The following is a 72,089-nucleotide window of genomic DNA, read 5'->3' as shown; positions in this document are numbered from 1 at the left end:
GTACTATTTTCAGCGGCTGCAACACCTAGGTGATTATGGGTCAGGCGAGTCCCAGCCTTTTTATACTCAGGTTGCTTCTTACTATTCACCTTTTTTTTGGAAGCTCGTGTCTTGACCCCTTTACCATTTGCTTCTGGGCCCCTAATAGGAGTTGTCTGTACAGGGGAAATAATTATCAGAGGGGTATCCAGAGGCGAATCCTGAGTAGTCATTGGCAAATCAATGTCAAGCGATGAGAGTTGGCTCAATTGAGGGGTTAATGAGAGGCGTCTTTCAGTGCGTTCAATTTCGTTAGACATTTCGCCAATGGCCTTGAGCAACATTCTATCGATTGCAGTCTGCTGCGCAGGTCCTTGGGGGGGAATTCCTTTAGAGTTGCTCGTGTGTTTTAAGTTTAGGTGGCCCTTGTCGCTCAATTTAGCCGATCGGGTTTTTACTTTTGCTGCCATTCTGCTTATGCGCTAGGATGACAGTGACACAACGTGACTAAAGCAGAGTAAACCCTTGCAATGTATTTCCAGGGGGCACAGTGTTCGATTATTACCTATAAGGTGATATGAAAACCACAAATGAATCTTTTACAGGTTCGTGACGACACAACAGTACCTTAGTGTGCTCTCTTCAGCTTCTTCGAGTTGTAAGAGGGGTGGCCCAGCCTTGCCTTGGTCTGCCCCGGACGGCCACAGACGGGCCGCCCTTTGCCCGGGCTTCGCCCGGCGCACCCTGCACGCGATCCCGCGACGCGGGGATCGCGAGGTTTATTTAAAGTCCGGTGCAGGAGGGAGGGGCCGCTGGAGGTCACTCTGCCCCTGAGCCTCCTGGAGCCTGTAGTTGTCCGAGGTTCGTGGCAGGGTTTCAATCGCCCCCTCAAAGATCTTCTTTCACGCTGCGCATCCCGCGAAGTGGGAGGCGCGAGGATTATTTAAAGTCTGGTGCGGGAGGGAGGGGCCGCTGGAGGTCACTCTGCCCCTGAGCCTCCTGGAGCCTGTAGTTGTCCGAGGTTCGTGGCAGGGCTTCAATCGCCCCCTCAGAGATCTTCTTTCACGCTGCGCGTCCCGCGAAGCGGGAGGCGCGAGGTTTATTTAAAGTCCGGTGCGGGAGGGAGGGGCCGCTGGAGGTCACTCTGCCCCTGAGCCTCCTGGAGCCTGTAGTTGTCTGAGGTTTGTGGCAGGGTTTCAATCGCCCCCTCAGAGATCTTCTTTCACACTGCGCGTCCCCATATATAGCAGTCAAATATAAGGCTGTGATTGAATATTTGAAAAAAAATTCCTGACAGAGATGTAACTTGGCACTAGATTTTGAAAACTACACAAGAGCTGAAGGAGTCAGCGCATTGTTTTTATGAGAAACTGATGCAAGTTCACAAGAAATGCAGTGGAGTCAAAAATCCAGAAAAATATGGGAGCTTATTTACAAACCCCTTGCGTCACTTTTCCCATGTTAAAAATGACACAAAAGTGGCGCAAGAGGCTTGTAAATAGGCCCCATGTTATTTAGCAAAGTGAGTTGTATTGGCACACAAAGAGCATAGATTAGATCTTGATGTTGGCAAAAAATAGTGACTATTTTTAGGCAATACAGAAGGGGCTCAAGAAAAAGCTAATGATTGATTAAAAGAAGCAGTTTGAGAAAGGGAACCGGAAACAAATGAGTTTAAATATGACATTTTTACAGACTAGAATTAATTTATTCAATTAAGGAATGCAAGGTGGTAAAAATGGTGGAGTAAACATGAATGTTGAGATATTGAAAAATAATACAGCGTTTCATTTTTGTGAGAGAATCAAGCACTAGAAAAGGGAGCGTAGACAAAATCCAAATAGGATCCAGAGTAATCCACAAAAAATTTAACAGATGCCAAAAAACGGTGGAATTTCAAATATGTAGAATTCAGAACTGAATGCACAAAATCAGAAAACATTTTGAGTGTCCATTCCAAAATCTCCAGTGATGCTTCTTGCGAGGAGAAATAACATGCTATACAATGCAGGGTGCCATCATAATACAATGATTATGAATCATGAAGTGGCAGGGAGTAGTTCACAATCATGGTGCATTAGGGGGAAGGGTGATCGCCTACTTGAAGCAGTCCTAGAGGTACACTAAAGTGGTCCATACACTGACAGTTAAGTCAATGGTCACTCCGTTTCATTTTTGATCGACATGGGAGTTACCCATTCTAGAGTTCGTTCTGTGGTAATCTCAAACCTATCCCTTCCCCGTAAGAGCAGTTAAACTTGTAGAGATCAGTAAAAAATCAAGTTGTTAATTAGGTCACAGTAGATGTCCCAGTTAAAATTGGTCTGATGGAGAATAAATACCAGTTGTATCTGGTTGAAGGCCTTTGAATCTATTTGAAAGGGATCTACTTTATAAGAGCAATTGCATAATTTACTGTAGGCTGGATAGTGCCACTATTGAACACAAGATAAGGATTCAGTTTTTAAACTCTGTACAGAAGATTCAAGAGTTGAATTATATTCAGTATTGACAAAAGAAGACCTGCCCCTGGATTTAAGACATACTGTCAGAGAAAGGGTATGGAATTACCTAGCCATGGACTGAATGATGGTGATTGGGTGATAATCCTCAAACATACTCAGGGAGGTTGTCTGGACGAGAGCTGGAAGGGGCCTTTCCAAGTTGTGTTAACAACAAATAAGGCTGTCAAATATGCAGGTGTGCATCTCATACAAACAGTCCTTAGTGGGACCCAGAGCAAAGCTTGAGCTCGCAGCGGGAATTCAGAGGTGGGTGAATATTTTCCTGAAACTGATGAAGTAGAAGATGAAACACAACAACGAACACAAGGGGTGAGGTTTCAGGTGAGTGAGAATTCTGATGAAGAACCTGAAACTCCAGAAGCCCAGTTTCAGAGGGATCAGAGTGAAGAGCTGTTGCAATGTAAAAGCTCAAAGCATGAATGGCAGCAATAAGAAGCAGTCTCTGAGGCTAACAATTTCAAGTTGCAATAGTTACAAAGACTCCTCATGGAAGGAAAAAGTTTACTGTGAATAGACCGAATGAAGACAAGATTAGTCAAAATGCAAATCCAAGTAGCAGTTTAGGATTGATCTCAAAGAAAGGTTTTGAGAAAAACATAAATGAAAAGGCTGTGGTTGAAAAAGAACAAGTTAAAGATATTCTGAGGAAAAGAACCTGCAATCAGAAGCATTATGAACCAAAAAAAGATCCCAGTGAGAAAATGTGATCCTGAAGCAAGTGAGATTGAATCAACTGTTGATAAAATTTAAACAGAAAAAGAGTTCCCAGTTAAAAGTATGCTTCACCTGAATGGGTATACCTAGCTGCAGTGTTGGAAAGAGAAGCAGATGAAATCAAGGAGGGTTATTCTCTGGTGAATGAGTGACTGTTAGGCCTGTCAGCTTTAGAGTGAGCTTTCCTCAGTCTGTATGCCTTCATCCGCCAACATTTCTGAATTTGTTTGTGCTGGCTTTAGGGCTCTGTGCACTTTACCATTGCTAACCTGTGCAAACATGCTTTTGCTCACTCCCTAAAACATGGCAAAATTGACTTACACCTGATTGGCATGTTTAATTTACTTATAATTCCCAAGTAAAGTGGTATAGGCTACACCCAGGGCTGGTAAATTAAATGCTACTAGTGGGCCTGCAGCACTTAGTGTGTCACCTACTTAGGTACCCTCATAAAACAATTCTCCGGCCTGCCATTGCAGTCTGCAAGCATCTTTACACTGCCAATTCGTCTTGGCAAAATAACACCTTACCAAGCCCTTAACTCCCTTTTTATTACGTATGAGTCACCCCTAAGATAGGCCCTAGGCAGCCTATTGGGCAGGGTGTAGTGTAATTAAAAGGTTGTACATGTACATTACATGTCCTGGTAGTGAAAAAACACTACATTTGTATTTTACTACTCTGAGCCCTATCGCTCCCATAGAATAACATTCAGATACCTTGTTACATCTAATGAATGATAAAGTTTGATATGGAACAGGTATGAAAGTCATGTTTTGTGCCTGCAAAAGTGTAATTTAATATCCTCTTTAATGGTAAAGTCAGATCTTAAGTCACAATTTTTACAATGCTACTTTTAGAAAGTTGCCATTTTGCTGTCCTGGCTATTTATTGTATTCAGCCTGTTCCTGGGTCACATGAGTGGGTGTAGTTGGTAGATGGACTTTGTATGTCCTGCCCAGACAGCCACTGTTGGAAGGCGGACCCCGAGGAGTCGGTGAGACCACCAAGGGGGGCCCTCGCACTGCACGAAGTAGCCGAGCGCTGCCGAGAAGTCTCCTGAGAGATCCTTCTCCTATCACGTACTAGCACAGTAACACCACCACACCGGACTCAAGGAGGTTGTCTCAAGACAAGCAATTCTTTATCATCAATAAAAGGTTACGAGTTCAATATTTACACGAAGGGATCGAGGGATCCACCAAAAGTCTCAATGTCTCTTTGGAAGGGTAGGGGTAGCGGGACAGTCTTTGGCAGGAATGTGGTACGAGGGTACCTGGGGCCCAGTTCTTATCCTCAAGCTGGAGGACCTCCGATCTCGGAGGGGTCGAGCCGCGACGGCGTCAGCAGGGCTCTGGCGTACAGTTCGTGGAGAGCCGCGATTCAATCAGCAGGGCTCTCAAGATGGTTTCTGCTCAGCTCGAGCCGCGACGTCGTCAGCAGGGCTCCGAGGAAGGTCTCAGCGAGGTGGGGCCGCGACGGCGTCTGCAGGGCTCCGATGTTCCAGGTGGTTCAGGAAAGGTTCACAAGAGGGAGCCGCGACGCAGTCAGCAGGGCTCGTGATGGTTCCGACAAGAGTTCTTCTCCGTAGGGTCAGCCGCGATTCGATCAGCAGGGCTCTCGACTCCGGGATACAACTGCCGAGCTGTGGTGGGGTCGCCCCAGATATAGGTCTGGAGCCCTTTGATGTCCGGACCCTTGCGCCCAAGGGGGCGGAGTGGCCGGGTGGAGGTGGCCAGACGCCCAGCAGGAGAGGCGCCAGGCCCATGGGAGTTTGCAGGGCGATCACACCTCGAGAGGGGAGGACAGTTGGGGGTCCCAACGATACCGTCCTCCGCCGGGGGCGATGAATGGTTCCTGCGGCACCCCCTGGCCAGTCCGTGGTGCCTCGAGGTCGGGGCTTCGCTGGGGTCGAGGCCGGGTTGAGCGGGGTCGCGCCGGCTGGTGTACGGGGTGACGTAGATGCCAACAAGATGGCGGAGCCATGAGGAGCATGCGACCACGTGCAGTTCCAGGTGAAGGGCCTTGGAGCAGTTCAGACGGGTGGCCCGTGAAGGCCGGGGCGGGGAACGGCCACAGTCCAGGGGGGTTAAGGACCACGCCACGAGGCCGGGTCCAACAGGCGTCCCCCCCAGCCGAAGGCATGGAGAGTCACCCATCTCCTTGGGGATTCTCCTCGTCAAGGCGGAAGAAGCGGGACAGGCCGTCGGCGTTGGCGTGGTCATTGCCGGGCCGGTGTTCGACGTCAAAGTCCATCCCTTGTAGCGAGATGGACCATCGCAGCAGTTTGGGGTTCTCGCCCCGCATTCGCATTAACCATTGCAAGGGCCGGTGGTCGGTCTGGACCCGGAAGTGGGCGCCAAAGAGGTAGGGCCGGAGCTTCTTGAGGGCCCACACCACAGCGAAGGCCTCGCGCTCAATAGTGCTCCAGCGTTGCTCCCGGGGCAGTAGTCGCCGGCTGATGAAGGCCACTGGTCGGTCGAGCCCCTTTTCGTCAGTTTGGGAGAGAACGGCCCCGATCCCATACTCGGAGGCGTCCGTCTGTACCACGAACTCCTTCTGGTAGTCCGGGGCCTGCAGCACCGGAGCAGTACACATGGCCGTTTTGAGGGTGTCGAAGGCTGTTTGGCAGCGGGGTGTCCAGTGTACCTTCTTGGGCTGCTTTTTGGACGTTAACTCTGTGAGGGGGCCGACAATGCTCCCATAGTCCCGGATAAACCGTCGGTAGTATCCGGTGAGGCCCAGGAAGGCCCGGACAGCGGTCTGGGTAGTGGGGGGGTTCCCAGGTCTGGATGGCATCTATCTTTGCTTGGAGGGGGGCCACCTGCCCGCTCCCCACTTGATGGCCCAGGTAGGTCACGGATCCGTGGCCGATTTGGCATTTGCTGGCCTTGATTGTGAGCCCGGCCCGCTGGAGGGCGGCCAGGACGGCCTTTAGGTGGAGGAGGTGCTCGGCCCAGTGGTTGCTGTACACGGCAATGTCATCTAAGTAGGCCGCGCTGAAGGCCTCAAGCCCGGCCAAAACTTTGTTCACCAGTCGCTGGAAGGTGGCCGGGGCGTTCTTCATTCCGAAGGGCATCACCCGAAAGTGGTAATGCCCATCCGGAGTCGAAAAGGCGGATCTTTCTTGGGCGCCGGGGGTGAGCTGGATTTGCCAGTACCCGGCGGTGAGGTCCAGCGTGCTCAGGTAGCGAGCGGCCCCTAGGCGGTCGATGAGTTCGTCGGCCCGGGGTATCGGGTGTGCGTCCGTCTTGGTTACTACATTCAGGGCTCGGTAGTCCACGCAGAATCGCAACTCCGGGGGGTGGCCGGGAGCTGCAGCCTTGGGCACCAGGACGACAGGGCTGGCCCACGGGCTGTCGGAAGGCTCGATGACCCCCAGGGCCAGCATCTTCGCTACTTCGGCCTGGATGCAGGCCAGCACTCGGTCAGGCACCCGGTAGGCTCTGTGTCGTATGGGGGGGTTCTCCCCGGTGTCGACGTCGTGGACGCACCAGTGGGTCACCCCCGGGGTGAGAGAGAAGAGGGCTGCGTAGTCCCGCAGTAATCGCTGGCAGTCGTTGCGCTGTTCCGGGGTCAGGGACGAGGCGAGTTGGACCCCTTCGATCGATCCATCGTGAATGTCGGATTGCAAGAGGTCGGGCAGGGGCTCGGAGTCGTCCTCGCCCCCCTCGTCGGTCGCCAGCAGCAGGCTCAGTTCGGTCCGGGCGAAGTGGGGTTTTAGCCTGTTAGCATGTAGGACCCGGAGGGGGTTCCGGGGGGACTCCAGATCGACCAAGTAGGTGACGGGACTTTTCTTCTCCACCACCTTGAAGGGCCCGGTCCACTTGTCCTGGAGGGCGCCGGGTTCGACCGGGGCCATGACCCATACTTTCTGACCTGGCTCGAATTCTACAGTAGAAGTGTTGCGATCGTACCACCGCTTCATGTCCTCCTGGCTGGCCTCGAGGTTAGCTTCGGCGAGGGCTCGGAACTTGCGGGTCTGGTTTCGGAGGGTCAGGAGGTATCGGTAGACGTCAGGAGGGGCGCCTCGGGGCTTCATCTCCCAGCCCTCCTTGACCAGACTGAGCGGTCCGCGGACCGGGTGTCCATACAATAGTTCAAACGGGCTGAACCCCAGGGACTTCTGCGGGACCTCCCGATAGGCGAACAGGAGGCAGGGCAGCAGGACATCCCATTTCCGCCTGAGTGGTTCTTCCAGGCCCTGGATCATCCCTCTCAATGTTCGGTTGAATCGCTCAACCAGTCCGTTCCCCTGAGGGTGATATGGGGTCGTGAACTTGTATGTGACCCCGCACTGTTGCCACAGGGACCGCATGTACCTGGAGATAAAGTTCGTGCCGCGGTCGCTCACCACTTCGCTGGGGAATCCCACTCGGGAGAAGATCCCCATCAAGGCCCGGCCTACCACAGGGGCCGTTATGGTTCTGAGCGGGACCGCCTCCGGGTACCTGGTGGCGTGGTCCACGAGGACCAGGATGAAGCGGTGGCCCAGGGCGGTTTGGGGGTCCAGGGGTCCCACAATGTCGATTCCGACCCGTTCAAACGGGGTGCTGACGGCGGGAAAGGGCTGGAGGGGGGCCTTGACCCGACCCCCCGTCTTTCCGCTGGCTTGGCAGGTCTGGCAGGACCGGCAGTGGTTGTCCACATCTCTCCGCATCCGGGGCCAGTAGAAGTGGGTCACCAGACGACTGTACGTTTTGTCTTGCCCCAAGTGTCCGGCGAGGGGCACATCATGGGCCAGGTTGAGAAGAAACTCCCGGAAGCGGAGGGGGACCACCAACACGCGGCTGGCCCCGAGTTCTGCTACTTTCTGTTCACTGTACAACAGGCCCTCGGCCCAGTAGATCCAGTGGGTGCCGGTCTGGTCACCGTTGGCTTGCGCGGTCGCCTGCTGCCGGACCCCTTCGAGAGAGGGACAGGACTGTTGCTCTTGCTGGAACTGCTCTCGGGTGGGGCCCCCTTCGTGTTGCCATTGCGCCAGCTCTGGTAGGGCGCTCGGAGAAGTCATCTCTTCGGGGGAGGATTCGCTGGACCCAGGGTCGGTGTCCGCCTCCTCCTCGCTGCTGGCGGGAGGGGGTGTGAGCCCCTCGGGTCGGGCGGTCCCGGAGGTCGAGGATGAGCGGGGGGCCTGGGCGGTCATGGACCGGGTGATGGCGCAGGCCCAATCAGCCAGTCCCAACATCCGGAGGTGCTCTCGTCGTTCTACTTGAGCCCAGGGGGAACTCTCCAAGTCGTTCCCCAGGAGGCAGTCGACCGGGGCGTCGTCGCGCACTGTCACCTTCAGCAGGCCCGTCACCCCTCCCTGTTGTCGGCCGTCCGGACAGGGCACAGCACATTCGGTAGAATCTGTTCAGGGGTCACCAGGTGGCAGCGGACAGCGGTGATACTGGCGCCGGTGTCGCGAAGGGCTTCGGCCCGTTGTCCGTTGACCGTGACCTGCTGCCGGTACTTCTGGGTGTTGGTTGGGATGGGGGTGCAGGGTACCATCTCCCGGCTACCCAGGCAGACCAGAGACATGGCTGCCGGCTCCCACTCAGTGTTTTCTCGGTCGAGGGCCTCTTCTTCCTCTTCTCCTCCCCCCAAGGCGGCGGCTGTCAGCTGCCGGGGCGGGGGCCCGCCGGCCCCGTTTCTTCGGTTCAGAGGGCAGGCCGGGTCGCTGGCAAAGTGTCCGGTTTGTTGGCAGCCATAGCAGGTCACTGGTGGCCGTGGTCCGGGTCGGGCCGGGCCCACCCTTCGTGCTAGGCTCGGGGAGAGATGTGGCTGCGGTGGCCCTCGAGGGGGGCTCCTGGGGGCCCCAGCGGGAGGGTCTCGGTTCCTGTTCGGCCCTCCCCCCCCACCGCGCTGGCGTGGGGGTCCGTTGGGGTTCCTCTGGTACTCCCCCATTGAGCTCCGGGGGACCCGGGAGTTGACCCATCGATCGGCCTCGACGGCCAGTTTCCGCGGGTCGGTTATTTTGCTGTCGAGGAGGTGCTGTCTCAGCTCCACGAAGCAATTGTTGGAAAGATGTTCCCACACGATGAGGTCGACCAGTTGCCCGTAGGTGGTTACTTTGCTGCCTTTGATCCACCCTTCTAGGGCCCGACTAAAAAAGTCCACATATTCCACCCATGTGGTACCCGGGATTTTCTTGCAGTCTCGGAACCGCTGGCGGTACATTTCCGCTGTTAGCCCGTAGCGGGTGAGCAGGGCCTCCTTCATGTGATCGTAGGAGGTCATCACTTCCTCCGGTAGCTGGAGCAGCATGTCCCGCCCTTCACTCAGGAATCGCCCCCACAGGCCTGCGCCCCAGTCTTTTCGGGGCACTCGATGGGAGGTCATGGCCACCTCATAGGCCTTGAACCACTGTTGGATATCGTCATTCTTGTAATACTCCTTGACGACCTCCTTCGGGATATGTACTTTGGCCTCGGCAGGCGGTAGAGTGTCTCTCGTACTGGGGGTGTTGGTCCCTCCGTTCTTGGCCTTGATCTCGAGCTCCTTGAGGCTGCGCTCGTGCTCAAGGGTGAGCTTCTTTTCCTCCAACTCCCGGTGTCGTCTCTTCTCTTCTATCTCTTCTTGAAGACGTAGCTGCTCGAGGGCCAGTTTCTTTTCTGCCAGCTGGAGTTCGCCGTCCAGTCGCAGTCGGGCGAGCTCTAGCTCGTGGCTCCGGACCTTTTCCCGCTCTCGTATTTCTTCTTCGGAGAGGCCGGTTTCTAGGCTCTTTCGTCCTCCGGTTGCCGGGGTCAGTGCGGTTGCTGTGGTCTCCGTCAGGGGCAAGGGCCCTTCTTCCTGGGAGGGGCCTGCCCCGGCCTCCAGCCATGTCCTCAGAGCTTTCTGCATCTCTTCCTTGGTACCGAGGCTGGTGGTTGCAATGCCTTTGTCTCTGCAGAACTGTTTTAATTCTTTGTGCGTATATTCTTCCAGCCGTTCGGGCTGGAACTCCATTGTCGCGTTGTTTTCCTGGCTGCTCATGATGCTATTCGTTTGGATGGGTAGCTAGTGGGTACTGGCTGGTACGTACTGCGTTCGGCTCGGATCCCGTCGCTGGCCACCAAATGTTGGAAGGCGGACCCCGAGGAGTCGGTGAGACCACCAAGGAGGGCCCTCGCACTGCACGAAGTAGCCGAGCGCTGCCGAGAAGTCTCCTGAGAGATCCTTCTCCTATCACGTACTAGCACAGTAACACCACCACACCGGACTCAAGGAGGTTGTCTCAAGACAAGCAATTCTTTATCATCAATAAAAGGTTACGAGTTCAATATTTACACGAAGGGATCGAGGGATCCACCAAAAGTCTCAATGTCTCTTTGGAAGGGTAGGGGTAGCGGGACAGTCTTTGGCAGGAATGTGGTACGAGGGTACCTGGGGCCCAGTTCTTATCCTCAAGCTGGAGGACCTCCGATCTCGGAGGGGTCGAGCCGCGACGGCGTCAGCAGGGCTCTGGCGTACAGTTCGTGGAGAGCCGCGATTCAATCAGCAGGGCTCTCAAGATGGTTTCTGCTCAGCTCGAGCCGCGACGTCGTCAGCAGGGCTCCGAGGAAGGTCTCAGCGAGGTGGGGCCGCGACGGCGTCTGCAGGGCTCCGATGTTCCAGGTGGTTCAGGAAAGGTTCACAAGAGGGAGCCGCGATGCAGTCAGCAGGGCTCATGATGGTTCCGACAAGAGTTCTTCTCCGTAGGGTCAGCCGCGATTCGATCAGCAGGGCTCTCGACTCCGGGATACAACTGCCGAGCTGTGGTGGGGTCGCCCCAGATATAGGTCTGGAGCCCTTTGATGTCCGGACCCTTGCGCCCAAGGGGGCGGAGTGGCCGGGTGGAGGTGGCCAGACGCCCAGCAGTGGACGGCACGGACCTCACCTCGGGACTAATCCGCTATCAGACCGAAGACCTGGAGATGACGCTGGATAACAAGCATACTGAGGTCATCGCCTTCGACGTTATTGACGCTCCACAGTTCAAACTAATACTGGGCATCCCCTGGCTGACGCAACACAATCCTCACATAAATTGGGTGACCAAGGAATTCATGCTAACATCAGCCCAGTGTAGGTTGTCCTGTTACCCTTCAACCGAACGCCACATCTGCAGAACCGTGCAGGCCTGCGCACTGCTGATCCACGAGATAGGGATCATCGTGCCAGGGGGCATCCCTGTAGAATATCTGGATTTGGTCCAAGTGTTCGACAAAAAAGGCACCAACACGTTACCCCCACATCGAAACTTCGACTGTAGGATCGACATCATTCCGGGATCCACGCTTCCCTGCAGCCGTGTTTACTCCCTCACAGAAAAAGAGAACGAAAACCTCCGCATCTACCTCAACAAATACCTACAGAACTGATTCATCCATCATTCACGGTCTCCCGTCTCTTCCCCTCTTTTCTTCGTGGCAAAGAAAGAAGGGGATTTGCGCCCCTGCATAGACTTCAGGGCGATAAACGCCATAACGATACAAAACCGGTACCCGTTGCCTCTGATCCCAGACTTGTTGGACCAAGTGAAGGATGCAGCAGTCTACACGAAATTGGATTTGCGCGGGGCTTACCACCTAGTCAGAGTCCGAGAGGGGGACGAATGGAAAACCGCCTTCCAAACACGGTACGGTTTATTCGAATATCGTGTTATGCCCTTCGGGCTCTGCAATGCCCCTGCTGCTTTCCAATTTTTTATCGACGAGGTGTTGCGGGAATATATCGACCGCTTTTGTATCGTCTATATAGATGACATATTAATCTACTCATCAACCATGTCAGACCATATACCGCATGTACGAGCCGTTCTCCAATGCCTACAACAGCACGGCCTATACGTCAAGCTAGAAAAAAGTGTTTTTCACACCACCACAGTGGAGTTTTTAGGACACATCCTAACCCCGACCGGTATCGAGATGGACCCCAGGAAGGTGAACACTATACTACAATGGCCATCCCCAGACTCTGTAAAGCAAGTCCAGAGGTTCTTGGGTTTTACGAACTATTATCGTCGCTTTATCGCAGGTTTTTCCAAGATAGTGAACCCTATCACTTGCTTGTTACGAAAAGGCACGCGGTTCTTCTGGAGTAAAGAGGTTGAAAACGCATTCCAGGTACTAAAATCGTGCTTCATCTCAGCACCAGTACTAAGACACCTAGATCCCAATCAGCCCTTCATCGTGGAGGCCGATGCCTCACAAAACGCATTAGGAGGAGTATTGTCACAAAGAGACCCCGGAAGCGGTTTACTCCACCCAGTGGCTTACTATTCCAGAAAACTACAGCCAGCAGAATGAAACTATTCAATCTCAGACAAGGAGCTGTTGGCCATCAAAGCAGCTTTCGGAGAATTGCGCCATTACCTAAAAGACGCCAAACACTCAGTGACCATCTTTACCGATCATAGAAACCTACAGTTCCTACGTTCAGCAAGGGCTCTAACCGCCAGACAGCTATGGTGGACTCTCTTCTTTAATGAATATGATTTCAGGATTACCTACCGGCCGGGAAGGGAGAACGCCTAGGCTGATGCCCTGTCTAGGCTAGACGAAACCGGAAACAACCACCCACCTACGGAACCAGTACCCATTATTCCAGAACATCGTTTCCAGGGGGCAATGATCACCTCCTCCTTTCTATCCCAGCTACGCGGAGACCTGAAACAGAAAAAACCAGAGGACTGGCCACGTAACGTCCAGGGGGTGACCAAACATGACGGATTCCTGTACAAAGGAAAAAACTATTACCTACTGTTGGTGAGTCACCAACAACAGGTATTGTTCCTGTACCATGACCACCCCTTGTCTGAGCACCCCGGGTACCAGAAAACCAAGGACCTGATACAAAGACATTTCTGGTGGCCACCTCTCGCCTCCGACAGGCAGACACACAAAGCCCGATGTACCGTGTGCGCACAAGGAAAAACCTCCACCCAACCTATGGTGGGATTGTTACATCCCATACCGGTTCCACCCTACCCTTGGCACACGATCTTGATGGATTTTATCGTGGAACTCCCCAAAATCAGGACAGGTGATACCGCCATCCTCACCATTGTGGATCACCTCACAAAGATGGCGCACTTCGTGCCCCTCCAAAAACTCCCTACCGCTGCCGAACTAGCAGTGATCTTCGCACACAACGTGATCTGGCTACATGGCATTCCTTCTGCTCTGATCACAGACAGAGGGCCCCAGTTTGTGTCCTGATTCTGGAACGAGGTCTGCGGCCTTCTGGACCTGGAAGTACGGTTGTCCTCCACCTACCATCCTCAAACAGACGGGCAGGCGGAGAGGACCAAACAATCCATGGAACAGTACCTCCGTTGCTTGCTGCTCACCATTGAAGAAGAATGGTCTGAAGTTCTATGGTTGGTGGAATATGCATACAACAACAACAAACATACAGCCACCGGAGTGTCACCGTTCTTCTGTCTCCAAGGCCACCACCCTAGGACGACGCCATGGGAAGACAACCGAACCAGCAATGTACCCACCGTACAGGCGTACCACTCCTTGCTCCGTACCTTATGGCAACAAGCCCGCTTTGAACTAGCCAAGGCAAAAGAAACCAACAAACAAAACACAGATAAACATCGGCAAATGGAACCCGACTGCAAGGTGGGGGATAGAGTGTGGGTATCCACTAAAAACCTCAACACCCATGGACCCAAAAAACTGTTACCACGTTTCATAGGTCCCTTTCCCATAGCACAGGTGATCAATCGAGTTGCCATGAAACTCACATTACCCACCCAAATGAGAATCCATTCTGTCTTTCATGTTTCCCTCCTGCGACCCACTCACCCCGACTGTCTAACGACTACACCTCCGCCTCCGGTCCTCATAGACAATCACGAGGAATATGAGGTCCGAGTCATTCTCGATTCCCGCAGGACTAGGGGTATGCTTTTCTACCTAGTAGACTGGAAGGGTTAGGGTCCCGAAGAGCGATCCTGTGATCCTCTGACCCATGTCCGTCACGCACCCCGCTTAGTCCGCGCCTTCCACATCCAGCATCCCCAAAAGCTGCGTCCTGCAACCCCAGTGTAGCCGAGAAGGTGGGTCTGTTTTAGGGGTGGGTGCTGTCACGTCCTTCCTGCTGATATGGCTGGCGCGCGAGATCTTGTGCCCATGCGCATGCCTGCTCACCCTGGGAACAACCGAGGAAGGTCAGCGGTCTAGTTCTTAGACGTGACCCCACTCGAACCAATGGCAGAGCACTTCCGGGGGCGAACGTCTTTCACCCGTGAAGCCAATGAACTCTCGGCTTCGTATTGCCGTCCCGAGCCTACGTAGGAGCGTGGCTCGACCAGCAACCGGAGCCTCGTCCGGACCGCGCAAGGGCGCCAACGATCCCCGGAGTCCAAGTAGTGCATGTATCGGCACTGGCCGCTACTTTTGTGTCGCTCTGCGCAGGAGCGCTTGCAAGGCAAGTTCACCATGACTTTCCTCTTGGCGCAGGAGCGCGTTTGGAAATACTCGCGGCCCGTGCAGAAGCATGGGGCCGCCCTAGACTTTATCGCACTGCTCGTGCTCCAGCGTGAGGCGGGCATTAACCTCAGCACCTCGGCACAGGAGCGCGCTTTCATTTCCTTTACAGCTCGTGCATAGCACGAAGCCGCCTCAGACTTCTCTCCACAGCTCGCGCTCCACGGAGCTGACAGGACATTTGTCATCCCGGCGCAGGAGCGCGTTCAGTTATATTTACGGCTCGTGCAGCGGCACGGAGCCGCCTGGTACCTGGAAATGACAATGCTCGAGCGTTTCCTCTTGTATCACACGTCCCGTGGGTATCACGGGTACGAATTTCTTCCCCCCATACGTACACCAGTAGGACCCTGCTGGGAAGTAGTCTATGTAGGATCTCTAAGCAACAACGGAGGGGTTTTGGTGTTCCTGGTGTGTCCTGGATCTCATGGTCGCTCTGCGCAGGAGTGCCCTCACTGAGTGCTGTTCGTGACATTGTTCCTCTTACACTCAAGCCGTACCCGATGATCTTCTCCGTTCTCGAAGTGTTACACCCCAGGTGACTATAGCATCTCCTCTTGTCGTGTACGCTTGTCTTGGCGGCTTGTGTTTGGTCTGTGTGTGTGATACCCATGTGCTCCATTTCCTAGGTTGCGCCCACCATCAGACTCCCCATGGATCCAAGGGCCGGCCTCTCCTGGCATCTTCCCCAGCTGTCTACACCTCCTCGGGCTGCCTCCCCCGGTTCCCTTGTGGTCCTAGGCAGTATCTACCCTATCTGGGAGGCGAAGGGTGCTGGAGGGGGTTGTTCACGTCACCCCTGCGGGATTACTCCACACAACTAACGGTAAGTGGTGTGGGGACATGACAGAAACTTGTGATATGTACCCACATGCATGACATATGTGTGGATATGCCTTGTACCCCGTTGCTGAAGTGTGGCAATCTGTACACAGTCCAGTCAATGGGGATACATACCACCTACGGACTTACCTGCATTCCAGCACCCACAGGGTTGTAGTCATTGGGGTTCAGCTGCCGTGGTGTAGAGGGGACCTGGACAAAGGGATCCACGCTGGAGACTGTCAGGGAAAGAGAATTCTGGAGAGTATGCACCCCAAATCCTTCCTTTCTGACGAGTTGAAGCAGCTAGTTAGACCGCCATGGTTGACTCATTGGAAATGCACCTCATAATCGGAGCGCCGCCAGAACTCCCTGTATAGCTCTATGGCTGCTGCTTTTCTCTGACCACCATCTCAGCGGTTTTAGAAAAGCTGCCAGACTCGATCTCTTCTAGCAGTCGGTTGGACTGCATTCAGCATGCATCGTAATCGCTGGTCGGTGCAACCGCTTTCAATGAGACAGCGGCAGGCCGACCAAAGCCGACAGGGTAATGGATGTCAGTCCAACCAGCATCCCAATTAGGCCCAAAGATACTTACATTTAAAAAGACAGATTAAAGTATAACTACATCTTGTTTTTAATCAGGGTTAAGCACTGAGGCTGTTCATTGGTATAACTATCTTGAAGTTACTTTTAATTGAAGTCTGTCTTGAGATGACTAGCTGAATTCAAGGCAGATATTTTCCATGATGGGGCACCTTATAAAAGCTTAATTCCATGAATTCAGAACGTCTAACCTTAGATGGCAGAATTAAGTGGGACTCCTTGGAGGCTGCAAATACACCAAGGCATTTGTGGCTACTACCTAGTATAATGATACAGCTGATTAATTTGGAACCAGATGTGATGAGCTGGGGTGTTTTGCCTCGGTGCCTCGATAGAGGTGTCAGTTTCAAGCCACATTAAAACTAGGCAATCTAAGAAAATGTATCCTATATTCACTTAATTATATTGCTTTTGGGTGACCATGAGTCTGACATTGTGAGGGCTTATTATAAGCTCATTGCACCGCTGGTGTGTTACTTTGTTTGATGCACCGGCGGCGTAGTGTGCCTGTCCATATTTACAAGGCCACATAAAGCCATCCTGCACGGCTTTCCATGACCTTGTAATTATGTCCCCAATTTCACGCATTACTTTGAATGAAAGGGGTGCTCCATGGCTGTTGCTGTGGGGTTTCCCAAGCAACACATATGGAACCTGAAGCATTCCCAGATATACAAGGTTTTGTAGACCTGGGACTGCGTCAGATTCCTACGCCGCCCCAGGGAGGAGTAAGGGAGGTGCAACGAGAAAAAATACCTTCATTTCTCCTCATTTTTCCTTTTTCTGTTTTAGGCAGCACACATAGAAAGTGGAAAACTCCTCTCGTAATTGATTTTGTGTAGGAAGGTGTCCTTCCTTGCACAAAAACAATCACCCCTACAAAACAGACACACTTGCACCATGGTGCAAGGGTGCCTGCATAGGGACACGGCAGCCCACTGTGCGCCAGTGCAGGGGAAAAGGACAGAAATTTTCTGTATCTTGTAGATACAACCCATTCCTTCCCTTTTCTTTTGATGCACGGCAGCACAACAGAAAGTCTTGCTGCGCTGCCGTGCATCAAAATATTGTAAATGAGTCCCCCAGTTTACAAATTCCTATGTGCCTTGGAAGGATCCTTTTCTACATGTGATATATAAGATTTTCTAATTATTTTGGGTTAAAGATGGCACTTTTGAAATTTGCAACAGTAAATAATTTTCTATTAGATCTTGTATATGATGCAGAAATTTAATTTATGGTGTTTTCATTAGGTACTCTGAGATACAATAAAATGTTTCCATTTATTATAATCTTCCAAATGCTTGTCTGATAAATGAGCTACTCCAACAAAGGTTGAGGGGTTTCATTCCTTGCAGGTCTTGTGAAGTGGCAATTAGAGATACAATTATTAATCATGGCTACTGTGCCTGTGAAGTCCCCCCACAAATGACTATAATCCATGTATTCATTGTTTGCAATTTTATGCAGCAACAAGATTGCATTTCCGTTTGATATTTATTCGTTGTGCAGCTTAAGGTAGGGGACCTTTGAATGAGCTTTCAAGAGCTATGCCATCATTACAAGTTACAATCGCCCTTTATCAATTTGTACTGTATTTTAAGGATTGTATTATTTATACAGACACTTTGTCTAAATAACTAATACTTTAAATTGAAAAACTAAAAGTTTTTGACAGCAGCCCTAAAGTGAACCTACTTAAGGTACAAATATAAATATGATCTGAGTACCTGCAGGAAGTTGAGTACCACAACCTCCCTACAATATGTAAATTACTGTTTTCTGCAGAGGACCACAAGCAAGACCAGACAATAATCTTAGGATGATTACAACACTGCTGTTCTGAAAGAAAGATGGCACGATGGTCATACAGTGCGCGGGCCATAAAGTAGTGCCCTGCAACCCCCGCCTTGCGCGAGGGAGGGCAGGCTTCGTCATCCAAGGGGGGCCACTCAGCACCTGTTTTGGCATTTTGCAGAGGAGAGTCATGGGGCAGAAGATTTCAGATGGACAGTGTTAGAGAAACCTACTATACCCTCACACATCAGTGATATATCTAGGTATCTGTTTATTAAGGAACAAAGATGGGTCCACAGGCTCCATTGTGATGTTCAAGGTTTGAATGACGATATACCTTGGACTAGCCTGTAGGGACTTCCCTGTAGTGACACTGTACACCTGATATAATTTTTCTGAAGATAGGAAGCTGTAAAAATGGTTGGTTTAAATAAAGGGTATTCACCCCCTTTTTTGTATTATCGGAGTACCAACCCCCCTCTTCTTTTGTCAATTTAGTCATAGATACTATGACCCCAATACAGTAACATTCTGTCATATTATTGCTCACTATTAATGTTACACTGTGGTCTGTGTATCCCATTTCTGGATGAGGACTAATTGATAGTAAGTCTCATAACCCTTTATCTGCCATGGACACAGCAGGTGTTACAGGAACATGGAGGGTTGTTGCCTATGCACTTTGATAGACTAGATCTGGCGCTAGTATCATTGCAAATAAAGTTTTCATCAGATTTCTTTTGTATAATAAAATATGTAAAAAACATGACATGTCTACAATGTAACCCGTATGGCACACTACTTTTATAAATTTGATAACCAGCAAGCACTACATTGTCGTGAGGAGCTGTGGTGACACTGGTGGCTGCTGCTCTTTAAGACAGCTGAGATTGCTCTGTTTCTTTAAGACTTACGATATTCAATAGACCATTGACTCTTTGCGTGCTTATCCCGAACTAGTTTAAACTACAATACTTGGGATGTACAGCACCCATACATGATTTGAGGGCTTTGTTTTTACAATATATTTGCAATTTCTGTTGGCATTCATTTGTCATTTATATTTTTTTTAAAACCCTCTCCCTCTTCCTTGTATGACTTTGCTAGCGCGATGCACTCCAGACGATTTAACTACAATTCGGGAATTGGTGACATCATTTTGTAGTTCTGCACGTGACGCTCTTGTTGCAGTCTTTCCGTGATGAGGTTGGGGATGCAGCTTGCTCTATTTACAGCTGCGTAAGCCGCTATACGGATGTACACCACATCAGGCGATTGAATTATATGTATACTTTGTGGATCCTTATTAGTACTCAAGATACTGCGCGATCGAGTTGTGGGTTCTTAGCACGACGCGATGTGGACAATTAGAACTACGACTCCATATTGAATTACATCATCTTGTAGTTTTTATGTAGATGCCATTCATGTAGATTCTTTCGTAGAGGGTTACTCTTACATCTGCAGAGGCGGGTGCATAGATGGACGTCACGCTACTCCAAGCCCGGTTATTACAAGTTGATTTCAGCTGTGTTGAGGATGACTATTTAAGCGTGGTTCCTGTTCCAGTTGTTGCCTCTCTCCCTGTTCAGATGAGACCTGAGGCAACGACGGACAGGTAAGCGCTCATGCTGGTAATGAATGCAGGTCTTTTTTACGAGTTCATAGACAAGATTTGTCTGACCTTAATGGCAATAGATTTTGTTCCATTATGAGAGCCCAATCTAGTCTAACATGTGAGTTGCTCACGATCAGTGGGCTTAGCAAACGCTTTCCCTTATTTGTTTTGGCCACTACTGTTGATTGGACAGTGACTAGATAATTTCTATACAATCTTTATGTAGCTAGACAGGTACTATATTTTATTGTGAGGATTGAGATTGTCCTGTGGAATCGAATGGTGTACTTATGTAGACACCTTGTGCTATATGTACTAGGTTAGACTATACAAGTATCCCAATGAGGACTGTTACTGATGAAGACTTTCTTCTGTCACCCCTATTTTAGAGCGGGCCTCATTCGCCTGAGACAGGTTCCAGGGTAGGTGAGGTGTAATCCCAGATCACGTTGGGTAAGCTTTATCCATAGGCTTTGATGCAATGAGTAGGCATATACATTTGTTGGCCTTATTTACAGAAGCACAGTAGATATATAAGGTGTTTGTGACAATTGTTCTATCCCTCCAGGTGATGTTTGCACCCTGTGATTCAGCGGATTGGAACCAAATAAGGTTGTATTGATTCCAACCTTTATTTATTTATCACATTTCATTTGTAATTTGGTTTACACTTCACTATAGGCAGTGTGAACATTGGTTGGTTTAGCATGGTTTAGACATACACAGGTCCTGAAGAAAGCCGTGGGTAGTATACCCGGATGGCTGAAACATGTTGACCTACCAATAGCAGTCACTAGGAAGTACTGCTATAGTTTCTTTGCACTGTTTTTAATAAAGGTGTGAGGAGCATATGTAACACGTAGAAGTTTCCTCTCTGCACAACCTTTTTTAGATTTCACTCACTTTTTTGCACTGCACCACATAGGATCATTCACCATGGTCACAACAATCTTTTTCTCTTTCATGTGAGGTCCTATTCCATCAGTCATTTTGAGCAATAGAGCTTTTTCCAGCGAGGTAGTCTCCGTGATCAAGAGACAGACCTCCGATATTGGATGGATGACCAAATGATATAAATGATCAAGAGAGCTTGATTGATGAGAATCCATGCTCCATTCGAAGAGTAAGATTGATGGAAATCCACGCTCTGCTCTAAGACTTGTTGTGCTGTTTCTTTGAATAGATATCTTTTTTCTTCTGTGCTGTCTGACACTAGACCCTCAGTTCTTCTTGTGTGTTTGATTGAGTTAAACGTGGGGATTAGAACTTGGGCAGGTCTTTAAAAAAATTCTCTTAGACCCTGGTTTTCTAAAGTGTTTTTGATGGCTTGAAAAGCAACAGCTATTGGAAGCCTTTTTTTTCACTGAGCTGAAATAAAGAAAACGTGCATCACTATTGCTTTAATGTTGCTGATCATGTGGCCTCTCATAGGCATAACAACACTTCAGCAATGGGGTCACTAGTACCTTTGCCCTGTAACAAAGGGTATAACACAGGCCCCTGCAGGCCTTGTGGCGAGGTAGGCAATCTAGTGCTTAATCGGTAAATAATGTCCAAAGCTCTCCTCTGAAAGACACGGCTTCTGGAATTACATGCACGAGCACAGAATACTGAGGCAGTGTAATAATAAAGCCATCTCGAGACTCTTTAATCCATTTACAGCCACTCCCTTTCCCTTCAGCTCACTGTTGCAGCTTTCTGGTTTCTCTGTTGTGAGCAACGCTTTTCCGTCTTTCTCTTCCTTCCTCTTTCCAATATGTGTCTCTTGCTCGCAGTAAGTGCCTGATGCAGAAAAATAAGTACCGTGCCCTCCAACATGCAACCACTGGCTCAAATTAAGCACTGGGGCAATACCTTCCTGGGAAGCCCCCATTTAACGCAAGGCCAATGAATATCCTTGATAAATTGGACCCTAATGCCACCCCCCCCCCCCATCTTATACTCCATGGAGGCAATCATTTTGCATTACGCCCCTGACAATGCTTTCAGGGAGATTATATTCATAGTACCATTGGTCAGCGGCATTTCTTCCCAGGAGCTTTGCCCCCCAAAAACAGCAGGAAAGGAAAAATAAAAACAACACTTGTTTAATTTCTTCTTTCCTGACGAGTCTTGGGGGTGGGGCCTGGGGGGGTGACAGCACAGACAGGAGTCGTAGTGCAGTCCCTTCACTGTGCATGATGGCTGGTGGCCGTCTCAGGCCGGCCAAACCCTCATGCTCAGTGAAGCTCTCTCCAACCCAACCCAAGCTGCATTGCTTGGGTTGGACAAAGCAGACACAGACTCCCGGTCTGTCCTGGAGCGCAAATCTAGAGTGCTCAGGCCAATCCTGAAGTTGCTCTTATGCGAGATCAGCTTCACGATTGGCCGTTGAGCAGGCTGGGATCCTGTGCCTGAAGAAGAGGAGCAGAGGAGCACAACGTGGGAGGCGGTCGACTGAAGGTATCTTTTTTTTAAAATTGTTATTATTATTTATTTTGCCACCCTCCCTTCACGACCCCTATAACTTCCTCGAACGCCTGGCCACTCGTAGCAAACACTGGCCACTGCTGCCATTGATGACTTATTATGAGATTGGTTCTGATTTTTGTGGCTTAGCTTTGATTCATTGGACATGTAGTCTTTGATTTTATGTCATGATCATGTTTTGTGATGTTAGCTGCTTTTCAAGTAAAGAAAGAGAAGCAAGCACATCCATACATAGTAAACTAGATGAAATATTTGTGCTGCTAGACCAGCGGTCCATCCATCATCTCCTTGTGTTTGCTGTATGGGGTATGCCCAGACGTTGGTCTCTTGCTCACTTTGTCACTGGATTCAAGCTAGCCTGGCTGATGATGTTAACCCGAAACCGGTCCCACGATGCTTGTTTCCAGTTCAGGAAAGACCTGGCTTGGCAGTTCGGGCTGGACTGTTCCCATGAGGTACAGATTCAGGGCTGATTTACATATAGCTGGGTCAGAACTGAGGTGGCGATGGGGGCGTGGTTTCGACGCCGGCCAAGGTGGCCGCTTGATTTGGAAGCTCCGCTACGCCGGACACCGCCGCGACCATTTAGGTGCGTTGCCTCGCATCTTTGAAACACGGACCTCAGCTCTATTTATGCCAAAACACCCCGAGACCATGGTGAGCCATTTATAGTTCTTAAGCGCGGTGTGCTTCTCTTCAAATTTTGCCGATTTTCAGCACGCCTCAGAGCTGCCGCCATTTTGTTTTTGGATGCCTCGTAATTTCCCTCCTCACAACAGCTGCTGAAAATGCATTCTGCTGATTTTCGCTAGACTTTACCGTTATTTTGGAACTTTGAAGAGCATTACATGATGTGCCTGTGTCTTTTTATGCTCTACCAACACCCTTTTTCATTATTTTATCAGAGTTTTCTCTCTGATATATTTTCTATGGTGTTTTCCTTCGTGAGTGCTCCGTATCACCTCTGGTAAACAGGTTCCTCCTTTCCTCAATTCGCACCTTTGGACTATTTTTTCTTGGAGTCTGCTTCTTTATATGAGTCACTTTTCACATTACTTGCTTGTTGCTGAATGCCCATTTTATGATCTGTGGGATATTTTTCTTATTTCCACGGTTTCCAACTCCTGAAGAAATATTACTTCCACAGTTACTTTTTCTTCTTTTTTACAACGTGCATTTTTACTGGATTGACACCTGTATATGGGCAGAATACACAAGCCACAATTTTTCTTTGTCCCTAAAGCTTCCTCCACAACGACGCCTACACCTCCTGTATCATCTACATCTACTACTTCACCCTCCACTGCAGACATGGCTGGAGTGGCTTCTGCTCGTACTCAATCATCACAATTAACTCCGCATAAATCTTCTCCGCCTACTTCAACACCTAAGCAACTGAAGCAAGACCCTCTATCTCCTGATAAGACATCTCCTACTATCACCTTGGAACTGCTATTGGAGGAAATCCGTGCCTTACGCCCGTTTGTGGAAGAAGCAAACAGTAAAATGCAATTTCTGGAAGAAAAGTGGTCTTCAATGGAGAATAGGGTCTCTACAATGGAGCAACAACTTTCAGCTGTTCAAAGTGACTCTCAAAGACTTTCCTGTCTGGAGAAAGAGGTTCATAAATTCCAGCAACATACTGAAGATTTGGAAAACCGCAACAGGAGGAATAACCTACGTATTTATGGACTATCTGAAGCCTTAAAGGTGAAGACCCTGTCGCCTTTTTCACTTCCTTCCTGCCAAAACTACTGGATATGACTACTTCAACGTAACTCAATATCCAGAGAGCCCACTGGCTTGGTCCTCGTCCTTCACTTTCTTCATCTTTGGTCAGACCCCGGGGAGTCAGTATCCTCTTTTTGAAATTTACTGACCTACTCCCAGTCCTTTCTGCAGCCAGAGCCAAACAACAAATTTCTTGGCTTCGTCAGAGGGTTTTTCTGCCTCAGGATGTCTCCAATGTTACAGCAGCCAGGCGCAAAGAGTTTCCTAGTCTTCATCCACCTCTTCACTCATTGGGAGCCCGCTATGGCCTTTTTCATCCCTGCATCTTTAAAGTGACTTTCCAAAATCGTACTCTTTCCTTCAAAGATCCTGCGGAACTTAGGAAGTTTATCCACTCTCACACTTCAACCAACATGGATACTGCTGGTCCTCCTACTGGTTGACATGTTACATTCATATTTGTATTCTCCTCACAGTTTTCTTACTGTTAACGTATGATTCAAATATGTTTACCTCTACTCCTTTTTTTTAGCCTCCCTACTTTTTCTTGTATTTATTAATATAATCACTTGTTTGAAATATTTCTCAAGTACAATATAGTTAATATCAAAATTTTTCATGGTTAATTAGTTATGCACTTCCTCTTATTTATTTTAGAATTTTGCTATATTCTTTAATTTTTCATTAATGATCTATAAGCCATTTCTACAGTTCATATTTGTTTTTATGTCTCTGTTTTGTCAAATGTGTATCTTCTAATTATCTCTTATCTTTTTCGCTGCTCTCTTAACTCCTTTTCATATTTCCACAGGTTCCGTCTATCATTTTCATTTTTTAAACTTATTTGGTCCGTCTACATACCCCTATTTGTTCTGGTGTGGTCTGGACTTCCTGGTTCGTCTTCCGTACGTTGCCCTTGTCCCAGTCTTATCTTGTCCTCTTGTCATCCTCAGTCGTCCTCTTTGGATATGTACTGTCTCTCCTTCTATTTTTCCTCTTCCTTCTGACTTTCCCTTTTCCTTCCCCTTCTCATTTTCCCTTTTTCTATTTGTATCTCCTTTCATTCTTCTATCACTGCATATTTTGTTCTATATAAATCTTTAATGTTTTTGCATTCAGAGTTATTTCCTGGAATGTGAAAGGTTTTATTAATCCAATTAAAAGACAGAGAATCCTTTCCCACCTCGCCTCTTATAACCCTGATTTGGTTCTCCTACAAGAGACCCATCTTACAGAAATTGAGGCGTTAAAATTAAAAAGAGGTTGGGTAGGTACAGTTTTATTCTCTCCTTCTGCTAATAAAAAAAATGGTGTTGTAATTTTATGTCATAAGAAATTGAACTGTAAAGTGTTATCGCAAGAAACTGACATAGAAGGCAGATGGTTACTAGCTAACTTGTTAATTAATGCTGTTTTCTTTAACTGTTTTTAATATTTATGGACCTACACATCCTGATTGTTCCTTCTGGCCTCTGATTACGCAAAAATGTATCCAATTTCAAGATGATCTCTTCATACTAGGAGGCGATTGCAATCAAGTTGTAGACCCATTTCTTGATGGTCAATCTCAGATCCGCTTTGTTCCCAATAAGACCCATAAACATTTTCTCGACACTATTTCTCAAACACATCTTATAAACTCTTGGAGACTTTCCCACCCCAACACTCTGGATTTCTCTTTTTTCTCTCCTCCTCATGCATCCCGTTCTCACCTAAACTATATTTTTCTCTCTCAATCTTTATCTCAAAATCTGCTATCTTCCTCTATTGAACCTATAGTTATTTCTGATCATGCCCCAATTGTAAGAGATCTTGATTTTCTCCCTCAGCATCCCAGATCTTCTCGTTGGCGTTTTAATAATTCCCTTCTCTCAGATCCTCTCTTCTCTTCCTCTTTTCTCTCTTTTGCTAATGAATCATTTGAACTTAACTGTGACCCCAATTCTTCCCCCCATAATATATGGGATTCTTTTAAGGCTACTGCGAAAGGATTTATTATAGACTCTGTCTAAAAAAAAAAAGAAACCTTTTCTTCAGCAACGGAAGGCCACTTTGGCGCATATTAAGCTCCTAGAACATACATTTTATACTTCCTCGAAAGATTTGATCTCGCCAGAATTGATACGTGCTAAACTTGCTTTTAATAAAACTACCACTGACAATGCGTCCTCTGTGGTCCTTCGTAGTAGTGCTTGTTCCTATGGTGGTCGTAATAAAGCAGGGAAACTCTTGGCAAATTATCTCAAAACATGCCAAGATCGCACCCTCATAGACTCTATTTATTCTTCAAATGATTCCCTCTCACATAAAGATCAAGAAATACTTAATGAATTTAAACGTTTTTACCAAACTCTTTATAATCCAGAATCTCCTCCTTCCTCTTCTCTCATTAAGGCCTACCTTAATAAACTTCCTCCTCCCTCTAACTCTCATCTTAATATTTCTGAGCTTGAAACTGATCTATCCTTAATGAATTATCCACTGCCTTAAACGCCCTCACTAAAGGGAAAACTCAGATGTTTTTTCTGTTGAATTTTATTTGCATTATTCTGAGTTACTGATCCTGAAACTCTTAACACTTTTCCACTCATTTTTTTTAGCTGGTAAGACAAAAGGCACTTTTCAGGAAGCCACAATCTGCCTCATTCATAAAGAAGGTCGAGACCCTAAGTTTTGTAAGAATTATCATCTGATCTCCCTGGTTGATTATAATGTATTTGCTAAATTGCTTGCTATACGCTTAGATCCCCTCATGCCTCATCTTATTGGTAAGGAGCAATATGGTTTTGTCAAGGGTAGACTTACCTCTGATAATTCCCGTCTTTTCTTCAATGTTTTATATAAAATTCCCTCCCTTTCCACTTCCCTGGCGGCCATTTCTGTCGATGCGGAGAAAGCTTTTGAGTAGATTGGTCCTTCCTATTTGCCTCATTGCAATGGCACGGTTTTGGTCCTAAATTGATCTCACTTATCTCTTTACTGTACTCTGCTCCCAGAGCTTCGGTATTAGTCAATGGTCGGGTCTCTTCTTATTTTCCTCTTCAGCGAGGCGTTCATCAAGGGTGCCCTTTATCCCCTCTTCTTTTCATTCTATCTCTTGAACCCTTTCTATCCTCTATTCGTAATAATGACTCCATCTCCGGATTTTCTTATGGTGACCAACAGCTAAAACTTTCTGCTTATGTGGACGATATTCTTTTATTTATTTCTGCTCCTGATTCCTCTATTCCCCCTTTATTATTTGAATTTGACTCTTTTTCACAGGTGTCTGGCTATAAAATCAACTCAGATAAAACAGAAATTCTCCCCCTCACAAAATGTTGTCTTCCCCACTCCTTTTCCTCCACCGATTTTGCCTGGAATAGTTAAAAAATTAAATATTTAGGTATATGGTTTTCCAATTCTATTGCTTCTTCAATTAAATTAAATATGTCTGCAGTTTTATCCCGAATTGATAAATTACTCTCTTCTTGGAACTCCCTTTTTCTTTCTTGGTGGGGCTGGTTAGATTCAATTAAAATGATGATTGTCCCAATTCTAATTTATACACTCTCCATGCTCCCCATTCATATTCCCACCCTTTACTTTAAACGTATTGATTCCTGTCTCTCTAAATTTCTTTGGAAAAATAAGAAAGCTAGAATCGCCTTATCTTCTCTTCGCAAGACAAAGTCTAATGGTGGTTTGAACTTCCCTGATTTTCGTCTCGATCACAAATCTTTTTCCCTTCAACAGGCCTCAAAATGGCTCTTATCTGATCCCTCCCCTTTTACCCCCCTCTGGCTCTTCATTGAACAAACTTTATTATTACCCTTTTCTTTCAAGGAAATGATGGCTTTTTCTGCCAAAACTCCTCATACCTCCCTCCCCTTATTTAGACACACTTGTTCCCTTTTGAAACCTTTGGTCCAACCTAATCCTATCTCTCGGGAATCCTTTTTAGATTCTTCTATTTGGCATAACTATATTATTCTCCTTAATAACAGATCCATCTTCTGGAAATCATGGAAATTGAAAGGCATTATTTGGGTTAAACATCTTTTTAACGGACTTTCACAATGTTCTTTCCCCTAATTTCAAGCCTTATTCCATTGCCCCCGTTACTTTTCACAGACGTTTACTATTCTCATGGTGATTATTTTTTAGGTTTACTATTCTCTTCCCTCTTCATCCCCCACTGAAGTCCAAAACTCTCTTCTTAAAATACTCCTCTCTCTACCCAAAGCCTCCCTTATATACAAATATTTATTAGCCCCCAATCCAGACCAAGCCAAATCTAAATTGGAACTCTCTTGGGAATCTGATCTGGGATGCGAATGGACTATCATCTTCTGGGATAAACTCTGGTCCAGATCTCTAAAAATTTCTCATTCCGCTTCTCTTACCCAATCTATGTTTTTTCTTTATCATAGACTTTATCTTACCCCTGCCTCTATAGCCCGATTTTCCTCTTCTACTGATTCTAACTGCTGGACCAGCGGTTCCTCTTACGCTAATCTTGTACATCTTCTCTTCCTCTGTCCTTCGGCTTCCAACTTTTGGGGGAAGGTTTGGTCATATATCTCTCGCCTGTTTAAGATTTCCAACTCTTATTCTATACCCCTCCTCTTCGCTGGCAGCCTCTCTGATTCCTTAGATTTACCCTCACACAGCCATGGTCTCTTCGATCTACTGCTTGCTCTTGCCTTCCAACACACCTCTCTCAATTGGAAAGCCCTCACAAAACTCTCTATACAACACTGGTGGAATAGTCTTTGTCATTTTCATAGACTTGATGTTGCTTTCGCCTCCTCCTGTGAACCAATGGTTAATAGAGATCTCTTTTGGCTACCCCTTACTATTTATTTAAATCAGATTGTTTTAAATAATTATTTTCCTCTAAACTTTGAAAATTTCAAACCCCCTTGAATGCTATTATCTCTGTTCTCTATTTTTCTCACCCATGTTGACTTAATATATGGAATTAGTTGATCAATAGTCCACTCACATTCCTATGTAATATGCAATGTAGTATGCAGTCTTCTTTTATATCACTATGTTAGAACTTTCTCCCCCCCCCTTTTCCCTGGCCCTGCTCTTCCTCCCTTCCCTACTTCATATAAAATCCTAAAAATAGCTTTTATTTTCTTCCTCAATGTACTAGCCAATTCTTTTGTTATACTTCTACTTTGACATCTCGATTCTGTTTTGCTAGTATGTTATATTTTTATTGGCTGTCAAATAAAGCTTTTCAAACATAAAAAAAGAACTGAGGTGGTGAAGTGAGCTATATAATGATGATGAATTCAACCCAGATCTGTGACTGCGGGTGGGTGTCTGCAAGTTTCAGCACTCGTCCATCATCTCTTTGTGTTTTCTGTGTTTGCCCGAAGTTGGCAGGGCATGCCCAGACGTGGGTCCCTTGCTCACTTTGCCACTGGATTCAAGCTAGCCTGGCTGATGAGGTGTGTAACCCCGAAACCGGTCCCAGGATGCTTGCTTCCGGTTCAGGAAAGACCTAGCTTGGCAGTAAGTGTTGGACTGTTCCCATGAGGAACAGGGTCAAGACTGATTTGTATATAGCTGGGTCTGAACTGAGGTGGTGAAGTGAGCTAAAGAAGGATGATAGACTCAACCCAGATCTGTGACTGGGGGTGAGTTACTAACAACTTTCAGTGCTCCGTCCATCATCTCTTTGTGTTTGCTTTGTTTGCCTGAAGTTGGCAGGGTATGCCCAGACGTGGGTCCCTTGCTCACTTTGCCACTGTATTCAAGCTAGCTTGGCTAATGAGGGGTGCTACCCCAAAACCGGTCCCAGGATGCTTGTTTCCAGTTCAGGGAAGACCTAGCTTGGCAGTTCAGGCTGGACTGTTCCCATGAGCTACAGGGTCAAGACTGATTTGCATATACCTTTAGTTTGAACTGAGGTGACGAAGCGCGCTTAAGAATGAGAATGAATTCTACCCAGATCTGTGACTGTGGGTGAATGTCTGAAAGGTTTCAGCACTCGTCCATCATCTCTTTGTGTTTGCTTTGTTTGCCCGAAGTTGGCAGGGTATGGCCAGACGTGGGTCCCTTGCTCACTTTGCCACTGGATTCAGGCTAGCCTGGCTAATGAGGGGTGCTACCCAGAAACCGGTCCCAGGATGCTTGTTTCCGGTTCAGGGAAGACCTGGCTTGGCAGTTCAGGTTGGACTGTTCCCATGAGCTACAGAGTCAAGACGGATTTACATATACCTGGGTCTGAACTGAGGTGGTGAAGTGCGCTTAAGAATGATGATGAATTCAACCCAGATCTGTGACTAGGGGGTGAGTGTCGGAAAAGTTTCAGCACTCCGTCCATCATCTCCTTGTGTTTGCTTCATTTGCCCTAAGTTGCCAGGGTATGCTCAGACGTGGGTGCCTTCCTCACTTTGCCACTGGATTCAAGCTAACAAGCTAGTCTGGCTGATGAGGGGTGTTACCCTGAAACCGGTCCCAAGATGCTTGTTTCCGGTTCAGGGAAGACCTGGCTTGGCAGTTCGGGTTGGACTGTGCCCATGAAGTACAGGGTCAAGACTGATTTACATATAGCTGGGTCTGAACTGAGGTGGCGAAGTGAGCTAAAGAATGATGATGGATTCAACCCAGATCTGTGACTGGGGGTGAGTGTCTAAAAAGTTTCAGCACGCCGTCCAGCATCTCCTTGTGTTCACTAGACCACTACAAGGCACATTTGCAGTAATTGCATTCAACATTTTGCTATTTTATATTTCTCCACAGTTATGCCTGCTTTGTTTCAAACACTGCCTTTTTAAGTGTACTCTGTGATGCAGTTTTAAATCCCACCTTCCAGTCTTTACGTAAACATCAAACATATGAGGTCCCATTTTGAAGCTCGGAAAAAATGTGTACTTCTTGAAGCATTTTTGCCAACATAGTTTTTATTACCAAAATAGATTCCTGAGAAACTCAACTGAAAGAACATGTCAATTTACATATACTTTGCTTTCCAAGAAATATTTTGCAATTCTGGAATACGGATTTTAAATATACACATATGATCCTCCAATATAAGTACTGGCCCCGGATATGACAGGCCTCCCGCCCACCATTTGTTTTATTAGAGAAGAGTGCTTGGGTCATTCCCGATACACCCCCAACATGATTTCCTCGTGCACAGCTGATGAGTGGGCCTAGAAGAGAAATTGCTAAAACATTGTTCTGGTGTGCGAGAGTGCAAAGATTACCCTTGTGAACTTCCAATAAATATTGTGAATACTGCAATTACTAATGTACTTTACAACATTTTCCTCATAGTGGTTTTCACATTAAAATTGGAACTTTTCTGCCCCATTCAAGTTGTATGAACTTAAAAATTTAAATTCTCAAGGAAAACTGTTTTTTAACTGTTGAACCATGGTTAGGCCAATAACTGGGTTACACATAAGACTTGCTTGTTTAATAAAAACACTGCACACCCCTCCTGAAAAATAAAATATTCTTCCCACCGATGAGCAAAAAAATCTAACTTTCCATTTTATTGGAATGTGGCGAAAAAAGAAAATTGGGTACACAATATTTGGAGGTCAATAATGCTGTTTTGAGTGAGATACTATACAAATTCATTAGTGTTAAATCAAAAATACATTTCTCGCATGAATTTTATTTTTTAAATAATGTCTTGGTAAAAAACAACACTTTCGACTGCTGTTTTTAACTCTGTTCCACAGTTATCACTTTCTTAGTAAACTGGGCATGAGGAGTCATTCTGGAATTTTCACAGTAAATGTTGCAGTTGCCTGCCTTCAGAGCTGATAATCCTTTGTGATGTGAAGCATTCGGAGGGTAGCAAAGCCTGACTGAAAACTCTGTCACAAGATGGCCACAGACAAGCAGCATGCAGAATGACTCGGCCACTGCACTGAAAGGAGATGCAGATTCACAGCAGAAGGCAAGTTATTGAGAAGAGAACCAAAAACCATGAACCAGAGTTGTAGAAAAAGCCTGAGAGGGAAGGTGACAATACTCCCCATTGTTACCCATTGCCATATTTGTGGACTAGCACTGTTGTTGTTGTCTGCTTTTTTTGTTCCCTGGCATGGACGAATGCCCTCAGTGGGCTGACTGAAGAACCCTGTGCCGCACTGGGAACTACAAGCAGCTGTGGGAACTACTTAACACCAGCCCCATAGTGCACTGAGTGAGCGCGTGCAAGTGAACGACTTCAGCCATCTCCAAGGTAGTATGGGGGATTCCCAGCTAGAATTTACATTTAAAAATAGAGAGAAGCAATTCCATTGCACAGCACAATTTTCCAAATGTATTGTCGAAATAAGTCTTTGACTTAATAGTTCTGAACAGAAGCTATAAAAATATGTCAGTACTTCCGGCTCTGGCACCCTGCACTCAAGTATTATACCCCTGTACCATCAAACCATGTATGTCATTATGAAAATTGTGCAGCGGTTCCTTCACACTGCCTTCAGGCCTGAATGGGATGAAGATCCCGCAGCCCAAAGACCACTGGAAATGGCTCGCTGTCTCCGCCAAGTGGGTGTTTCCCTTCCCTGGAAGTCCCTTTCTTCCAAAAACGAGTTTTGAGGTTGTTCAAGTTGTGATATAATTGTAGCCATCAAAAAATGTGAACTGTTGACTTGTCACCTAACGTTACTGGGCCTCCTACACAGCCTCTCCGTTCTCACTCAGGGAGATGGTATGGATCTTTATGGTGGGCATGCGATGGCCGCCTTGACTGTGGCTTCCCGTTGAGCCAATGCAACAGCATGTTCTCAGGAACGTCTTGCTCCTCACTTGGGTGGTGCAACAGTTCGACCTGTCTTTTGAGATGGCCTGCTTGGCGGATGTGCTTGGCAAGAAGAATTTCCACTCACACACCCCATCAGACTTGGAGATCCGGTAGAAGGTTTCACCAGATCCCACAGGAATGCGCACCATGTCCCGCGGCCCTGCTGGACTGTGCTGAGCTGAGCTGTTCAGGTTGAACGCAGAAGAGTACTTGCTGCTGGCCTGTCTCCTTTGGGAACACTGGGCTCTCAGGATGTTCTGGAATGCTTTCTTGAACTCCTGACTCGAGCATGGGTAGATGATCGGGTTAATACAGCTGTTGAAGTATCCGAGCCAAAATACTATTTTAAAAACTGTGTCAGAGGCCTTCATTGCTGGGAAGATGGATCCTGGAAAGAGAGAATGTAGTATATTAGTTTTCTACTTGTAGCAAACACATGCACTTTTCATTGTGAGTGAAAATAAAGAGAAAACACAATCAAGATAAATGAGGTTTTGAAGAGGCATTATAGTGTCATAGGATCCTATTAGTGACCTATTGCATCAATCAGAAAACATAATTTAGAGCTAACCAAAGCACTGCAACTGAAAATCCTCAGGCACACTTGTGCATTGAGCGCTTGGCAGTATAAAATAACAACGACCTATTCATACAATAGTATAGCAGGGCATTAGGCACCAAACCAAACCAAGAGCGGACTCTCGGTAAGACATCACCCAGGGTTACTTCCAGTTTCCACAATAATATAAATAATTGTGCACTTTTAAAAAAACTTTCTTGAATCTATTTATGCCTTGAGAATCTCGATCACAAAGTCTGTTCAATAATAACATCGAGTGATATATATGCATATATACAGTAAACAGTGGATTGCAATGGAAACCAAGAAGGCCTAGAATACAAATGTCACATTAGTTTGCAATCCCTATGCGAACCCCTCTTTTTGCATGCATTGCAAATACAAGAGATGTTTCACACACTCAGAAATTACCAGGTGCAATAAATTCCGTACCCCTAGAGTTTTCCCCTATTACATTTTAGCTGGTCGAACCAGTTGAAATGTAGCGAGTAAAAAAGGCTTGATAAATATTGGGAACATGCAGATATCAGTGAGGAAAGTATGGTATTCTCAGTTTAGGTATAAACTTGCAAAACGTTCTACTTCTCACACCCAATAAACTCCAATCGTTGGGGTATCATATTTTATCACTTAGGGTAACTAGCACATCACCCTCCGGTGCATTTTTATTCAGGCCAGAACAGCAGTTAAGATGTAGAATTAGACCCATCACCCATTTCCAGGGCCACAGGAATTATGTGATAGGAGAGGACCAAATCATGTAGCTGCACTGACTCAATTATGCATAGAGAAAATTCAAAGTATGCGGCATAACGTGTCACATTTACTGATAATATTATTTCATTATTTTGTCATTTTTACACGTTAATACTGTCTGGGTAATGGTTTAATCTCATTATTACGATACCAAAGGGGATGATGGACGGAGCGCTTGAGCAAATCAAACACTCAACCCCAGTCAACTGATCTGGGTTTAATCCATCATCATTCTTTAGCTCACTCCACCACCCCAGTTCAGACATGGCCATATGCAAATCAGTCTGACCCTGTGCCTCATGGGAACAGTCCAGCCCGAACTGCCAAGCCATGTCTTCCCTTATCTTATCAGCCTGAAACAATACACCTTAGGTTTGGCAGTATCTAATGGTGTCATATTTTAATCCTTGTCAAATTCTCAAGTTTTTTCCATACATAGGTCCAAACCTAAATATTCTATTTCTTTTTCCAACATGATAGAAAAGTCCCAGTACTGTGAGCCTCTAACCCTTTTCATTTGCTCCGATTGCTTCCTTTGTCTCACAATTCAGAAGAATTTGTATTAGAGCACCCATAACAAGGGATTCTGTTGGAGGTAACCTAATTCCTTGATTCAGAATGGTCACTCTTTTTATTGAAAAATAATGCATTATTTATCATAGCCTTACAGCCCGCTGCCAAGGGCTATTGCAGCTGTTAATGGCCCTGAACCACAGTTAAAGGCCTGAGCTTCAGGCAAGGGCTTATAATGAGGAAAAGGACCTTGAACATCAGGGGCCGTAGCACAGATGGTGCCCCAGGGGCGCAACAGGCATTTGAGCCCGCTCTGCTCACCCCGGGGCACTTTGGTATTATAGAAAGGGACCCAGAGGCTTGTGCGTCCCCTTCTATAATACCTATAGTGCCGGCGCTATCAAAAGAGGGTGTTCCCACATTTGAATAAGGGTGTGCCCTATGCAAATGAGGGAATTCCTTTGACTCTGCACCCGCGCCTTATTACAGACGCGGGCACAGAGTTAAAGAAGCCCTCAGGCGGTGCACTGACAGTGTGCCATTTAAAAGTTGGCACACTGCCAGTGCGCCTCCTGACAGAAGCCCTCTGCAGGCGGTAAAGGGGGTCCCATGGACCCCTCAGACATTCCCTTGCAGGCGGGTGCAGTCACTGACTGCGCCCGCCTGCAAGGGGATCTCTAAACCCCTTTGAAAGTGCAGGCAGGTGCTGCCTGCACTGTGAAAATACGGATCGGGTGCTCCGTGTTTTTTACATGAATTGGCTGCCCCCAGGACAGCGCGAGTTTGCGGCTGCCCAAGGAGAAGCGCATACACCATACTTGGGCGCATTATCACTGTTTGCGCCCGGCGTACCTTTTGAAAGGTGCGCCGGACACAGGGATAATGGGCAATACGGCGCCAGGAATGGCTTTGGGCAGAAGGGAGACCCCAACATTCTAATGTTCACATGTCTGTTGTTTCTTGTGACTCTGTATGTTTGTTTTGTTTCTGAGTGCCTGGAAGCAGTCGCATGGGTGCATAATGGAGCTATACAAAACACCTAGGTCCTGATTTTTAAGTGGGTCTAGAAAGGGTGAGGCATTTACTGCACCCAGAAAAAACTAACAAAGCAGGATGTGGGGCCGTATTACAGATGGTGCCCTAGGAACGCAACGGGCATTTGCGCACGCTTTGCATGCCCCTGGGGTATTTTGGTATTATAGAAGGGGACGCAGAGGCTTGTGCGTCCTCTTTTATAATACCTATAGCGCTTTCAACAGAGGGTGTTCCCTCATTTGCATAAGAGCATGCCCTATGCAAATGAGGGAATTCCTTTGACTCTGCGCCCGTGCCTTATTACAGACGCGGGCGCAGAGTCAAAGAAGCCCTCAGGAGGCGCACTGACAGTGCACCATTTAAAAGGTGGCGCAATGTCAGTGCGCCTCCTGACAGTAGCCCTCTGCAGGGGGTAAATGGGGTCCAATGGACACCCCATGTAGCCCCTTACAGGTGGGTGCAGTCAAGCCCCTTGCAGGCGGGTGCAGTCACTGACTGCACCCGCCTGCAAGGGATCCCTAAACCCCTTTGAAATTGCAGGCGGCTGCTACCTGCACTGTCAAAACCCGGAGCGGCTACTCCGTGTTTTCACATGAAAGTGCTGCCTCCAGGGCAGCAGGAGTTCGCGGCTGCCCTGGGGGCAGCGCATACAGCATAATGAGGCGCATTATCCCTGTTTGCACCCTGCGCACCTTTTGATGTATAATCCGGCTCGTGGTATTTCCTTAGTGCAGTAAATACCTCTCAGTCTGTAAAATAAATAATTGGGTGCACTGTTGGGTGTTTTTCACTCAAAATTTCACATGCGTGAGTTTGAACTGCCGCTATTGACAGGGAGATTTTGTGTACAGCAGTATTTAAAATAACGATCTCTGCAAAAGCAGGAATTTGTGAACTGACTGGAATTTACCATCCCACTCACATTCAGGACCCTACAGAAGCAGAGCAACATGACCTCTGTCGTGACAGTAGCAGAATAACCCCTGCTTTGGATGCATAGAGTGCCATCTCATTTCATTTTTATTGTGTCTACAGGGGAGAGATTATGGAACGTTTTGCCTCTAAAAAACGAAAAAAATGTTTTTTGCCACGTATGAGGGTTTTTCCATCTAGGCTTGCCAAAAAGTCACTCACTTATAAATTAAATACATGCAAGTATTATGTTAAGTGGCTCACAGGGTTAAGAAACTGCTGAAAATAAACTAGGTATAGAACTTAATTAAAGCAAGTGGTTGCAGGTGGGGCCCATCGGCACCTAGTGTTGGGGATCAGCACTTACGTTTCCTCATCAGACTCTGAGCAAGAGAGAGGCAAACACAAACGGAAGGGAGCGGGATTAACAGAAAGACTGACCACCCGCGACAAAAGGAGAAAGCAGGTATGAAAAAAGAACGTGCAAGAGGGAATTAAAGAGGTAGGCAGTGTGTTGCGGAGGAAAAAAAGAGTCTTGAGGTGGAATCAAAACCATGCCTCTTTGATATTCGGCAATCCCGACATTCATCAGTGCCAGCTTTAGGCATTTAAGAACACCTTTGGGCACCGCCACATACCATTTTACAAATTAAACACTGCTCACATCATCTGTTTGAGTCCCAGGAAACCTTAGACTTTTGTCATTAAATGGCCAATACATTGGTTGTTTTGTAACATTCATTACTGCACATTCAAAGCAAATACAGGAAACAACTAATAATCGAGCAAAAGATGCGAGTACAATCTGCTCTACAAAAGAAACATTACAACCAGGTACAGCTATTAAGTGAACAATTGACACAAGAGAAACATTCAATGTCTGCTCCACAAATGAGCTCAGTTGGCACATCTCAAATAGCTGAAACAAATGGCTGTAGCTTTTTAACAACAGTACCTATTATGTATGTGCCAAGAGGAAAACCAATTTGTGGTTTCTTCTAGACATATTAAATATTATATGAGTGTGAGGAACTGGCTCATTCAGTGATAACTTGCCCTAACATGTCAATTTCGGAAAGCCTCCTCCACAATGTCAGTTCAGAACAATCACAGCTATTCGGACATTAAAGTTCTCGTCCCTTGGGCCAGAGGAAAAACACAAAAGAAAGACATTTAACAAATCTGTAGAAATGGGAAGTTCATGCTAAATTAAACTGTGGTGCGCCTTAAAATTATGCAAATCCTGCTTTAACGTATCAATTTATTAGTGGGAGTTTGTCACTTCAAGCTGTGAACGTTTTAAAACAATCAGGAAGATATTTCAAGCCCCAAAAGCAGAAAAAGAAGAAAGAAAACAAAGTACTGAAACCTGTTAAACAGTGGCTCTCGAGTATTCATTCATCAACTTGCAGAGAGAGGTAATGTTGTGTATACATTATGAAGACCAGGAGTTCAGCCAAGGAGGAAAGATACCTGGGAATGCTAATGCCCTAAAAGAAATGGCGCAGGCTATCAGTTAAGGCTGAACCATCCTTTTTGGGTTGAACCCAAAACTTATGTTGCATTTATTTGCTCCCTAACTGTATAGGCACAGACACCAATGATTAAGACAGGGAACCTCTGCAGAAGTGCAGATCTGGGGCCTGATGTACAAAAATTCTATTTATCAATTCCTGAATAGCAACCAATACCAATTCGCTAAGTATGACTTGTGTGCCTTTTCTGTAAGCAGATAGTGATTTGTAAGCATTCTTTATGTTTAAATATCGAAGCAAAATTTGTGAATCAAATTGCGGCTGTCACACTGGCAGTGAGTAATGGCCTCACCTATTTCAGGAAGTATATTTACTTTCAGCTTCAGTGTAGAAAGATAACTTCTGTCACATCACAGGAAAATTTCAAACCAACATGTACAGTCAGGAGCAACGTGAGGAGGTTGACAGGAACAGGAAGTGCAAATTTAGTGACCAAGAGATAGAAAGTTTTGTGGAGGGGTGTGGCTCTGAACAATGAAGCTCTTTGGGAAATCTCTCATGTCTGTTCCTGAGGCTACAAAAACATTTGGACCATTATAAAGCAAAGAAATACATCTCTGAGTGTCACCAAGAGGTCTGTAGAATAAATCAGAAAGTGATGGCACAACCTGTTTTCCCCCTCCAAAGAGAACGTAGGAACAAGAAGGCAGGAGGTTGCAGCTACATCTAGTGCACCAACTACAGAGAGACAACTTCTATACTTTTGGAAGAATTCATTGAGATTACCTTCCAGCCTGATGTTATTCCTGGAGTATCTACTATTAACATATTTAATAACACGGTAGAGAGACTTTGTTTTTATAAGAAAATGTCACCCTATGTATTGCATATATATTTTATGATGCAAATATAAAAGATGTATTTTTTACTGAATGCACAGGGAACAATCTGTCCAAAAGGTCATTTGTGATTCATAGGAGCACCCATCTCCATATCAAATGAATCTCCCACCTGCAATGAATCTCTAAACAGAAATTCTAGATAAATTAAATTACCTGACGAAATATGGAAACCAAGGCGCATTTATGCACTCAGGAATACAATACGAGAGGCACATAATGATGTAGTGAGTGCTAAAGAGGTAAATCACCCCACACAACTTAATTGCAAAAATACAGGAGACAGGAGACAAGGCTTCCTGCATATCAAAGTGATAAGCAGGCTATACGTCTGAAGGTTGGAGGGCGGTAAGCAAGTGAAGAATGTCACATCTGGGATATGGCTGCTGAAATGCAAGCTACTTTAGAACCTTTGAATATTGCGAGCTCTACTGAAGACATTGAAGGGGCCAGTGGCCAATAATGACTGGTGCAAGCATTCTGCTCCAAGAAGGTGATCCTTGGGATTGCATTCCAATGGAAACCTTTTTTTTCTAAAGCAGTGGTACTCCTTAAAGGAAGGACTGATGTTGCAGTGTTGAAAAACTTCAGGGGGGACAGGAAGTGGTCCCCTGCACATCTACCTGCTCCCCCTGGGTCTGCCACTATGACTCCCAAAGGGGAAGAGTTCCACAGGGGACCCCTTCCTCTTAGTTAATCAGTTACCACTTCCTTCAAGGACCAAGTAACTGGTCAATGGTTTGTGACCTAAATTGCAAACCATTGATCTATTCTTTACCAAATCACAATATGGGAGGCATGCCCCTTTTACGATCCTTCCAAATTGAAATTCAGTATAAGTCACAGAACCCAAATCACAAAGAGCCTGCGCGACTCCACAGTTGTGGCGGAGAATCCGCACTAGTGGTGGAATCTCTGCACCGCAGATCTTATTGCAGAGATCCCACCATGACTGTGGAGCCTCGCCCCAGTTGCTGAGGCCCTTTGTGAATCAGGCCCAAACACTTTTTGACTCGTAAAATGGGTTTTGCAAATTTGAAATAATGCTTATGCAGTCGCAAGTCCTGTGACTTTGCAACCAGCAGGGTTTGTGACCACTGAAGAGGTTTGTACGCCGGGCCATATGTGCCTTATTACAAGCCTCTTGGTAATTCTGATGTGACCAATAATATGAGTTTCTGACACTATTTCAAGATTCATGGCATTGTTACGGAATAGGTGTATTTAATCTGAATACTTGAGCAGCAGAAAGCAGCAGAATCCTTTTGAAACAGAGGGATAACATTGGGAATTATTAGATTAATCAGATGTGGAACTACCAATTTGAATGGTAATTCCCCATTTCTTTAGGTACTCTTAATGTACACCTCATAATGATCGACCCCTGCTCCCAAGAATCACAGATGACCCAAATATGGGAAACATCCTTTACCCCGCACTCACAACAAAGACCTGCCTGTACAACGCAGTACTACTGCGAAGTTGCCATGCGTTACTTGGCCATGTAATCTATTACAATGGTAATCTATTACAATGAATTGTTTTATGGGGCACGTTGTTGGACTTAAAAAAACAACACCTTCTCTGCTGTTGTGTAGACTGAAATAATAATTTATACTATTCCAAAGTCCAGAGCTGCCTAAAGCTAGTCGCTGTAATGACTTGTTTGGTGAAGTAACATGTGGAAACGTTGTTGTCAGGTAAGTGACTGCATTGTAAATGCATGCAGGGTAAATAAATGCAGGGTTCCATAAAAAAAACAGTATTCCGGGTGGGGGTAAATATCAGACACAATCCAAGGAACTAGCTAGAGATGCAGAGAAGGAAGAATGAATAAATGGTGACATCTTCATCACTACCTGAGGCACGCGTGATTGGGTGGAACAGAGGCAGCAATATGGTATTGTGGGCCCAAGGGATAACAACTGCTGTAGCTCAAGAAAGTCTTCTGTATGATTGTAGTAGCTCCTATACAGCTCAGCCATCTTTCCTTTGGCAGATTAGCAATTTTCACTATCTACTCACAAAAAGTAGGTCTTTCCATGAATACATTGTGCAAGTCATATTAGGAGAGTATCTACTTCTTTATATGTGGGCCCATGCATCCAAATACAAATGGAATCATGTTTGTATGATTTTGGTCCTGGGATTCCAAAGCACATTACATTGGCAAGGCACTATGGACACACATATACAAGGGAAACAAGGATGGCATGGAGGAGGCCTCTGTGATCTGTTTCCTTACCAGCTCCTTCTGGTAAAAGTGAAGTACATACTGCTTCAGTAGCCTGTTCAATACATGTCCCATATAACTCTCAGTGATATTTTCCACTACTCTGTTTTAATATCCAATTATGACGTTCAGTGATGCCCGACTATACTCACTTCTTTGATTGCCCCACTCTTCAAACTGCACCTGGTAAACTAAGTGCAAGGAAAACTTCACGCAGCCTGACCCTTACTTTTCAAGCTACATCACAGTTGTCTGACTGACCACACTTTAGAATGCGGTATCAAAACAAAAAGCAAGGCTACTCTAGTTATAATTTCGGGGAGCATACAAAACTACGGTGAACTTGATAGATAAAGTAAGATGGGTGGCATCTTACGTTTTTTCTGGGCTACCTCGGAATAAATCCGGATACTTTTGAATCATTTTTAGATCTCGCCTGGCACTGCAGTGCGCATTTGCTGCTCGCTTTGCGAGGCATATGGTATATACTGTAGCGGGCAAGCTTCACATAACCTCCGCCCACTCCCCGCCCATGTTATTGTTTGGCTTCCATTCTAAATGCTGCCTTCTGATTGGTTTTTACCTTCTTAGTCCCTCCTCCTAACGTCCATGGCATAATTTGTACACATACAAGGCTTTTGGCCCCTTTACTCAACATTATTTTTTTACCTGTGTCCCCCCGCCCCCTTACGCAGTCCGTGATTTTTCACCAACCCCTCACCCCATCCCATTTGTGCCTTCTTTCACGCCCACACTCCCATTTTTAATGCAATACATCTCGTGTAAATGCGAGTTGTATTGCATTGCAAATGCTTGTTTTAAAGTAGTGCAGGCAGGGCCGACGAAGCTGGAAGTGAAATCCCTGCGGTGCACTGGAAAAGAACCCTCGTTGTATTCGTGTGCTTTGGATCGCGAGGGCTCTGATCCGGTCGTCACCGCTGCTGTCCTGGCAGAGACGGCACCTGTTCTGCTTTGCGGGCCATCCCGAGGCTCCGACAACCTAGGAATCTGCAAAGGAAGGGGTTGGTGCCATTCTGTAGTGGCTGGAGTACTTACTGTTGCACCAAGATAGCACAGCAAAAATAAAGTTTTGGGATATAGACTCGGCCACAGCATTGGCTGTTTGTCTTGGAGACAGTGTTGGTGACCTTGGATAAGTCCAGAGGAATTGCCTTTGGATTGTTTTCCTTCTTTGAAGTGCAGCACGTTCTTGATGCCGCGACATGGAGCAAGGTGTGCTGTGTTGAGGGAGTGTTTTTTGAGGGCCATTCTTAGTTTTAGTCTTGTGCGGGACGCGTGTCCCGGCCTTGTCACAATGGAATGTGGAGGACTGCCACTGTGTCTGCTTTGCGGCCATCTTGGGATGAGAATTTGGGTGAATGGGACACTACGTGTGGAGACTTTGTTGGTATTTAGAGATATGGTTGCAGCTTGTGGATGCGCCAGGTGCCGGACAATGCATGGTCCAGACAGTGGAGTTCTGCACACGCGGGCTGTGAAGATGGTTGTGTTGTGAGAATTTGGAGTGTGGTGCCCTGGATCGGCAACATACGTTCTGGAGGGTCCGGGTTCCGGTGCCTATTTTCAGTGGTTCGTTCCACAGGACTAGCCTGCCCTGAGGGACGGAGGGCATTGAGTCTCGAGGATGAGGACTTGAGTAGTTGAGAGCTGTGTTTGAAACGTAGGCGAATACATCAGACTGTTTTTTGTTTAGAAATCAACTCACAGGATGAATTTTGTTGAGTGTGGCTCATTTGTATCTCCCTTGCTTTGGTGTGTACATCCAACATTCCATTGTTGGCCATGTAGGATAACAGGAGTCCACACTGTTGTCTCTTGTTCTCGAGCCTGAGGTGATCCGAAAAGGGCACAAGCTGCCGTAGGAAGGGGAGAGAAGCAGGTTATAGTCGTGCAGGAATATTCAGGGAGGAAGGGGAGCGAAGGTGCAGGAACAAGGGGTGGCCTAGGGGCTAGGGTAGACGATCTGCACTAGGGGATTCGGGGAACTGGGTTGAGTTTCAGTGGTAATGGTCAACACCTTGTGATTTTGGGTAAATCGCTTAATCCTCCACCCAAATATATATTTAATAAATAATTGTGGCTGTATGTAACGCAATTTGTGCTCATGTAAATCGCACTGATACTTGGGGTAAACATTTGTGTTAAATGGGACACCAGTAATGAACGATGTTGCACACACGACGATTTCCCTTCAGTGACGGTGGGGTGGAAAACGCCCCAATAGTGTGGATACAGGTTGTCAAACATATAGCACAAGCAAGCCAGGGCTGTATGTGGGATGGAAAAGCTGGGGGGGGTCTCTCATAGGGGCGTGGCTAGTATAATGAAGGGTGTGGCGTAAATCACGTAGGCTAAAAAATCGGTGCTTAGCATAGTGTGCCGCTCGACTGGTATTTTGCTGTTTCTGTCATTGGATCCAGGTATATGATACAAGTAACATCATACTTGCAACAGGTCAGGTCTATTAGCTTTGTCAAGGGTTGTTGGTTGCGTAAGATAAATGGGCAGCAACTGTCGCTTGTATAGGAGGTGCTGCAGGAAGGTTCGGTGAGAGAGGTCAGCGAGTGGGGTGTAGGGAGTTTGGGCGTGAATTTGGATGGGTGGGTAATGTGTAGGGAGTCACGCGGCATGGGAGGGGATGTGGGGGGTGGGGTGCAGGGGTGGCTCTTGTGGGGGTAGACTGGGGAATTCCTGCTAGCAGGGAAGGAATGTTGTCTGGGAAGTATGTTGCTCATCTGTGCGCGATCACGGCATTCCTACTGGCACGGTCAATGTTTAGCTCATTCTGTGTGGCACGTGGTGATGGACTGCTGGCAGCGATCCAGGTTTTGGAGGGGAGCAGCAGACGCCCGCAGCCCCGCCTCTGGCCAATGACAGACATGATTCATCTGGAGTGGGCACGAAGGTGCATGAACATTCCAAAGAGGGCGTCACTGCTTTACATTCAATGCTTGGTGTCCGTCCTTGTGCACTTCGAGATTGAGAAATCCTTGAATAATGCACGGGTGACATTCTATTTTCCTTTTATACAGTAGGTGCCTTAATAAGTACGGAACATGAACATTTGTCATACTGATTAATGCTCTGACCTCATCCATCCTCTCCCCTCCCCCCTCTAACGCTTTTAGTAAGTGCCTGGTTAACCTGAGCAGATGCGTTAGCAAATAGCTCTGGCTAAGCACTTCTAAGGCCCCAAAGGCGAGACCGATTGGCATTGCCAGTGCTTGTTGTTCTTCTTGGTGTTTTCTTGTATGTTTGTGATCCACTTCATCCTAAAACAGGGGTAGGCTTGGTTTTCCTTTTATCTACTTGCATATTTTTTATGTCAATGCAGTGGAAATGTTGCCTGCTGAAGAATGACCCACATAGTCTTGAAAGAACTGTTGGTGTCAGTTTACACAGCCAGAGCGTACATCGCAGGGGTAAACTGGGAGAGTAGGTGAAGGCTGGCACAAAGTTCCCCTCATATTTTGTGAATGGATCTATCCAGCAGGCTTCGTTTTGCCTCTCTGATGTCCAAGTCAAGTCTCTGCAGTAGGGGTGGGCGGAATTTGTGAAATCCACTTTCGCAAATTATCGCGAAAATGTTAAAAATTATCGCAAACACGCAGAAATATTGCGAAGATGCGGAAGTTTTTTTCCCGCATGTGCGCGAGATTTTCTGCATGGTTGCGGCTCTCCAACTTACCCATGTGGTTGCTCGCGGGCGCGGCCATCTTGTTTTCAGTTGTCTCGCGGTGCATGATCGCGAGAAGAAAGACGTGATCGCGCGACGCATGACGTCACTGCGGGCGCGAACTGTCACGAGACAGCGCAAATGGCTAAAAACAATACAACATCTCATGGAAAACTTGTCGGCGAACGCAGGGATTCAGGTAAGGCGATCGCGCACGCGCGAGAATGTATTATTTTACAGTGCGAGCAAGAACCAAATTATCGCTAAGCTGCGGAATGCGGAAATTTTGACATTTTCGTGCTTTCCGCGGAACGCAAAAATGTCAAATTATCGCAATTTCCGCGAACGGAACGAAATTTTCGCCCAGGCCTACTCTGCAGGTGAGGTGAGGATTTCTGCTGATGTGTTTTTCTTCTGCTAGGATCCGCAGGGATTCTTGAACCTTCACTGTTAGTAGGCTCTGCAGGGATTGTATGCAGCATTGTGGGAATCGCAATAATGTGGCAAATGTATCCCCAGTTTTAGGGCCTGTTATGACACATTACGGAAGCAGCTGATTTTGTGAACTGCATGGGGATTACAAAGCATCCACTTCATGGTTACTGTGGGTGAACATGGACTACTTAAACAATCAATAAACTGTGCTTCGTTCGTAAGAAAATGGACATTTCATCATCTAGAGAATTTGCTGTGTAAGGATCCGAAGGGTAAATGTAGCTGCTAGTCTGAGACTAGATCTAAAAAAGCTGGAAAGGGAATGATGATGAAACATGAGAGGACAAACGAAATAACTGCGAAAGGCATTTATATGTGTGTCCTTGTTTAAGTGTTATCCAATATAGAGTGTGCATTTTCAAGGATATTAATGGGATGATAGCTGTTTCTTTTATTTGCTATTGGTCCTAACATCTTAACAGGGATAACCAATAATATGATAAAGAGTAGTCGCTGAAGCATTGAAAAAAGCATCCAGGATTAGAGGAAGCAATTCATGAAGTCATTTCCTCGCACACTGCTGCAGTGGTTTGTAAACAGATAAACATAATTCACTGTGGCTTTTGGCTCACTTTTACTGGAATGTGGTTGCCCTGCCAAGTCGTTTAAAAATAGAAAACAGCCAATGTCAAGGCCAGATTTGGGTATTCCTAAAGGACTGGGAACGACAGAGCAGAAAGGACAGCGCAGGCTCTGACTACCAGTGTAACTGTGGAAACCAAATGCGAGAAGAGATTTCCTGTCCCCCGACAGCACCGCGCTAATTGGAAGCGCATGTGGCACAGTGGTCAGTGCAGTGATAGTTTGACCTTCTCAACAGGCATCAAACGAATGGGCTCAGCTACTTAATTTTTTCCAAGTGTTGTGATCATCCCCTCCATGACCTTTTTGGTTGCCCAGTTGTTCTGAAGGTAATACAATCCTCAACGCCCATTGGTTTCTTCAACCAACCCCATTTTGTTCTAAACATGCCAGGTAAGTGTCAAGATCTGCCAACTCAGCGAACAAGTGTGAGTGTCTCCTACATCTGTGTGTGTGCAATTGCACCCCCCCCACCCCAAATGTACCTTTCTCTCCCACAATATAGTGTGAGAAATCCGAGGCCTCGTGAATGCACGGCTGATGGTTCACCTGCTTCTCAGATATGCGAGAGGCTGCTTGCTAGTGTCTAGAGAGAAAGGGAGGGGAAGGGTCGACACCAGGAATCATCGATGGATAGTTGTTGGAAATTCTTTCAAGATGTCCCACTCTAAAACTGTCAACATCCACAAGAAACAAGAACTATGCTCCTAGCGGCATTTACATGCTTCACATTCAACTTCATACTCAACAAACACTTATCCTGCTCTGAACATTTAATGAACCTTTAAAGGTCATCGCTGTGAGCGTCTACCAAGCTGATAAGAGGGAGTGAAATGTTTTCACGACACCTCTTCCTGCTTCACATGACCTTGCTCCAGGAGTCCATCTGTGAGAGAATGAACAAGAAGGAAGGCACTGCCTTGGGCTGGTGGCTGCATATGCTGCTATGACCTCTGGCAGCTCCTCTTACCTGGGATTCTTGTAATCACTTCAAGACTGCTTCACCGAGAGATGTTTGAAGCTGTTTAACTCCTTTTACATATCACTTGTATCCAGTGATTATTTGTAAAAAAAACACTAAGTGGCAATACTCTCATCAGGATACCACTGCAGCTTACACCACGCATTGCCTCTGCCACCGCTGCCAATGACAGTACCAACATAACTACTAACTGTGAGAAGTTGGCCTGGTATATGCTGTCCACTAATAAAGTGGGCATCTTGTACCAGTCCAAACACCCCTTATTGATGATTAGGTTAAAGACAACCTTTATTGAAAGCTATCCTAGTGGTAACTGTGGAGAGCAGCCTTCAGGCTAAGTCTCAAAGGAATGTAAAGCAGCTTGTTTTAACAGATCAGAACCTCCTGAATGACCAAATGAAAGGAGAACCACACAAGAGATATATAAAATATATGTATGTATTACTAACCTCTTTATGAGATTAGAGCAGAAAGCACACAATATTAAATCACTAGAATAACAGTAAATTGCACAATACACAGCGGGCTCCAGGGGGAGACCGGACCATATACTAAGAAATTGGTATAACAACCACAACTTAACTAGGCACAGTGCCTAGAGCATGCAGAATCGCTGAGACCCCAAGGAACCACCCAAAGTAGTGACACAGGGGACCCACGGAGGACTGGTGCAGTGTGAGAAGACAGGCGCAAGCTCCGTACAACCCTATGGGAAAGTCGCGGTTGGAAAATAACAGTTTGAGGACACTTCGGAGAGGACTTCAAGCTAACCCTTTGGATTATAGAAGGTTCTAAGTAAGCCTGGGCAAAGCACTACGCTACGCTCGCGTAGTTTGCGAAGTTCGCGCTACTTCGCACTACGCGAACTGCACATAGCACAGTGCGAACACGCGTAGCGTAGTGTTGCGTAGTGCTGCGGTCATTTTTTGCTTGCTCGTGGACCTCAACGTCAAGTTGGCGACCGTGACCAAGCAAAATGACATCCCGGCGAGACTTTTTCCTTGTTCGCGATCAGCAACATCAAGTTGGCGATCGCGAGCATGGAAAATAAACCTCCCGGCGAGATTCCCAACGCGAGGAGGTCAGGTTTCTCATTGCGAGTGGTCGCGTATGCTCGCGACCGCTCGCGATGAGAAACTACCAGTTCGCGTTGAGAAAGCTGCCGCTCGAGTAAAAATCTACTCGAGCAGCAGAAAACTACAGCTCACACTGTGCAAGATGCCATTTTCAATGATTGCACAGTGCCGGTTGCTTGTCCGCACTGTGCAATCATTGAAAACGACATCTGGCACAGTGCGAACAAGGTACTACGCAGTTCGCGAAGTGCTACGCGTAGCTCGCGTAGTGCGAACTGCACTTTGCGTAGCTTCGCGAAGTGCTACTTCGCGAACTACGCCCAGGGTTAGTTCTAAGGCCAGCACCCATGTGAGTACCAAGGTACCCGTGCTACCTATCCCAGAGGAGCCGAGTGCATAGGGGTCAAGTGGTGTTGGAAACCCTTGTCGTTTTCAATGGCGTGATGCGAAGAAATGCTGTTGCCGGGAAGATGAAAAGTATCCAGTGGAATCCAAGCCTGGATCTAAGGTGAGAACAACCTGAAAGCAGAGGGGACAGAGTCTGGGTCACTTCAGGGTGACCAGGGGCACGATAGACGAATGCCCACTGATGTCGAGTGCTTCAGGTGAGAAGATAGGATGCTTGACTCTGCAGCCACGGGGACCAGGAGGCGTCGACGCCAACCAAAGTCTGGAGATGAGCTGTCCCACAAAGAATGACGAGTGCTGGGGGGTCAGTGTCCGGATCGAACACCAACAAGCCTTGGCAACTGCAACGCACAGAAAGCAAGCTACGGTGAGGACCAGCAAGATCCTGGGGACTCGCCAAGCAATGGAGAGTCAGGGCATGTCTGGAGCAACCAGGAAAGTCCAAGGAAAGTCAAAGTTACTTTCACAGGGACCCACAGGCCAATGGACCAGGGATCGCAAAGGGACCTCGAGCTGAATCACGAAATACCAGCCCACGGAACACTCGTGGAGTGTAGGCTGTAAATCTGTGGTGGAAATACTGCTTGCGGTCAGGACTACACGTAGCCCAAAGCAACGCCTCAGAGGTTACCAAAAAGCATATGCTGCTGCAAAAGTACATGGTGCACAGGGGTTTAGGTTGCACGGTCCCCACGAGGGATACTGGTCTCAGAATTGCTGAGAGAGCAGATCAATCTCAGAGACGCTCGTGAACCCACCTCCTGTGTTGCAGAAATCTTCGGAGTCCTCAGGATCTTGGGAGATGCAAACTGTCAGATGCGTTAAGGTTCCTCGGGCTGCAGGGGAGTAACTCCTTTAATCCAAGGGAAATTCTTCAGTCATCCAGCAAAGTGTAGATCGTCGAAGTACTTGGTTTTTGTAGCAGAGTTTAGTCCAGGTAAAATCTAAAGCACTTTAGTGAGGGTTCCTACTTTATACCCAAGGAAGGGGTGGGACAAACTCTGGGGGCCCACCTATAGGAGGGTCAGGACAGAGGGGTGGCTGCACCCATGTCCTTTATCCAGTTTGGCCCAGAGCAGGAGCAAATGGCTCCTGCAACCGGTTTGAACTGGACTATGCACAGGGACAACAAATGTACCCCCAGTGCAGACTTTCAAACACTCTCAGAGTTCACCCACTCAGCCCCAATACACTAAATCCTGTCTGGGAGGTGGTCACACCTCCCTGTTACAGGAAACCTATTGTCAAGCCTCCCCCTGCTCAAGCTTGGCTCAGCAGCAGGAGAGCAGACTTGTGTCTGTGGCTGGCAGCATCCATTTTGTGATGCCCAGGTCGAGAAAGCTGGTACCGGGTAGTCTGGTGACCCACAGTAGTGGTTCTAGAAGGGAGGAATCATACCTCTCACACCAGTTACTGGTCTGGAGGTATGATTCCAAGGTGTTTGACACCAAACACGACATGTTTCTAAGCAGCCGTTTTAAAGTTAGCATTTACCGTGAGGTTATAATACACTTAAATATAAATGGTTGGCTGCATCACAAACAACCCCGGAAAATAGGTTCCAAAGGCTGCAGAGGGGCTCTGCTCATGCAGGGGCACCCTCTCACATAAAACCCAACACCCTGCATTCAGGATTGATAAGGCCTGCCATAGGGGTGACTAATAGGTTTATATGTGCAGTGATATAGAATAGATATAGTGAACTTATATCTAAGTAAGGGGTGCATGCACCACCTTACACAGGCAGTGTTAGCAGACCTGTGGTGTCAGTTTGAATGGTCTCTCAGGGGTGGCATAATACATGCTGCAACCCCTGGGAGGTCTCTGGGGTACCTATGCCCTGGGTAGATGGTGTACCATATACTAGGGACTGATAAGGGTACCGCAGTATCGAATCTGGAGTGTACCTAAAGTACATGCAATCAATTTTGAGGAGAAAGCAGCTAGACTGGGGTTCTGGATAGCAGGACCCCAGTCAGTCTAAGTCGAAAACAGTGATACATCAGCAAAAAGTGGGGGTAACTATGAGAAGCAGATCCTACTCTCCTCCACTAACCATCACACAAAGTGTGCCAATTCGGACTATTTCAGGCCCCCAAAGCTATCAGAATAGCGCACATGATGACTCGGCACACCACTGTGTCAGGCGTTGGCCTGCTTCAATGACATGGAGATATTGGACTGTGAAGTGCATTGGGTGTGCCTGTAGCATGCTACCCAGCACGCATCAAGTGCTCCAACAATAGAGTTGTAGACGAGGAACTAGCCAAGCGGGAGTCCCTCATCTGATATTAGGGGTTCAAATAGTGTAAGGGAAACGTCTCGATAAAGATCTCCCAGTGTGCGTAAGCCTAGATCATGCCAGGCAGTGAGTTCCCTCACAGAGGTGATCTGGTCTCCCCTGGGGGTGCCAAGGAGTGGGATGACAGGGGCGTATAGGGTTAATTGTCTTGGTAATGAAGAAAATAGGTTTAATGCAGGGGCGCACTACTCGTAGTAGTGCAGGGAAGAGTGTCGGCTGTCTGGCGCATGGATGGAATAGGTGAAATATATGAAAATGGCTCCAGGCTGGGGTAGATATGCCGGTGTCTGATAATTGGAGGCCTGAAAGCCACTTGGCCACCCATTGCAGCGGAGAAGCCAGATGATACTGCTTAAAGTTGGGGATCGCCAGTCCCCTTTCTGTGGTCAGTAACTGGAGCTTGTGAAGTGCTGCTCTACATCTCATGTTATGCAAAAGGAGTTATCTTGTGAGTTTGTCAAGAGTGCGGAAAAGGGATTTAGGAAAGAACTGGGGAAGATTGCCAAAATATGACAGTTAGTTGGACCACATGACCATCTTAAGGAGGCCACTCGCCCGGTGACGGAAAGTGGAATAGTTTTCCAAAATGCTAATTGTGCGTGTATCAAGGACACCGCTTAGGTAAGGTTACCATCAAATAAGACAACGAGATCCCGATAAATGAGAATACCTAAGTATCTAAATGTTATGGGCTGGCAGGTTAGATGAGTAGCCCCAGGTTGGAAGTCAGGGTCCGGAACAGTGGCACTGAAGGAGTAGAGACATTACTTCTACTAGTTAACTTTGAGTCCTTAAATCTTCGCAAATCTGTTAAATATAGGTGCTATGTCTGGGGTGATCTTGTGGAAATCGCAAAAGTATAGGAGAAGGTAAACAGCATTAAGGGATACTGAGTGTGTCCCTTATCCTATTAGTATTCCTCAGTCTTTTCCATGGGTGCGAAGGGCAATACTAATGGTTCAATGGCTAGTACATAGAGGAGAGGGGATAGTGGGCAACCTTGCTGGGTGCCCCTGTGGACTGTGATAGGATCGGAAATCAAGACACCAGTTTTTATCTTCACCAGTGGCTGGGAGTATAACAGTCTAACCCAGTTAATAAATCTGAGGCCCAACCCATACTGGGGCAAAACTGCGAATAGGAAATCTCATTCCAAGGAATCAGATACCTTTTCTAAGTTTAGGACTGGGCACCCAGAGAGTGGCCAATCCCAAGGTGCATTCTCCATAACTCTAAAAAATCTCCTTAGGTTTAGCAAGGTTTTCCGAGCTAGAACAAACCAGTCTTGATCGGGCTGAACTAGCCTAGATACCAGTGGGGGCAGGTGGTCTGCTAATAGCTTGGCTAAAATTGTATAATCTGTGTTGAGTAATGCGAGGGGATTGTACGAGCTCAAGACAGAAGGGTCACAATCCGGTTTGGGCAGGGAAATAAGTAGTACCAGTGGGAGCAGGTGGCCTCATTGTAAAGTGTCTGGAGTCAGGGGGAATAGTAATAGGGCATATGCTTTTTAGAATTCTGTCAGGAGATCATGCAGACCCGGCATCTTCCCTGTAGCCAGGACGCGCATGGCCTCCTGGATCTCGTATAGGGTAATGGCATTATCCAAGTGAAGTTCAAGTCCAGGTGATATGGTGGGTAGGGACGTGGAGATCAAAAAGTAGTTGATGGCATCGAAATCAGTAGGTGTGATAGATACGTACACAGAGGTGTAGCATCTTGTCACTTCAGGATGAATTGCCGATTGGGTGTGGAGAAGGGTGTTATCGCATGACCGAAGAGCCAATATGGGACACCAAGGTGGTTCCTGACGAACAAGCCATGCTAAAAGTGTGTCCAGCATGAGTCTTAGCTTCATGGCGGCATAATTGAGGCAGCAAAGACATCCCGGTAGCGCCACGTGTTCTTGTTGCATCAGAAGAAGCCTCTCTCTGTGTTTTGGGGTTGAAATAGCTTGCAACTCATGGCTCAGTAAGTCACATTCAATGTGGGATATGTCTTTTTCGAGTAACTGCCTCATATTCTACGTGTATCCCAAACAATGGCTTACTGTCTCAACAGGGTCCAAATCGAGCAAGCGAGAAGAGGCTGTATTGGCATTAAGTTGGAAGGGTTCTTCTATGGACGTCTCCCGTGAGGACTGGAAAGGAGGGTCTTCCAGTGCTGTTGGTTATAGTTGCCATGTGGGGATTGGGGGGAGTGTTGAGTCCTAGTTCAGGCCTAGGTGCTGTGGATTATAGTCTGAGTGGGTACAATGTAAATAATCAATGTGTGTTATGTGGGGAAGGATGTCTGGTGTGCCCATTAGGTGATCTATTAGGATGTGTAACTTGTGGGGACTTGAATAGAAGGAACAAACCCTAGTGTGTGGATCGCGGAGCCTCCATTTGTCGGATAGCCTCCAGTGTTTTAGCTAGGCAGTCAGTGTCTGGGCATTAGAAGTGTCAATTGTGCAGGGGAGGCTCACGCAAACTGACCCTTATTGTGCAAGCACCATCACTGTAGTCTGACTGACCACATTCTATTAGCTGATATCAAAGCACAAAGAAAGGTTAATCCAATTAGTATTCCATGAAACATACAAAAACCATGGTGGACTTAATAGATAAGGTAACAGAAGAAAAAAAAAACTTTCAGGTAAAAACTAGTGGGTAGAGTATTCAATGATTCTTGCATGGTCTGCTTACAGAGCTAGATGTGCTACCCATCCAGTTCTGAAACTGCACATTCAACTCCCCGCTCATGTTAGTTAACATTGACAGTTGAGATATGCAAGCTGCTCCCATGGGCTTGCGCTCCACCCTTTTCCTTGCACTTTAAGGGGTGCTCTGCACTACGGGGATCAGGTATTATCATAGATGCTGACTACTCCTATTGGAGTAGGGTCAAGACTGATTTGCATATTGGTGGGTCCAAACTGAGGTGGCATGGTGTGCTAAAATAACAATTGATTGTGATGCATCCCTGAGTGTTTACCAGTGGCTGAGATTAAGTAAAGCATTCCACCCGTCAATGTTTTGTGTAGTTATCATAGAGACTTATCCTGCACATTCTCTTAAGTGGGAAGGATGGCCCTCTTCAAGCCTCCTATAACAGAAGAAACATATGAACTCTGCTACATGCACACTTCCCATTGGTCTTCAAGCCAACCTCCCTACCGGCATCTTATCTAACTGCCTTTTATCTTAACATGTCTCTCTGTCTGCCTTTAGTGACTAATTTGCAGTTGTTGGAGTTTGGTTTTGATTATAGATTTTTAAAGAGCTTCAAGCGTCCTTATATGATCTTCTAAAAATAGCTTTATTCTACTGAGCCATAGCTAACTTGTTTTTCAAACATTGTAAGTTCATGGATTAAGAATTAGCGACTAAGAGCTTGAACAAACAAGCATTGGAAATGCTAATATGACTCGGCGCCAAATAAATAAGCTATTTGCTTTGACAATGCTTTTTTGGCAGTGAAAATGACAACACGTGTTAAGATATATGTGTGCAGTAGGCTGTCAGTGTTGCAATAGCTCTCTGTGCCTGCTATATGATCATCCCCAGCTTGGACCTACAATGATTTCATGGGACTTTACACTGTGGTAAAGCACTGCTCCCCTAGGTGGAGTTGGGCCTAAAGAGGGTTGTTTACCCTTAGGAAAGCAAGGGTGCTCAGCTTGAAGAATTATGCGGCCCTTCCCGCGAACCAGTAGTTTCTGTGCTGACCATCACTTAATAGCTGTCAGGAGGCACTTTCTTAGAATGTAAAGCCCTGAATTTGTTGCCCTGACTGTTATTAACAAAACTTGTATTTCTATTGTCTGTCTCCAAAACATTCATCTATAAGAATGCATATCAATGGAAAGTTAATGTTTGACCTGAATCACAATTAAGAGTGACCCATATTGTTTAACATCACCTATGTAAATTCCCTGACATATTTTAAAATACTTAGAAAACATTCTTAAATATTCTTAAATTCATAAACTTTACAGGAAATGCCTGAAACACTCTGCATAGAGCTTGAATCTGTGCAGAAAGAGCTCCACAAAAAATATTTGGAAATCTTACGCCCAAGCAAACATGGCGAGGTGAACAAATGTAACAATTTGGCAGCATACAAAGTTGTTCTCTTTGCCCAGCTCTGTCACTGGAATGAAATCTCCACACAGTGTTGGTTAGGTTTTCATGACTTCTGCCTCTGTCTCTTCCTTTCACAATGTTTGCTCACAGCTTTTCCCATTGTGCTCTCACGCCAATTCACCGGTTATTTTTATGTGCAAACAGCTATGTGTGAAGCACAATTTTCAAAACTTGAGTGAAAGGAAAGGCTTGCTCTGAAAGCATGCAATAATTGAGGGAGAAAATATGGGCAGATTATTAGCTCTTTAGAAAATTTGTGGTACTGGTCCCTTACTATTTTTACATGCCTTTCCACGACCTTAAATGTGAACTTAGGCCAGCGGATGATACAGACAGCCTGATGGTTAACCTCTGGTTTATATCTAGGGAAAGCGTTGTTATTGAAACCTGGGGGCATATTATCAAGACAGGCGATACAATTATCGCCGCTTTAGCGTCAGAAAACTGCCGCTAAAGCGGCGATAATGGGCTTGATACTATGCCGCAGAGAATTCCCATCGAAGCCCAGGTTCTGGTGTCAACATGGGCTTCTATTGGAATTCTCTGCGGCATATTATCAAGCCCATTAGCGCCGCTTTAGCGGCAGTTTTCTGCCGCTAAAGCGGCGATACTTTTAACGCCGTGCTTGATAATATGCCCCTAAAACCTCTAATTTTGCTTTCACGTTTGTCTTGTGAATGGCCTGATCACAGACAGCCTGCCAGGTGGACACATGGTTGTTAAATAATGGTATTTTCAGATATTAGCAAAATCGACCTACTTCTTGTGTGTCTGTAGATTTGTTTTTCATTTTTTACTAACTTGGAATGACAATAAGAAACTGTGGAAAAGCTCTCTCTCAAGGTACCTTTCCTTAAACATGGTAATCAAGATTGCTATATCAATTGACCCGCTGGAGTATTGGCCTCTTGGAGTATCTTGTGCACAAATGCAAAGAAACTGCCCAGACTGCATAAAAGTCAAAAACCACATATGAACCACAGCGATGGGTTTTTATCATGTACATGTGGAGCGAAAATATCATCACATGAGCTGAGCAGCAGCCATGTATCACTACAGGCAAAGAATTAGTAGGAGGCTGCAATCTGATCCCTTTTTGGTATTTAAATGTGACGTTTGGTAAGAAATGTATGAGTTTGCCGTGTAGCAGCCTGGTCCACCTTCGTAATGCTAAAGTTTAAAGCATGTTTTACACACATGAAGGTTCTACGCATGGACATGTTATGCACTTGAGTAATTTCAATGCGCGTAACTGGGGAACATTTGCTCAAATCGGCTGTTTTAATTGTTAGATGCGAGCTATGTGTAGGCCGAGTGCTGAGATACAGCTCTGGGTGTGATTCGTTGCGGTTTACTAAGTGGATATAACATAAGATAACATAAAAAACTACCACAGGGCTGGCTTTAACAATGGGGGCGCCCTGTGTGACAATGTCTGTTGGCGCCCCCCCCATGACCACCTCTGCCACGGATTCACTCACTAGCACCCTTTAACAGTGGCCCTCAAGTCTCCATAACCACTGTCTCTCAGATTCATTTAGTTTTATAGCAATGGTCATACCAGTGTAAGGTGTCAAAGCACTGTACATCACACACACATTGCACAGAGACAATCATATGTGTGTAAATCAGAGTATAGGAAATGTTACATCAGACAGGACTACAAGGTGTAGGAGTGACGTCATCAATACTGGTAGGCAATAAAGTTTAAAAGTCCTTTTTCTGGAAAAGCACAAATTCAGAATTTAAAATGTAACATCACTGTTAGGGGTTCTCTTTAATTATAAGAATTGTTTTCTACTTAAATGAACCCTTTTTGCAAGATTAGGATGATGAGACTGGGCAAAAAAACATAGCTCTAACATGTACCTTGCAGGTTGCATGCAGCTGTTTGATGACAGTTAATAGCTCAATGTTCTATATTAGGATTTTGACTTATAAACAACAAGTTACAAAAGGAGCTCTCTTACAGAAGCAGTGACCCACTGACCTAGTTACGATATATGCACTTTGTTATCTGCATAGCACACGTTCTTAGCAGCAGGCATTTTAATCCTCTGTGCTACCTTAGGATTAGTCAAAATGTCCACTAGACAAACCTCCAGTCTCTTTACAGGAAGACGATTAATCACCAGAGTTATCTTGACATTTTAATTGATGCCTGAAAATTGCTGGAGGCCAGGATCGAGGCAACAGGTGTTTTTAAAATGATGATATACTTGTAAAAATGACGCCCCCACCCCAAGTCAGAAGTCAGTGCCCAGTGCAGTGGCAGTGATCGCACCGCCCTAGAGCTGGTCCTAAACTACCATGTGCTCGGTAACATTGCAGGCTTGTTATACTTTGGTAAGCTTGTGTAGTTTTAAAAACAACTCAGCTAACTTTGACTTGGGAGAGATATAGGGGCATATCAGCAAGCAGGCGATAACAAATTATCGCCGCTTTTGCGTCCGTTTTAGGACGAAAAGCGGCGATAATTTTATCGCCTAATCAGCAAGGTCACGCTATTGCGTGAAAGCTTGCCTTATCGCCATTTCCGTTAACGCCCATCTTTGTATCTCTAATGAGATGCAAAGTGGGCGTTCCTCCTCAGGATAACGGGAGAAATGTCGCTATGCGACATTTCTCCTATTATCAAGCCTCAAACAAAGCAGCATAGCGACAGGAAAAGTAGCGATAACCTCTGTTATCGCTACTTTCCGTACGCCTGCTTTGAAACTGACTTAGCCATGATATCCTATGGAAGGTGGATATCATGGCTAAGTATGTGAGGCCCTATCAGCAAGCTATCGCCAAACTTCGTGGGATTTTCGCTGGGATCCCAGTGATAATCTCACGTTAGGCAGTTAGCTCTAGGATTTTTATCCCTTTTGAGATAAGCGTTGCTAATAGCACGCTATCTCAGCGATAAAAATCCACGCTAGCCGGCGATAATTATCCTAGCACTAAGTGCACTTAGCGATAATTATCGCCAGTTGTTGCTGATATGCCCCATAGTTCTCCATTTATCCTATACATAACCCGTTTCCATACATCAAGATCATTTGTTCACATAGGTTTTTATTTTACATGTTATAAGAACTACTTTTAGAAGAGCACCTAAATTGGGTTGAGAATTTGAACTTATTTAACTTTTTCAATTTAAGGTTTGTTAGTTGCGGTATGTGAAATTCCAAACAATTTAGTTTACCTACAGAGGTACTCTATGTTTAATACATATTCGAGGGGTGTGTGTTTGTCTGTGTGTGTGTGTGTTTTTACAATATGTAGCGTGGTGTACTATGCACAGATGCAAATTACTTACAACTTGACATCCTACTGAACGCTACAGAACTATGGGCCCAGTGCTAAATTTAAGCTAATGATTACCTGTGCTTGACACCTGCAGTTAATTGTCAACAGCGGCACTTATGACAGGCTGCCATATACCTGCCACATGGTGGCGATGTTTGTCTAATCAGCACAATAACAGTTGTCCATTAATTAAATATACATTAAAAATGACTGATACCTGCCAATCAAGTCATTCTTATAGTTTGGGGTCCTGGAAGAGTCACAAATGTCACACTTGTAGGTGTATGATGGTTATCAGTTGTGTTATTACTGTCCCTGTCAGCACTGGTAGGGGCAATCGGTGTTGGAAGGTGCAGTCACTTCCTGACGAGGACCTCAGCACTTATTTATTCACAAATTAAGTACTGTATGGGCCAGAAGTATAACACTATTTAGAAGTTGCAAACCCTGCAAGTCACAAAATCACAGTGTTGGTGAGCACAAAAGTGTGTTTCTTAATTTACAAAATACCTTTTTGCTAGTCAGATAATTCTTGCGTTTGCAATCTTTTTCGACTCGCGAATAGAAGGACCATGATAGGGGCATCTCCATCCTGTTAGTAAAACTGCTGTCTCAAACCACTGATGAGCTCCCAAACCCAAGGTTGGGGTGGTTCCCTTGGGACTCCTTCCCCTTTGTAATTTATCTGGGCGGCCTCACGGGGAGCAGGCTGTTGTCCCGATGGAACACTGCCTGCTATGCTCTGCAGTTGTCTTCCCAAAAGAGAAATATTTTTCAAGAGTTGCAGCTGTGCCATTAATGAATGCTGGCTGCTTAAACAAAATGCTTCTCATTTCAGAAAGTAAATTCAGAGATGAAGGTCTGCTGTCCTTGCAGGCAATTGTCCCTACATTGTCAGCCACTCACAGGGGGTGGCAAATTGTGGTATGCCTATTTAATAGCCATTAGACAGGTCATTTGGCAACCCCTGTGAAAGGACAAATTATATCTTGCCCTATTAAAACATAAGTCACTTTCATTCCCATTCACAAACCAGCTGGTGTGCAAATTGTATATCTCTTATTTGCAAATTGGAAGGATGCATCAGGCCCTTCCATTCTTTAGAGGATGTCTCAGGCGTATGTCTGATTGGCCTCAGATATCAATATGAGCTCTCCCTGAAGCTTTCCTTTTTTCACTTATAGTTGTGGTCTTTTAGATATTGTTCTTTTTATTTCTATTTAAACTCCTATTCTTAACGAAAACACTTTATCTTCTATAATTCTATAATTCTCCATCCCATAGTAAGGAACTGAGGAAAGCGATTCATTTGCTTTTGCATAGTTGCGCAAACTTCCACTAAAAATATGTGAAATTACAGAAAATGCAAAACAGGCTTTTACCGCTATTGTTTAGCATTAAATTTGTCCTCGCATCCATTGTGGATGGGGGGGCATTTTGTGCAAAAAAAAACCTTCAAAATACACAATTGCTGCAAATACCAATGGTTTGCATCCTGATTGTTTGTGTTGTTCCTGTGCTCCTCCACTAAAATTTTGCCATGGATGCAGCATAATCATGGTACATGGCGTAATGGCGTGATGACATAATTTCTTGAATTTTGCATACCAAGCATAATGCAAAAGTCACAAATTACGAGAGATTGTGCTGGTGTATTAAAAATAACGCTGAGGACTAATTGAAGCCGGCAAAACAAGAGCTGACCATAATATTTGGATAACAGTGTAGTTTTGACAACACTTTTTACTTTTAGATTTTTTTTCCATCAAGGCTCTAATATAATAGACCAAGACTGCTGGGCAGTCGAAACACGTTGTGTGAATTAAACAGCTTTCTGCATGCCTGTGACTACTTTCTGTTGCATTCTGAGCGTGCGCCTACCTATTTTTGCTTTTGGATTTCCAGCCGGTATGCTCTGCCGGCATGCGCACCACCTCCCATGGGTCCTCGAGTTCCAGAAGGGGCAATAATGAGGAGGATATATATATGCACAGAGGATAGTGCCCTCAATTTTATTGAGCAGATCAACAACAATAACCTGAGCTTACAATTCACAGCCCAGCTAACCAAGAAATCTATTTGCTCTTTAGATGTAGAAATCATAGCTGTACAGGACAGGCTAGAGACAAGGTTACACAGAAAACCAACTGCAGGTAATACCTTGTTACATGCCACCAGCCACCATCCTCTACACTTGATTCACAGCATCCCTTTTGGGGAAATACTGCAGATTCGGAAGATATGCAGCCTAGATGAAGACTGTGAAATTGCACAAAGAGAGAGTTGAGAAAGGTTCCTGGCTAGGGGCTATTCTCAGATTGAGATCGAGAAAGCCATTGAAAAACAAACAAAATGGGTAGATCCCATGCACTGGCTTGTAGGTCGGATACCAAAATCCAACATCAAGCACAGTCAGAACAACCATCCAGATTGATCCTGACATACAGTAACCAACACAGAACATTGCACAGGATAGTCAATAAGAACTGGGTCCTGGTAAAGAATGATCCAGTTGTAGGAGCCAAACTGATTAGAACACCCAACATCACTTTCAGAAAGGCACGCTCAATTAATAATTCATTAGTCAAGAGCAACCCGGAAGTAAGAACCAACAAGTCTTGGCTGGATTCGAGCAAAGGGTTCTTTAGATGTGCAACATGCAAGGCCTGTAAATATGGGGTCAGCAAATCAGCGTATGCTACACCCTTTAAGACAGAGCTGGTGCCCATCAACAAAAATTTGACCTGCAAAACAGAATATGCAGTGTATGTGCTGGAGTGTCCCTGTGGCTTGCGGTACATAGGAAGTACGAAGCTGGAGGTCCACAAGGGAATACTCCAGCACATTAGGGTCATCAGCAACAGTGATATGTCGTACCCGGTTGGGAGACATTTTTAAGGAGTCCCACGGCAATAATGTTAGCAATCTGAAATATTTTGTCGTGGACGCAGTCCCCCCTTTAAGGCGGGGAGGAAACCGGGAAGCTCTCCCAAGGAAACTGAGACCAGATATATACTGGAGTTGTATTGTAAAACTCCACAACTCCAGCAAAGATTTCTTTACCTGCCTTTGAAAGCTCAGCTAATTACATTAATGAATTTACTTTTACCACTGCCTCTGCATTGTTTTTAGTCTTCACTAAATGTACTGTTTTCACTATTGCACTTCATGAACCATTTGGTGGTTCTGCACGTGGCACAATATTTAGTCAGCACTAGCACTTTTTTTATGTATGCGTAGTCATGGAAAACAGTCCAGGATCACTGGGGCAGAATTGTCCAACTACTGTATACGGTTGCACTAGCAACTTCCTCCTTTTAAGAAATAGTGTGGGGGTTGACATGGGCATGAGAGTTTTACCAAATGATACAAGACTGGGTTGTGTTTATACATGAAAAGTTAGCACTACATCAACTTGTAAAATGTATTTCACTCAGTATTGTGGTCTTAATTCTCGTTTGCATTTTGAATTTAAAATCATGCATTGCCTATTTTAAATATTTATTTATACTATTGTTGCTGAGAATAACAAATATTATTATAAAAAGCACTTAGGTATTGATGTGAAATACAGCTGAGAATATGAGAACCATTCTTCCATGTCTATTATAAACGTCATCGTTAGGTCATGAGTAAGAGCACTGTCACTTAAAAAATGTGAAGGCACTCCACATGCGCGTCATCTGATCAAGGCCTCCTGAAGGCCGAAATGCATTATGGCGGTGGTGCAGGGCATGAAATTAAATGTATTGCACCAGAATCTGGGTCCGCATTCGTCTGCTCCTGTTTTAAAAGAGTGTGAGAGGCGAAGCAAGATATATATATATATATATATATATATTCACTCCCAACAGTCTCACGTATCTTAGAGAAATACTCGAACTCCAAAGTAGAATGCAGAAAGTTTTATTCACAAGTGCAAAGCGACGCGTTTCGCCATTACGGCTTGTTCACGCTCGAAATCACAGTGAAACTCATCAAGTTTAAATTACATAAATTAGATGATGGACAAGTCACAACAAAGTAATGAAATGCTTGCTACTGTGGCGGCCATTTTGTAACGATGTTGTTTTGTAAATAAACATAGTATAATAGCATGAAATTGAGTACAAGGCCAAGAGGAGGAGTAAGCAACGTAGACAAAACCTTAGTGGGAATGGAAACAAGGGGAAAAAGACAACAGAAAATATGACAGTTGTCAACCTATCCCAAAGGTCTCTCTCAATTGAAGAGATTGAGACCCTCTCCCTTGGACTTACTTTTTGCCCGTCATCTAATATGAACTTTGCGCAAACCCGCATCGATCTATTCCTGTTTTCAAGAAAGTTGAAACTGAAGAAATGGTTTAACACCAAACCATCATATCAAGACAAAGTAAGTGTTAAGCCTAAAGAGAGTAATCTAAATTTGATGGACATTGAAATGTTACACGCTCTACATAGTAATACGGAAAATGTTGATGCTAGTCAATCTGTACATGATTGGGAAATGTGGGGTGAAGATGTTGATATGAATCCTGGGAGTAAATTTAAACCCAAATCTGTGTTCCTCCCGAATGTTCAGTGTGAGGCTATTGAGATCTTTGAAAAAGGTGTCTTATATGATTTACAGAAAATGCGATACAAGAAAATACCATGGGATAGAAAGAATCTTACATTGAAACAAATTATGGCTATTGACAATCTAAAAGCTGACCAGAATATCGTCATACGCCAATCAGATAAAGGCGGCAATGTGGTCGTTTTAGACAAACAGAAATACCTTCTAGAAGGACTAAGACAACTTAACGATCAGGATTGTTATGTAAAAACAGATATGGCGGAAGTATTAAAATCTAAAACCTTGTACAGAGAAACACTGGTGGGGTGGAAAGATAAAGGACTACTAGAACAGGAAGAGTTTAATTACCTGTACTGTGCACACCCCAGGTTACCGATTCTATATCTGCTTCCAAAGTTACATAAAGACATGCAGAATCCGCCGGGGCGACCCATAGTATCATCGATGGGGTCACTGTATGAGAATACATCTAGATTCATAGATTACTTTCTTAGGCCCTATGTTGTGGCCTTACCCTCATATCTAAAAGACACAAAACATTTTTTAACTATCATTGATGGCCTACATTGGGAAGCAAATTACGTCCTAGTTTCCTTGGACGTAAGTAGCCTATACACCAGCATTCAACACGACTTGGGTCTCCGCAGTATTTTACATTTTTTCAAGAGTAGATCTATCTCACTTTTACACCATTCTCAAATGCTTTTTGAGATGATTGAGATTTGTTTGAAGAACAATTTTTTTATTTTCAATGACACCATATACCGTCAGTCACAGGGTACGGCTATGGGAACCTGCTTCGCCCCCAGCTACGCGAACTTGTTCATGGGCTGGTGGGAGGAGCAGGTGGTCGCCAACATGCATGAATTTACCAACGTTGCCCTGTGGCTGAGGTATATTGATGATATTTTTTTCATCTGGTGTGGCGATGAAGAATCAGTAAAAAGATTCATTGAGAAACTGAACACTAACACATATAATCTACAATTTACGGAGAAAATAAGCACGAATACAATTGATTTTCTGGATGTTCGTGTGGAAGTCAAGAATAATCAACTGACCTCCAAATTATTCCGCAAGGAAACTGCGGGTAATAGCATCCTTAATGCGAACAGCAGTCATCCTCGCAATCTAGTGCGCAGCATCCCTTATGGAGAGCTGCTACGCGCCAAAAGAAATTGCAGTACAGCAGAGGCGTACAAGCACGAGGAGAAAGTTATGTGCGACAGGTTCAAAGAGAGGGGCTACAGTGCCCAAATTATAAATCAAGCCAAGTCCAGAGTTGAAAGCAAATCCCGCAATGATCTAATTTACCCCAAACCCAAAGTAACCACAGAGGAAAATATCAGATTCATCACCACCTTTTCAGAACAAGCTCAGGAGGTACGAAGAATTTTTAAAAAACATTGGCATGTGTTACTCACTGATGAACATCTTAACAATGCTCTCGGAAGTAATCCCCAAATTACATTCAGAAAAGGGCGCTCCTTGAGAGACGAACTCAGTCACAATAACATCACTGAGACGGGTTCGAATATCCATGCCGACAATGGGGGATTTAGGTGCTGCCGCAGATGTAAAGCCTGCAAACACAGCATTGACTGTGACAAACTGCAAGTACCCAATTCCAAAAGAGAATTTACCATAAGGAAAAAACGTACCTGTAACACTACCTACTGTGTGTACGTTCTCATTTGCCCATGTGCTAAATGGTACATTGGGAGTACCAAACATACAGCAAAGAAAAGGGTGCTTGAGCATCTGCGTGCGATCAAGAATAACAACAGAACATACCCCATAGCTAGACATTTCTATGACCTACATCTGCAAGATGAGACTAAGGCACGTATGGTGGTGATTGATTCGGTTGACCTGGGAATTAGAGGGGGTAATAGAGAACTATCCCTGAGAAAATTAGAATCCCGTTATATAGTGGACTTTGAGAGTCTAGCCCCTAAGGGGTTAAATATGAGTGAGGAACTTGCAGTACACCTGCAATGAATATGTTGTAAATTTGTCAGTAGTGATTTTAGCAGTCTTACATTTTAAATTTTGTATTCTATTCTAGATGGAGTCACACGTTGTACAACAGGAATGCTACCTATGATGGAAGAGGCATTTGTTCCTAGTAGGAACGATACATTGTTATTTTTTTCGATTTGTGTGCCAGGACTGGTGTTTCTCTTTGCCCACTTGGGCATAATTTTGTCAATGATAGCACAGGGTCATTAATTTACCTTATGTATATTAGTACAGGATTGTTAGAGTTACGGCTTGAACTACAATATGTATAACAGAATTTACGATGTGCCGTAATATTTGTAACACCAATGCCTACCTGGGCTTGATTGAAGTTGGTAACTTCATTATACCGTGTTTGCTATATAAACTTGTATCCGACTTGGAACTTAAAGCATTTTACATTTAAGTTGAAAATTCCCATCGATAAGGCCTGTACGGAAACATGTACGATAATATCCATTATATGCTACTATAAATATCGGATTAATGCCCACTTGGGCTACATTGATGGTGATAACTACACTGTACGGAACGTAATTATGTATTAGGTTTTATTTTACATATACATTGTATAACCATGAGGTTGCCTCAGAGCAAGGAATGTATTCATTTGACAATTCAAATACTACGTACCATTCGAGACCATTGTGTACTCAATTTCATGCTATTATACTATGTTTATTTACAAAACAACATCGTTACAAAATGGCCGCCACAGTAGCAAGCATTTCATTACTTTGTTGTGACTTGTCCATCATCTAATTTATGTAATTTAAACTTGATGAGTTTCACTGTGATTTCGAGCGTGAACAAGCCGTAATGGCGAAACGCGTCGCTTTGCACTTGTGAATAAAACTTTCTGCATTCTACTTTGGAGTTCGAGTATTTCTCTAAGATACGTGAGACTGTTGGGAGTGAACATTCTTGGAAATCCGGTTTCCAAACTCGGACCGCCGGCGACAGACCGAAATTCTTTTACCGGGATTTGTGGCTTAATATATATATATATATATATATATTCACTGAAAAAACCATAGGTTTCACACACGTTATAGTTAGGAATTAGCATTTAAAAAACCTTGCAAATTCACTGAAAAAACCATAGGTTTCACACATGTTATAGTTAGCGGAAATTTTACTGATAAAAAACCAATGAAATTCCCCCGTTATAGTTAGTGCAGGCAACTATAACTCACGCGACCGCAATCCTCTGCCGATTACGTGCGCGCCCACTTAACGCAGTTTGTTCCATGCGCGCACGGTGCGCTTCGCGCACCGTGCGCGCACAGTGAGCACGCGGTGCGCTTCGCGCACCGCGCGCCCACTTTACGCAGTTAGTGCCGTGCATGCACGGTGGGCACGCGGTGCGCTACGCGCACCGCGTGCCCACGTTACGCTAGATGGGCCATGTACGCACGATGCGCTTCGCGCACCGTGCGCACATGGAGGACATATGATGCACTTCGTTTTTAAAGGTAATATTTTAATTTTTCGCAGTAGTTATAAGCCATGCACAAATGGTGCCTTTCGGGCACCATTTGCACACGGGGTGGAGAGAGTGTGGATAATTTTTTTTTTTAATATTTTTTTTTTTTATCTTTTCGTTTTTTACTTGTTAGATAAGCCATGCACAATTGGTGACCTTCGGTCACCAATTACACATGGGGTGGGGTTAGTGTGGATATTTTATTTTTTTTAAAAAAAATTTACCGTACGCGTACGGTAAGCGTAATCGGCGAAATTAGCGAAAAAAGTAAAAATTCCGTTTTTGGCCTTGGGGGATCTTTGGGGACTCCCTGTACATGGCTATGTGTGTGGGAGCTGTCAAAACAGCCCCTTTAAATGTTTTTGTGCTTTGTTTGTTAATCATCTCTCTCAGTGCGAGAGAGAAAATGGCGGCCGCCGCTTCCTGGTTTCGGCCGATTCGAATGTTTACTAAGATCTAAGAGCCAATCATAATCGTGCTCGCGCACGCCACCGTACGCGTACGGTAAGCGTACCGTAAGCGCACCGTAAGCTGGCTCAGATATATATATTGATTTAAAGGCTATTTTCTCAGAATCTACTGAACAGATTTACACCAAACCTACAAAAGGCACTTCCTTGACCTGAGGACTACCTCTCTGCCAAATTTCTAGTAATTCTGTTCAGCCGTTCGGGCTGTAGCCCTGTCTAAAGGTCCTATGGAAAAATGCATGGGAAAAACGCGTTTTGGGTCCCCCCTTTTATCTCAGCCCCCGCTTGACGAATCCCCCCGAGACTTTCAGGGTAGGAGCGGAGCGTAGCGCCCCACCTATTTTGAAAAATTTGCGAGGATTCGTCGACCGGCGCCAAAGTTATTCAAAATAGAATGTTGCGGATTTCCTATGGAAACGTGGTCCTAACTATAACTACCTACTGGCGACCGCCAGTAGGTAATATATATATATATATATATATATATATATATATATATATATATATATATATATATATATATATATATATATATATATGTATGTAATGTATACCTTTGTTTTTTCATATATATGGCATTATCCAGTGACTGTGAGTGTTTTAAAAGAGTTAATGAGTGTTAAATATATGTAACAAGGTGTATTGGTGAATCAGTGGGTGTATGAGTGCCTGTATGGGTGATTCAGTGGATGGTGGCTGACTGTATAAGTGAGTGATTAGGTGACTCAGTGAATGTACGGGTGAGTGACTTGTGTGAATGTCTGTATCTGTCTGTCAGTTGGTGTCTAAGGTGTTTTATAGGTGTGTGAGTGGGTATTTGAGTTTCTTTAAGGGTGAGTGATTGGTTGTCTGAGTACATGTATGGTGTCTCAATGTCTGTGTGGGTGGGGGAGGGTGTGTGTAACTGCCTGTATGGATAAGTTAGTGGATGGGTGAGTCAGCGGCTCTATGGGTTAGTGAGTGTGTGTGTAAGGGGCTGTATGGGTGAGTGAGTGAGTGTATGTATGGCTGTGTCTGTGAGTGAATGGATGTGTCACTGGTACATGGTGATTAACTGCATATAAGAAAGGCAGTATAGTTGAGTGTTGGAGTATATGACTGAGTGTATGTGTGACTGAGTGATTGCGAGAGTGGCCGTATGGGTGAGTGTGTTTTTGTGTCAGTGACTGTATAAGTGCGTGAGTATGTGTTGGTATCGGTGTGAATACATGAGTGGAGGGTGTATAACTGTAAAGGTGAGGTAATGGCTGTGTGATTGACTTTATAGGTGAGTGAGTAGGTGTGTGAGTAGCTCTATGAGTGACTGACTGTGTGAATGGCTTTATGAGTGGATATGTCAGTGGTTGTATTAGTGAGTGTGTTGGTGTATGATTGTATGAATGGGTGACTGAGTGGATGTAGACCTATGAATCAGCGAGTGGGTGTGTAAGTACTGATATGAGTGTGTCAATGGTTTTGAGAATTGTAATGGGGAAGTTGGAGTGTGTTTATGAAAGGTTATAATGGGGTGTGACTGGGAGCGTCAGAGATTCTGTGGATGAAGTCATCAGTGAGTACAGACAGAGCCCGAGAACAGTGATCCACTATTGCCTGCTGATGAAAGGCCCGGGCCCTCGCATTTCCTGATGTTGCTGCATGCCTAGTCTTAACCCCTTCGCTGCTAGGCTCCCCCCCCCCACCACTGCTTCTCGCTGGAGCCTGGCAGTAGCTGTGGGTGCCACTGGTGAGACCGTAGTTGGTGCAACCGGTGCAAACGGACTCCTGAATCTGAGGACTGCGAGGCCCAGCAGCCCTCCACCTTCCCACTGCCGCCTCTTCCTCAGGACCTGCCCCTGGACACTACTTCAGCCCTCGCGGCCCCCGCTTTGCGGGTGCCGCTGGTGAGACCGTAGTTGGTGCAAACGGACTCCTGAATCTGAGGACTGCGAGGCCCAGCAGCCCTCCACCTTCCCCCTGCCGCCTCTTCCTCAGGACCCGCCCCTGGACACTACTTCAGCCCTCGCGGCCCCCGCTTCGCGGGTGCCGCTGGTGAGACCGTAGTTGGTGCAAACGGTGCAAACGGACTCCTGAATCTGAGGACTGCGAGGCCCAGCAGCCCTCCACCTTCCCGCTGCCGCCTCTTCCTCAGGACCCGCCTCTGGACACTATTTCAGCCCTCGCGGCCCCCGCTTCGCGGGTGCCGCTGGTGAGACCGTAGTTGGTGCAAACAGGTGCAAACGGACTCCTGAATCTGAGGACTGCGAGGCCCAGCATCCCTCCACCTTCCCGCTGCCGCCTCTTCCTCAGGACCACGCCCCCTGTGCATCCTCATAATCCCGCGCACGTATTTCCGCAGCGCGGAACGCAGCGCGGGCACAGCCCGGGACAAGGGCGGGCCCGTCTGAGCCCGACAGAGGCCGGGACAGGCCACACATCTTGGTTCTTCAGGTGAGCTATGTGCGACTGAGCACTTGTTGACGGTGCGTTGTTTTAATTTCTGAGTTGTTGCGTCTGGACGCCTACTTGACACTTTCCTGTTACGGTGACCTGCACCTCACCGATTTACAACAAAAAAAAACTCAATGGCCTCTGTTGGTACGAAGAAGGGTCGGAAGTCCCTTAGCGGGGCTGGGGTGGCCGGAACCTTGGATAACTTCATACTGAGAGCTGCGTCAGTCCTACAGAAGGAAATAGAACTTACTGAGAAAAGACTCTCTCTCGACCTAGTGCACAATAAACGTTCCTCTTTGGGCAACATCGCTTCAGCAAAGTCGCCAGTAGCCACAAACTTGTCTACTCCAGCCTCTGACATTAGCGTACCGCTACTGAGTGAACATGAAAATGCTGTAATGGCAACTAGCAATGTCTGTTTTGTGCCTGAACAAAGCGTTTCCCAAGGACCTGATGCTCTTATTTCTATGACCCATGAAGGAACAACTAGATCTGGCCAACCCATTCGTTCTGATGCTACCTTCGCTAAGCAGTCAGAAAAAGCGGCGAAACGTAAGCAGGGTGACACAGTGCTGCCCAACAAAAGATGTAAAATCCCAAAACGGCAAAACATTGGAACCCTTGAAGCTGCGCCTAATATAGATTCGCCGGCTGGAGGTCTAGAGGTCCCGAACGACTATTGGCTTAGGATGGAACAGCTACTAACTGCGACCTGCCGCCCTATCTGTAACAGACTTGATTCCTTGGAAAATAGACTCTCAAATCTGGAATCAATGTTTTCTATATTGAATAGGTCCAAGGGGCCAGAGGTTAGAGGGGGAACAAATGAAAGTGCTGTTGAGTCCGTCTGGCCCGCTCCCGCTCCCAATCCGTCTAATGCACTGGCAGATATAATAGAACATCCCACCTCGTTGAGCAAAGTCCAGGCCATGGCCAACGAGTCCCACACTGTCCCATGCCCTCTCCCTCTCCCTTCACCTTCGGTCATAGGGAATTTAAGGAGTGGGAAGCCCCCTGCTACCGGCAATTCGCCAAACGAGTTGAGTGGCCCTGAACATGTCCTATGTAACTTGACAAGGCCATTCTCTGTCCCGAATTTACCCTCCTTGAACCTCCCCCCTGAATCTGTCCCGTATGCGGTGGTCCTTGCCGGGGTCCCTCCCCTGAGCCATGGATCAAGGGAGTCCTTCCTTGATCTAAAGAACAAATGTATGCACTGGCTAAATTGTAATAAACCTCTTCCGAACCAGTGCACAAGCGAGCTATTATTTGTAAGGAGGATAAATTGGGTAGGCCATAGACTTAAGGACATCCCAGGCGACTGTGTAGTAATCAATTTTAGGAATCCAAACACTGCTAGGTACATCTGCACATTTCAGCCGGGACCCCATTTTCTATTCCCCACTCAACAATCAAAGCCCTCCCAGTCACCTATTTCTACCCGGGACCCCAGAATTCTGGCACTGTCCTATCAATGGAATCCATATCCTTGACCGATTCAACCCACCTCCGCTTGAACTTTTTCAGCATACCAATAGATACAGTATCCTTGACCAGGTGGATTGACGCCCAAATTGTAGTGTCTTGAAACCACCCATAGTATCGGGGGGGCGGATAGAATTGGAAGAATCGTTAAATGGGCTTGGGCAGGAATCCCTGAATAGGACAACTACCTCACCACCAAATACCAGCTTTGTTGTTGATCAGATCCCAGTTATAACAAAACTAAAGTCGAGTTTTTCCTTGCTTTCTTGGAATGTGGCAGGTCTTAAGAATAAATTGTTGTGTGAAGATTGGGGCACTTTTATAGACAATTTTGATATTTGCTTAATGCAAGAGACGTGGGCCCTTGAAAACTTCCAAAGGGTAGGCTTTGCATCTTTTAATACACTAGCGGTAACCAGTGGTAAGGGTAGACCTTCTGGGGGCCTCACTACCTGGGTGGGACTCCACCTAGGCGCGACAGCAAGACAACTTAATACCTACCTAGATGACATCCAATGTGTTCTGCTTGAGTCCCCCAATAACAACTATTTGGCTCTCCTGAACGTCTACTCCAGACCTTCTCAGGGCGGCCGGGAATCTACGGTCATCGAACAGCTAAACACATTTATCCTGTCCCTGTATCCTAGATACTCCGTAATAGTGGGAGGCGACCTTAATTGCCAATATGAACCACTTAGTGTGTCAATTCTAGATGACCCAACTGCTGAAAACGAAAACTGGAATATTCCCGATCCCATGATTCCCAAGGTTAAAGTATGGACCCCCTTGGTTCTCCAGATCACGGCTCTTGCTCTCTCATTATCTCTGAGGGCATGTAATGGGAGATTTGATTCCGACAGACCTGGCCGAGCTACTTTTTACAGAACTGGACAAACCTCTATTCTCGATTACATTCTCATTCAAACCCGATCGTGGGACAAGGTCCTCGATTTCAATGTGATTGAACGCGATGACAGTGATCACAACGCCCTGGTCGCAACATTTAAACCAGGAAGCTGGGGCATTGGCAGCAGCAGCAATGACACCATACCACCTACATCTGCGCAACCTTTAATCTTGCGCAACAACGGACGAAGGGTTAGATGGCCCCGTATTGCTGCAAGCCAAAACATAATCTCAGAGATCTATTGCCTCGCTCTTCCTCATCTTATTGAAATGTCTGAGGTTGGTTTAAATCGAACCACCATAGAACAGGTGATCGAACCTACAGGCATTCACCTACAGTTAGTAGAAAAACTGTCGAAGGTGTTTTGTCCGCCAGGGAATGCTAGGTCCTATCCGCACAAAAGGCAATTATGGTACACTGCAGAGTGTAGGAAATCGAAGAGCGATTTGCTTATTGCTATTAAGGCCTCGGACAAAGGCAGGATAAAAATCTTGAGGGCAAGGTATAAACAAATCTTACAAAGGGCTAGAAAGGCTTGGGAGGTTGAGTTATGGGAGGAGTTAAGGTTAACCTTGCAGGCTAAAGACTTCAAGGGTTTTTGGTCCATTGTTAGTACGGGTAGGAAAGAATCTGGCCCTACCTCATTTCCAAATATATCCGCAGTGGCATGGGAAGCCCATTATGGGGGCCTGTATTCTTGTCCAAATGACAATGTATTATCCATATCCACTCCTTCCAGCAGACCTGCCTGTCAGGCTGATGCCATTATGGAGATAACACCAAAGGAAGTGGAAACGGCCATACGTTTGTTGATACCTAACAAAGCGCCGGGACTGGATAAAATCCCCGGCGATCTCTATCGCTCGGAACCAAAGATTTGGGTCCCGTATCTTT

General features: G+C 46.0%; 1 protein-coding gene across 1 annotated transcript; it reads right to left on the bottom strand.

Moving 5' to 3' along the window:
* Nucleotides 1-32,342: 32,342 nt before the first annotated feature.
* On the bottom strand, nt 32,343-63,937 carry LOC146784437 (alpha-1A adrenergic receptor-like). Its single transcript, XM_085632950.1, has 2 exons — nt 63,820-63,937; nt 32,343-32,857 (listed from the first exon to the last, which is right to left on the bottom strand). The coding sequence occupies exons 1-2, from the start codon at nt 63,935-63,937 to the stop codon at nt 32,343-32,345; spliced, it is 633 nt and encodes a 210-aa protein (XP_085489076.1).
* Between the last annotated feature and the right edge of the window lie 8,152 nt (nt 63,938-72,089).

The sequence above is a fragment of the Triturus cristatus genome, chromosome 11 (genome assembly GCF_964204655.1).
Source record: "Triturus cristatus chromosome 11, aTriCri1.1, whole genome shotgun sequence".
NCBI classification, from domain to species: Eukaryota; Metazoa; Chordata; class Amphibia; order Caudata; family Salamandridae; genus Triturus; species Triturus cristatus.
The sequence above is the reverse complement of the archived record's forward strand: the minus strand, read 5'-3'. Positions and strand labels throughout refer to the sequence as shown.

Excerpts from the sequence above, each read along its gene's own strand:
- LOC146784437 (XM_085632950.1), bottom strand. The coding sequence starts at position 63,937 with ATGGATATTCGAACCCGTCTCAGTGATGTTATTGTGACTGAGTTCGTC. Across the intron at positions 32,858-63,819 it reads CATTGTTAAGATGTTCATCA|GATCCATCTTCCCAGCAATG; the intron begins GTGAGTAACACA and ends CTCTCTTTCCAG.